This window comes from Anarhichas minor, unplaced genomic scaffold, assembly GCF_050575085.1.
Source record: "Anarhichas minor isolate MPS153535 unplaced genomic scaffold, ASM5057508v1 ptg000018l, whole genome shotgun sequence".
Lineage (NCBI taxonomy): Eukaryota > Metazoa > Chordata > Actinopteri > Perciformes > Anarhichadidae > Anarhichas > Anarhichas minor.
This window is the reverse complement of record NW_027466464.1, coordinates 5421468-5482415: the sequence shown is the minus strand read 5'-3', so window position 1 is coordinate 5482415 and position 60948 is coordinate 5421468. Positions and strand designations below refer to the sequence as shown.

Here is a 60948-nt window from a genome sequence, read left to right as displayed (position 1 = left end):
ATCTGACTGCAAATTATAAATATGACCCAGACAATGTGCAGTCTCCCATCTTAATGAATGCTTAAAATTAATTCATTAAAAATGAACTTCCGCTTTGGTTGTGACCCGCCTGGCTGACAGTGAACACCCTCGTGTCATTAAACAGCAGCAGACCTGTGTGTCTGCTTTAAATTACTCGGCTGATGTCTTTCTATTCTTTATTCATAAGCACCACCCGTCCCGCTGTTTTAATTTGAAGGCCACCTCCCCTTATCTTCCGGTCTTCTCCTCGCTAACTTTGACAGCTGGACCGCAGCTGGACCGCCCGCTGTCCGCGCGCACCTATCCATCCAGCCAGGACGCGCTCACCCGCTCCCCGGTCACAGCCGCTGCCCAAGGGGCTCGAAGCCGCCAATTAGACGAGCCGGGCCGAGGGACGCGCACTTCATCAACTTGGTCTCCATTTGTTTTTCGTCGTCCTAAAAAGCCCCCCCCCGTCCACCGTCACAATTCCCCCCCAGAGACGCTCCGCGGGGTTCCTGTCGTCCCTCCGTCCGCGAACCGCGCGGAGGAAGTGGTTGGTCTTCCTGGTGACCGCCGTCGCGATGGTTCTGCTGGCTCTGGCCGTAGCCGTCCCGCTGCTGCTGCTCCGCGCCCCCGAGACCTCCGCGCACTACTACGAGATGATGGGCACCTGTCGGATGGTCTGCGACCCGTACACCCCGAAACCGGGGGGCGCCACCGCCATGGAGGTGATCCAGAACGTGAACGGCGTCGCTCCGCTGCCACCCATGGCGCAAGGGAGCCGTGGGGAGCCGGGGCGACCGGGCAAACCCGGCTCCAGGGGCCCAACGGGAGAGCCAGGACCCCCGGGTCCGAGGGGACCACCGGGGCAGCGCGGCGGCGGCCGACTCGCCTTCCCCGCAGTGTCCGGACCCGCCGGTCCAGAAAACGGCGAGGCGGACGGTGCGAACTCCTCCGCCAACGGTTTCCGGATCGCGTTCTACGTCGGCCTGAAGAACCCGCACGAGGGATACGAGGTGCTGAAGTTTGACGACGTGATCACAAACTTGGGGAACCACTACGAAGCGAGCACCGGAAAGTTCACCTGCCATGTGTCCGGGATCTATTTCTTCACCTACCATGTGTTGATGCGGGGAGGGGACGGGACCAGCATGTGGGCCGACCTGTGCAAAAACGGACAGGTGAGAGTGTCGATGACCAGGGGGGGGGGGGGGGGGGGGGGGGGGCATGATGACGTATAGAAACCAGCAGAATGTAGTCAATTCATTTTTTAAAATAAAGACAACACAACATTCCAGAGTCATCACAATTTAACGCTCAAAAAGCGCATGGCATCACACCAGGCTTGATCTTTTTATTCCCATTAACACCATTTATATAGCTGCATATTATTACTATTCATGAGTAATGGTTTCAGGGTAACATCCAGTGATATTTCTGGTCATATCCGAGCATGTGTACACGCTCTGTTTGTGTGCGCAAACCCCCCTTTTTGGATGAGGCAGATGTTTACAGCTGCAGCTGGATGAAGGGTCAGATGATCACATCATCACTGGGCATTAAAGATGCTGCAAGGGGGATTAAATGCAAACATGCATAAGCGTCTGAGTCAAATTAGATTTATTTGATGTGTTACTATCCTAGAGTAGCTATAGTGGTTTTAACCTCTAATTTACCCAGCATTCCCTTTGAGTGTCTATTTTTAAAAAGCTGCACCACTGCTGTTTTTCTTTGCCTCTCGGCCATACGTGAACTTTCTATTCTCTCGTCAACTCATGAAGTCTCGTCCCATTTGCCCCCCCCTCCTCTCCCCCAGGTACGGGCCAGCGCCATCGCCCAAGACGCCGACCAGAACTACGACTACGCCAGCAACAGCGCCGTGCTGCACCTGGACTCCGGGGACGAGATCTACGTCAAGCTGGACGGCGGCAAGGCGCACGGCGGGAACAACAACAAGTACAGCACCTTCTCCGGCTTCATCCTGTACCCCGACTAGACGACGACTCCATGCCGGACGGTACACATACAGCACCGAGAACTGTTCCCATCAAAAAGCCCAACATGTTTTGTCCTCGTTTTGAAGACACGTCCCACGACACACAGGCTTGTTATCTGCAACCGTTATGTTCTGTTCATCTAGCGAAAGAGACCTTTTTGTACATGTGTTTGATTTGACTGGAGTTCTCCTGCTCCACTGTCACCAGAGTACGTGTCTCACTACTGCAGACCTACAGTAACACCCCGAGCATGCTCCGAGCTGAGGAGGCATCATTCTTAAGTTCCTTTGACACATTTCCAAAATACTTTAGGGGGTGGGGGGGGAGAGCTCAGCCCCAGAGCGGGCTGCTCACTGAGTGTATTAATGGCACCTAATATTTCAGGCTCGAGTGGCAACAGAAAGAAAGAGGGGGGGAAAAAGAAATCAAGAGATGAAATGAACGTCAGATCAGCGGTTTTGGACTCAAGGCCCGGTCACACCAGTATTTTAACACGAGGACATTTCATGGCGACTTAGTGTATTCTTTTGCGGTAAAATTACATGCTAATTTTTCAACTTTATTGAACTTCACACAGATTTGCACCACAGACCCGACGGTAAACGGAGAGTCGAAGTATCCAAAATGTGGGAAGCTTAGTAGCGTCCACTGTTTCACTAAAGAGACGTGTTTTGCAGTAGTTACGAGACAGGAGTCATTTAAATAAACAGTGAACTTGTCGTCCCGTTAGCGACTTAGCTAACGAGCTTGTAACTGACAGTCGGTAAGCTTGCTAGCTTGTAGCCAAGGCTCTTAAATGAAGGCCGGGACATCGTCTTTGACCCCAGGGGAGCTACAGAGTATGATACAAGCTACTGTGGCTGACTAGCACTAGCATGTTCTCAGCTGGCTAGCATATTAGCCGTTAGCTTGCCAGCTACAGTAGCTCACAACGTCTTCAAGCTTCTACAACCAAATACTTTGCGCAGGTGTGCCTCTTTCTGGTGCGACCAGGCCTTCAAATGGTTACTAAAATACTGACGCACGAATTACCGTCATTCTCCCGTGTTATTTATTTATTTGTTATCTTCCCAAAAATAAGTGCATCATCAGCATACATGGCAAAACGGGGGAGCAACAACTTAGACAGGAACACTGCGCAACTGGATGAGCCGGACCTGTTTTAGGAGATACAATGAGCCGAGATGGTCCGAAGAGGTCAGTGGAACACATTCTAAACGCATTAGACACACCGCGATAAATCTAGGCCTCCTCGATGGCCGCGGCGAGCAGAAATCGTGGCCCTTCGAGCCGTGTTCGGTGTTTCACTAAATAACCCAGTAGCCACAACGTGAAAGATACAAATGGATGTCTTGCATCGATATCGAATCAAATAAATATTGTTTGACAAAAAGTTGGCTTTGTGTGAACATGTATGACCAAAAGAATCCAAGTGTTTCGTGTTTTATTTAATGTCAGAGCCATATATATATATATAATGAATTAATCTGCAACTCTTTTGATAATGAATAATTATGCCACTTCTCTTTGTCATATTACAAAGTAAACAGGATATCTTTGTGTTTTGGGCTGTTGGTCGAACCAAAACCAGAAAATGAAATGTGTCACCTTGGGCTCTGAGATAATGTGAGGGGCATGATTTTGATATTTCTTCTACCAAATATTAAATATATTAATCAAAAAAACAGCCAGCAGACTTATGGATAAGGAAAATAGTTACATGCAACCCTTGTGCTAAATTAGTACGAGGCGAGGAGCTGTGTCAGACTCCTTTATATATTTTTAACATGCATCTCTCAGCTATAACCAGTGCTTCTGGAACTCTAATGCTCTTATTTTGAAGGACAGCTTAGTGGCAACAGAGAGCAGACTTTTAGCAAGAGGCTGTCTGGGTGAGTCCTCAGCAGGAGGAAACATAAATAACATGCGTCTCTTCAGATCGTCTCAGACATGAAAAGCCGGTGGCTGCCGGCTCCTTTGTTTCACTTCTGATTAACTTGTATTAAGATTTGCAAAATGCTTTACCTGACTCAAACATGGCTGTAAGCCTTCATTAAGATGATGGCTGTTTTGTGTGTGTGTTTGATTTTTTTGATTTTTTTATCCCATCCCCCCTCAGGAACACACACACAAAACAGCTGTTTACACACCAGCTCTGTCAATTTAAATGTAAATCATGGAAAACAAATATTAGCATGCCTGGTTAGATAAACCTGTATTAAGGTGTTGGCTTATTTTGCTCTTCAAACTGGCTCCGTCCTCCTCAGAGGGGACTCTGTTCTTCTGGAGCAATCAAAAACAAAAAGAGGTGGATAGACGTCCCCATCGTTTGTTTAGTTTTTTGACAAAAATGGTACAGTTTATGTGCAGATGCGGTTTCTCTAATCTCTACAACGGAGGTGGCGAGTTCAGAGTGAGCATGAGACAAAGAGACGCATTTATGGGGAATACAGCAGCATGAAATATACTGGAATTTTTAGTTAATTTTTAGGTATACTATGCAGGATTTCTTTGACTCAAAAAAACGCAAGTATAGCCGAGGCGAAACACCAGCGGACAAAGCTCGCTCCAAAACCTGACAGAATCTGGGCTGGCTTTCACGTTCGCTGCCTCGTGTGATGCTGCAGGTGACACTGGGCTGTGTTATGTCAGGGGATGTGCTCTTCTGGTGTCATTGAGCCGGGTGGGGGGGGGCATAGACTGTTTTATAAGAACTGGGCAAAGTCAGCGTGACGTTACCCCTTCGGTTTATAGACTGCCATTTGTGAAGCCTCGTCGCCATCTTGGTTTTTGTCCGTCGTCTTCTTGTTGTGCAACCAGAGGTGACACGAGAGGGTGGAGCTAAGTGCAAGCAAACGCTGAATAAGATCATTTTACCAGATATGTTACAATTAACTTTCATTAAGTGAAAATACACTGTGAAAGGGTTAAAGTTGTGACACAAAAACATGTAGAACTCCCAGACCTATCAACGCCGTAGCAGTCATTTTTAGACTTCTATACAATCCTGCATAGTAGTACAGTAGAGACAAACAGAGCTACTTTAGCCGTAACAATGTGTATAACTCGTAGTTTTAGCCTATTAGCATTTGATTGCAACACTTGATAAGATGTCACAGCACGTTTTTTAACCGCAAAAATACAGCTGGCACATGACTTAGTTTTCAATCAAATGTAAGTCACATATGTAAACAAAGAGCAGCGTTTGCAAGAGCAAAAGATGGTCATAGTTCAAAGATGACCAAGACTAGACATTCTTTAAAGATCACTCTTTACACTTTTTTTTGGGGGGGGGGCTGTGGCGATGACGTCACCATGCAGAGGCCTCTCAAAGTGTTTAAAGATCAAAGCATGATGGTCTTGTACAGGCTCTCAGCCTCCACTGCAGACACATTTAAGATGAAAAGTGGAGCTGCTGACACCAACTGAGACATCAACGGCAGTGTGTGTCACCCGGCTGCCAAATGGATGATCACGCACACACACGCACGCACACGCACGCACATGCACACACATATATATATATATAAAACACGATAGATGATCATCCATCCCCCCATGTCTGGGTGACAGTGAGGGATCGCTGACTGACAGACGGAGTAGTGAAATTCTCTGATGGATGAGATAAGTAGGACACACACACACACACACACACACATAAACATTGTGTTCAGGGGAATGCATCTTGACAGGCAGCTGAGCAACAGGCATCACACTGGAGTAATGAAAGCATGTGTCGCCACGGGTTTTGTGTTGTACATGCCCCTTTGGTTAAGTAGACTATGATTCTTTTTAATTGAAACCCTGTGACTAAAGAGTCTGATCTAATGAAGCCAAAACACACCAGCAAGAGAGAGCAGCCGGCCTCCGTTGATTTCAGGGCCTGATTGCCAATCGACGTGAAAAATTGCAGCCGAGGAGCCGCCAATCATCGGGGACATTTTTAAAAAACCTCTCCTCATTCTGTCACCGCGCCGATTTCATCCCTGCCCTGATTGCTCCGCCAGTAACGCTCGTGCCTGAGATGCAAATGCCAAAAGTGTGCATGAGCAAAAAACATGAGAAAAACAAACAAAAAAAGCTATAAAAGAGGGACGTCTGAAGGGACCCGCGGAGAGGGTGAGAGCCGGGATCTGACACCTGAAAACCTCCCGCTTATCTTCCTCTTTTGTTTGTTGTGCGAGTCTTATCCAAGGTGGCGCGCTCGCAAACCACACGGCTGGGATCCCCACCGGAACATAAAAGAAAGGAGGGAAAGCTGGAGAGGCGGTGCATTAAAGATGCAGCCTGCGAGATGAAACTGTATTTGATAAACAATAACGAATACAGGTTTTTAGGGACTGTACGGAAATTAATAGGTATGTCTTTCTTTTTGCTGTAGGCAGAGTTAGTAGATTGTCCATTATGTGCAATTTGGGGCGGATTGGAACACGTCAAGTTACAAAGGGTTAGGGTTAGGGGACGCCGTTCCAAGAAAACCCAAAAGCTTCACTATTTAGCACAGTGAACGTCTTGAGATTCTGCTGACAGAATTTGAGGTGGATCCGTTACATCGTTGGATGTATCGACTATTCCTTCGCAATTTAGCGCCACATTAGCCGAAAGGTCATACCAACCAAATTTCAAAGGGATCCGATAAAGCCTCAAAGAGGAAAAGTTTGGATAAATTACATGAAAAACGCACTAAATTCAAAATGGCCGACGTTGACAGAAGGCCACGATGAATATGTTTTCTTTCAATACTTTAAGTACATTTAGCTTACTAACTAACTTTATGGTATACTAGATGATGACAATATGTTTCGTAATATATTACACCAATATTATTCAATACATTCTAAAATAAATTGCTAAATCATTGCTATGTCAGTATGAGATATCCATACAACATGAGGAATAAAATGAGTTGTCCTGAACATAAACAATACACAGCAAAAACAGAGACACTCATGTATATTTTGCTGCAGTGGAATAAATTCCCAGTATTACCCCGGATTCATGTGTCGGATAATGACTCAGCCAAATGCTGACTCACTTCATCTGTCAGTCTGCACTTCGAAAATTACATCTCTTTTGTGGTTAAATCGGCCAAACAAGGGGGAAGACTTGGGAAACAGAGAGAAGAGAGCGAAAGAGAAGGACCCAGTGAACAGTGAAGGGGATAAAAAAATAAAAAAAGTCCTCTCATAGAAGTAAATAAAATAACAAAAAGAAGACAAATGACTCCTTGAGGGTTTAAACTCGGGGTTCAGCTTATTTGGCAAATCATACAATGTTGTGGGTGCTTTTTCAAAGACGACAAGCTTCCAGGCTCATGAATATACCTTCTGTCAAACGCTGCACACCTCAGAGTCATTATGATGCGCTGAATCGTCATCTATAGTGCCACGGATTATTGTTGCTGCTGAAAGGACATAAACCTTAAAAGGCTGCAGTGGCAGCTAGTAAACGGTGATTTTCATTGATTTAAGGCTGCTCTTTGAGTCACTTTAACAGCGTTGTGAGAGCTATGATGAGACCACAACTGTTATAATCAATCAATCATTTAAGGCAATTTCCATGGAAAAAAAAATCTCTTGTTTTGGCTGCAAATGTGGATTTATGTCTTATTTTTTCCCTCTAATAAACTAAATACATTCAGAGTTTTGACTGTTGGTTGGACGAAACAAGACATTTCAATAAGTCAACTTGGGCTTTGAGACATTTTCATGGCTGTTTTTTGACATTTTCTGATATTTTTTAGAGAGAATAACTAATAAAATAATGAGGAAAATAATAATTTGCTGCAGCCCTAATATGGCTATCGTGGCCAAAATAGGACAGAGGAGCATCCCATAACCACGATGCAAAAATAATTTCATTATGTCATGTTTCATCCTGATGCAAGGCAAAGAATTATATAAGGACCCAAACTTTGCACTCATTATTTGTGATTGTAATTCCAGAAGATAACTCCCCTGTAATGTGATGTCATACTCATGGAGGTGCATGATGTCATATTTCAAACTTATTGTTGTTAAGACTGAAATTTAAACTTGTATTGGTTTCTGTATTACAGCTCTACGAGAACTCAGTGTATACACACCAACTGTTGGAAAACAGCGTTGCACCTATGTTAATGTGCTTATGGAAATAAATTGCTCTCTAATTGTAAAGGAATAGATTAACATATTGGGAAATACTCTTATTTGCACTCTTATATCTGTATCTAAATATGAAGCTAAAGCCAGGAGATGGTTAACTTAGCTTAGCATAAAGCAGAGGGAAACCGTTAGCCTGGCTTTGTCTAAAGTCGAAGTTTTCTTTATTTTTATTTTTACCAAATGAAAGTGTTTTCTCATGAGACGTGCCCCTCTATTATCGATCAGGAAATATTAAGCTAGAGTCAGGAGATGGTTTGGTTAGCTTAGCATTAAGACTGGAAACAGCTAGCCTGCCTCTGTCCAGCTCACTAACTAACATGTGACATCTTGTTTGTTTAATCAGTACACAAACAGAAATGTAAAAACGACAAAAGCCAGGCTAGCTGTCTCTCCCCGCTTCCAGTCCTTATGCTAAGCTAAGCTAATGGTGCTAGCTTCATAACTAGCATAGAGCTATGAGTGTGGTATCAATCTTCACGTCTAACTCTCAACAAACCAATAAGCAAATTTTCGAAAATGTCAAACTTTTCCTTTGCCTTACAACACCTTTAACCTTTAGGCTGCTCTAAACTTTGACTTCAACTATATTTTCTACCTTACGCAAAATGTCATCTTGAATGTTTTTCAACTCAGGCAATTACATTTACGGTATATCTCTCTGAGGACATTTGATCTTATAATAGCCAGAAATACAAGAGCTCGCACACATTCACACAGATGATTTGCAGCCAGGCAGGAAAATGGCATAACTGTCAGAAACACATCCTTGTCTTGTTCTCGGAGCCGGGGCCATAATGAGAGGCTAAAAGAGCCTACGCAGAGATCAATCTCACACACACACACACACACACACACACACACACTCCTCTTATCCCATCAACCATCATCCACCTCTCCCTGCCGGCTGCCGTCTCCTCATCCCCTCTCGCACATTTTTATCGTCATTATTTATGTCCTGCCTCCTCCCTCGGCTTGTCATGAGAGTTTTAGAGCCTTTAAAAAAAGTTCCACCTCATTTTAACTTATTGTTAAAGCTCTTCTTTGGTCGTTCTGTTAGACTATTTTGCTTACTATTAAGAAACAGAATGAAAGCCCAGGGTTTGGGCACTAATTTGAGATTACATATTTCTTTCGTCTTCATTCAGATGGCTTTATTTCCCTCGGATTACTCAAACCGCGCAATGTCTGTCACCTGTCTGCTTTCAAATCTGACAGCGACTTATCCGAGATGTCATTAATTTATCACAGCATCTCTGAGGAGGTTTTTTTTTTTTCTTCCACAATCCCCCGTGTCACGTAATCCGTCATTTGTGAATATAGGGGAGTAAAGGTTAAGGAAATAAGTCATTTGGAGCAGGCGGCTTTTATTGTAACAAAGCCAATGAGGACTATATCTTTCATCTCTCTCTCTCTCTCTCCTCCGGCTGACGGCAGTGACAGGCCGAGGACGCCTGATGAGAGAGACCATCCTCAGAGAGTCGGGCTGAAAGGTTAGAGTGGCCCCGGGCAGCATGGCTGATGAGCGCGCACACACACATGCTGAGACGCCGCTGCACACGCCTTCATGCGTTCCATTAAAATAGGCCATAAAAAGCCCTGTGATGGGTGGGGAAACCAACATAACAATCACATCAGCAGAGATGTGGGCTGTACAATGGCTTTCATGCATGGAAGACGGATAACAAGATGCTTTCACAAGGACTAAGGACCACGTGTAGACCAAAGACGAGGGCTCCGGCGAAAACGCAGGCCCGTCCGGCAACTAGACGCTGCTTTCAACAACCATATATATTCAGGTCCAGATTCCTGATGGATCACTTTGTCACGTCAAGGTTGCGCTTCTACCTTTTAACTCGCAATTGTCACAACAAAAAAATGGCATCTCTTCCTGGATCGTATTTCCTCGTCTCATCAGAACCTCAAACATCGTTGTTGCCATTTTTTAAAATGGCAATCTGTCCTAATTAACATGTTGTATCTTGTTGTTTTCGAGACATTTTATGTCAAGCCAATTTCATTTCTACAGCCCGATATCAGAAATCTGCCTCAAGGGGCTTTGCAAAAACTCCCCAAAGGAATTGTGGGTAAAATAAATGGAAAAAAATCTCAGGAAGAGCAAAAGATTCGGGATCCAAGCAGTAGATGTCGTGCGTCTACAGATTCAACCCTGTCTCCTACAGAATTACCTCCAAAACAACTTAACTTAACTCTCAATCACGTTACGATCGCAGTTTGAAACGGTCGGTTAACGTGATTCACATTGCAGTTTCATCCTCTGGGGACCATGAACGTCTGAACCAAATCGTTTGACAAACAATCCAAAAGTTGCAGGCCTGCATTGGTTTCCCCCCCCCCAGAGCCACGCTACGGCTGAAACACGCCATCTACAGTTCCGCTCTGCCGCAACAGCATAGAGCACGAACGGGCAATCGTGTTAACACAAGCCCGGCAAAGCGTCTGCATCGATTTAATTTGGCAATTACTAAAACGGGCCTCATTTATCATCACCTTAAGCTTTCACAAACTTCTCCACGAGATGTAATAAGACTGAGGAGCAATCTGTCCCCCACTTCTCATTAGGACTCTAAAGAGATCCCCCGAAAGCTTAATTATTTATCTGCATTAATATCCCTTCTATTATTAATGGTAGGTGAGTGTGTGCGTGGGTGTGTGTGCGCGCGCGAGGGCCAAAGATCAGCCCTCCTTTACCTTAGCCTCCCTCCTGATTAATGGATGAGGGAGAGGAGCCCTTCATGTATTATTACTGCAGAGATCCTGGACCTTGGAGGGGGAGAAAGAGGGGGAGACAGACAGAGAGAGAGAGAGAGATAAAGAGAGAGAGACAGGAAGCTAAGTGAATGATAATCACTGTTTAGTATGCAAACGTGTCCCTGTACGTCGCTGGCATTTCAATATTAATGGCAGAGAGTGATGGGGTTGAGAGTCCCACCATTGAAAATCCATCCCTGTTTGCGATACCTCCACTTAAATTTGACACCGGTGGCACAAAGTTGTGAAATGTCAAACAATGAAAAAGTCAACCGGTTCGACGCCGATAGCCCCAAATCATCGGCTGTTTTGTAAGACTGCTTTTACAGCCTCGCTGCTGTGGTACGGAGATGTTTCACATCATAACGCTGACATTTTTAAACCAACATAAGTGGTTTTTCTGCCCGTTTAAATGCTTTCGTTGTTGGTTTTATTGGCTTTTATGGTGGGAGAGAAACATATATAAGTGTTATGCTGTTTGCATCTCCTCTGATTTATGCTTCCGTTGTGCTTCCTAATCTTTGTCTGTGTCTCCTCAGCTAAAGTGAAACGTTAAAACAGTTCGGTGTCCTTTTTTGTCTTCCAGCTGCTTTACTCTGACATCTGGAGGACGAGCACGGTGTTGCGAGGCAGAATGTGTTGTTATAGTTCATGGACAACTTAATCCGTTATTAAAAAGTTTTTATTTTTTTTTTAAAGAAACGAGTGTCATCCTCACAAAATAAATGTGATGTAATGTATTTAGATGTTTGTATGCATGTGTCATGTGTGAGCGTATCTTATCCAACATAGTGTACATTATATCCAAGGATACTTGTGAATATAATTAGGTTTACTGATATTTATAAAATATAGTATTCTTTAATTTTAGTCATGTATTTATTTTATTTTATATATATATTTATTTTTATTATTTTTTTTTTTGTTGTTCTCATGTATTTCTTCAGCTCATGTAAAGCACTTTGAATAGCCTGTATGTTTGAACGGTGCTTTACAAATACACTTATCTAGCCTAAAGGAATATTTAATGTAAGCAAAATGTATTTAACTTTTTGAGAATTTAGTTTTATTTATTTATTTTCTTCCTATTTACTCTCTCCTCTAGCAAAACTGTAAAGGGGAAACAGACCTAATATTAATCTAGAGTGCAGGTTGGTAGGTTTATTCCTCGACAAGGTGTCACATGTCATGTCCAAAGTAAAATACATGAAACAAAAAAACAAAAAAATAAAAAATAAAAAAAGCTCATGCACTTACACATCAAAGTCACTAGATGTCGCCAAAGTTCTACACTTGCTGTTGACTTTCTCTTTCCAGATGTGGATACTTGAGCCCACATTGACCACGCATGCGCAGAACCTTGCTGCCGCCTCGAAAGCGCAGTCCTCTTTCTCTGTCCTGTTACAGACGCCATTTCCCGTCGTCCTCCGCTAGGTGGCAGCACAGTCACGCAGAGAGACAGAATCCAGCCAGAGAGCCACAACGTTCCTCGAACGATCGCACCTCATCTTGTCATCTGAAACATGACGTTTTTTAATCCATATGACAAAGTTTGGTTTTTTTCAGCACAAACAAACCACATTTATCTTATGAAAAAAAGGGGTTTTTGGACACAAAAAACGGTGCAGAGCTTAACTTTCACTGTTCAGTGTGTTTAGTTCAGATGACCATATTGTTGAATATAAATACAGCCTTTTTTATATTCTATCTTCATATTTTTAAAGGTCACAGATTCTATTAAAGTCAAATTGTTCTATTACACTAGGGTGGAGCTGTTGCTTTGGTTTCAATACGTTTGAACAGCGTTTACACTAAAACTATTTTGGGTAACAAAAATAAAGATTTTTCTCCTGTATGTCCCTACATGATTTTTATAAGAAGAATAGTCCTATAATGTGTCCTGTTTATCTTTATGAAAAAAATAAACTTAAAAACAAATGTATTCCCTAGAAATGCCAAAACAGTCTTTGGGTATAGCTCTGGTCAAACAAAGTAGGGCCTACAGAGAGGTAATTATTAAAACAGAGTATTGGCTTTTATTGAACACTTATGTCAGGCTATTATTTATATTAATGCCAGAATGACAAAAAACAAAGATACAGATAACAAATCAAATGTAGTGCAGGTGTTTGTAAAGACTGCTTTCCTTCATTTTCATCCTCCACGCAGGAAGGGAAATAATCACGTGAACCGCCTTAAAAACGTGTTTCTTTTTGCAGAAGAGTGCAGTCTGCCCTCACTGTCACGCCTTTACTCCAGACAGCTTTTTAACAAGAGCCTCATCACACCGCCGCGTGCGTGCGCGCGCGCGCGCGAAAGCGAAGCAGTGGTCTATATGGGCTACTCAATAAAAACCGGGGGCTGCGATCCGTCAGTGCATTTATCATCCTATTACGGCGACAAATCCGGCTCCCCAATACATGAAAGGTAAAATGAATTACCGACGTTAAGCCGTCAATAAAGCCATTCCTGTAAATGGTGTCTCCGAGGGGCCCCCGCTATTATTCAACACGCTTTATCAGCACCTTGGAAATTACGCGGCTTGTAGCGCGGCCCCTGCCTCGCTTTGATTAAGGGCCCTGCCAGGGACCGGTGACAGCGCTTTTGACTCGGGGTTTCTTTTTTTTTATTCAGCCCCCCGCTCCCCGTGATGAACACCGGGCCGATCGGGCGGAATGAAGACTAATTAAAAGCTATAAATTATCTTTTGCAGCCCCTCTCAAGGAGGCCTCTCTTTGCGGGCGCCAGATAAGGGCGCGCGGGGCTGAGTGCTCATTTGCCCACAATGGCGCTGCGGCTAAACAGCACATTGATACTGTCCCTAATTGGAATTTAATTAAGTAGCCACGGCTCTGCGCTCCGGCCTGTGGGATAAAGATTTCACCATCAACACGTCCCCACTTTCATGCTGTTGCTTTTATGATTATTAATATTATTATTTCACATCGCCAATTAGAGCCTGCATGGTGGCGATTTTATTATTCTAGAGATTTCTTTTTTTTTTTTACAAAGCCACTATGGGGACACATTCCTGCGTTATGCGCCTCATTGTGTTTTTAAAACTTCATTTTTTTCACTTTCTACAGAAAAAAAGTGTATGTGTCTGGCATGTTCATAAGCAGGGTGTTTAAATCACAAATAGGACGTAAATGGGTCACGCGTGAGGCAAAAGAAAGACAAGAAAGGGCCAAAAAAAAGAATGTAAAATAAAAAAAAGGAAATACCAGTGACAGTGCAAAAGACCGAATATACCGTTTTAGAGACGTTTAGCTTCAGTAATTACAGATACTTTGTTCTTTGTCTCTAAAATAGCAACGTTTTGTGCAAATATTACCTTCATATTGGGCATATGAGTGTCAACAACACTTAGAGAACCACCTGCCCTAACGAGCCTGCATAGGCGGGAAGTTAGCTTCAACTCAATTTTAAGTCATATTAATAATATAATTTTCTCATAAATACATCTCCATTTAGGATATAAGTAAATTATAGTCTATAAAAATTGAAGAAAACTAGTATTTCAGTGCTTTTCCGTCGCCCTGTGTAACATTTATAATGGTGGCTGTCCCGCTGTTGTTTTTGTTTTGCTGCGTGCGTGTGTGCGCACGTGCGCCTCACAGAAATCGATCGAACTACGCGCGCGCGGGGAGAGGGTAGGGGGGGGACTCTGAGTGTAGCGCGTGCTCGCTCGCAAGCGCCTCCCGAGCCCCTCATTGGACGAAGTCCATTGTGACAGGGACGATCTCCGCGCCCGATTGGTCCGCTGCACGTGTGTACGCGCACACGTGCTTCTGGCTGGGTGTAAGAGAGAGAAAGAAACACACGGTGGGGGTGTGGTATTGGGGGGTGGGGGAATAACGGTTTTAGGGGAGTTTAGGGAGAGCGAATACACAGATATTATGCTGCAGCGGAGAGAGGCAGGGACACTGGTCTTAACGTGGAGCGGTTCGCTATGCCAGGTCTCGGACGGGTTTTAGGAGACGACATGTCACCGCTGTAGGTGATATTTAAAAAAAAAATTAGCGCAGGTATTTGTTCGTTTTATTCCAGCGAAGAGGCTCGTTTTGTACATGCTGTCCGTCTAAATTGGATACCGAACAGGGGGCGGGAGCGCGAGCAACAAGTGGAGTTTGGCGCGGAGAGGCCGAATATTTCTCACCGTCAGCGAGCCATGGAGGAGCGGAAGGAGCCCAACGGCAGCCGGGACTCGATCGAGGAGGAGAGCATGTCCCTGTCGCCGAACCTCCCATCCCCTCCCGTGATTTTACCCCACCAGGCGGCCCAGCAGGCCCACCGAACCACGAACTTTTTTATCGACAACATCCTCCGGCCGGACTTCGGCAGCAGGAAGGAGCCGAGCTACCGCGACCGGAGCCGGGAGACGCCGGGCAGGGAAAACGTCAACCCGCTCGGAGCGAGGCCGCCGCACACCGGCAGCCTCTGCCTGGACTCCAACTGCAGCAGCGACAGCCCTTCTTCGTCGCCCTCCTCCTCCTCCTCGTCCTCCTCGTCGTCGTCGTCCACGTCCTCCTCGCCCTCGTCCAAGCAGAAGTCGTCAAAACAGGGCGAAGCGGCGGGCACCGGGACCGGCAGATACGCGGACAGCCCCTCGTCGATTATGGTCGTGAGCGGCAGCAATGGAGGATCTCCGCCCACGAAAGAAAGCCAGCCGATGTTGTGGCCCGCTTGGGTTTACTGTACGCGGTACTCGGACCGGCCCTCATCTGGTAAGGCGCTAATAGTCCCCGAATCATACCGCCTGGGGTGTTTGAGTGCGGGAACTTTGTTGGGTTGACTGATCGTCTTCCTCCACAGTATTATTAAACTCCTTCAGAGTTATGTGTGTGTGTGTGTATTTTAGTTGTATCTGCAGGCTCGTTCTTCCCACTGTCACTTCAACTCAGCCAATAAAAAAACTATTATTATTATCTTTTTTTTTCATTATGAAATAGAGACAGACATTACCAAAATAAAAAGTAATATAGTGTAAGGTCATGAACCAAACAGGTAATTCATTTCCAATACTCCTCTCTCACACACACACACACACACACACACACACACACACGCACACACACACACACAAATAAATAAAAAGCGCATTATGGGATAAAGTGTCTCATATGTGTTGCAGGATATTCATTAATGTGCAAAAGTCGGAATAATTTCCAGTGCAATTCACTGCGCAATGTCATTCCACTATGCATACAAGTTGTAAGTAACACAATATAAGGCCTCCATGTGGTGCGAATCTGTAAAGATATTATTAATTATGGATTATATCAGAGCTAAAGTAGCAATAGGCTACTCTCCTGTCTGCGCATTTAAATGCGAGTTTGACGAAAAGCATTATGGGTCTAATACCGTAGCTGTGTAATATTGTGGTAGACCTATAAGCCTGAGGTATTGCAGCGTATCACCGTCATTTACGGTAATATTACGCACATATTATATTGATACGACTTTTAAAAAGCCATAAAACAACCTCACCAGTTTATAATACCACATTTTACCCAAATAAATGATCCCATAGACGAGGCTTATTTTAATTTGCAGTGCAAGTTTTATTATATCAAATACATTTGATGCACTGATGCAGAAGGGACAGAATATCTGCAGTCACTGTGCTTTATTTTAGAAAAATGTAATAAGTATTACAAAAAAGTTATTGGCTAATCTAGAAAATAAATTTTAATTCCCTGCAAAGCCTGAATAGGTGTGTGACTGTCAGCTGATGTTGGTCCAGATGATGCATTCAGTGTTTGGAGACATAATTGGAGGATGCATAAAGCATAAGTCATTTACAGCTAAAAGAAGGGTTCTTAAATATTAATTATAATAACAACAAAAAAGTCCGAATTCGCTATAGTTCGACATATTTACTTCGTTGTTTTAACTGAATTATGAAGAATATATACATGCATGTTGTTTACACTTTGTGATGGGCTCGTGCTCGGTGAAGGTCAAAGGACCTCCCGTTACTTTTAATTGTGTTCTATTTACGTTCATCACGTGCTTTTCTTACACTCTTTGAAGTGTGTTGCAGCTATTTCATTAAAGTAACAGTCATCCTGTGAGTCGGCTCTGACTGCACTAACGCATTTAAAATGAACACAAATACAGACGGTTGTAGCTGCAGTTATGACAGTTTGTGGTTGATTTTGGGAGGAAACAGACAAACATAACTCTTAAAATCATAAGGAAATTGCTGACCTAATAATAATTTGCATATGTGCCCATGTGTGGTGGGGACACTGCCTGTATGAAAGCATTGTTTGTGTCTTCTATTAATCACCTTTCCACATTAGAGTGAGTCACGAACACGCACGTGACCCGAGGAGGGCCCACTCAGATTCAATAAGTAAATATTAGTTGAATATGAATTCGTAATCACGCGATGTAAGGCTTCGCGACCTCACCGAGACCTCGACCGCTGTGGGTCTATATTGCGCGGCGGAGGAATTAGTCATACGTTTCAATATATTTCAGTGTAAATGATTAAAAACAAGATAGAAATGACTGGATATTGGTTTTTATTGGTCTGTTATTTAGTTTTTAAATGTTGTGAAATGCTCCACATTGAATAGCTTTATATGTGGTGAATGTGTTGAATGCTGGTTCTGAGTAAATGCTGGTGTTGGGAGGAGGCGGGCCAGTGGATCCAAATTAAATTATTTTTATCGTGAAGAGTCAAGCAGATGACGTTTTGGGGGGGTGACCTACATTTTAAAACACACCGAGCCGATGTTAAGAGGGGGCTCATGGCGCGCCTCGCGTGTGACTTCGCGCTCGCGGTCCAGCAGTAGAATAAATATTTTATTCCCCTTGTTGTTTCCACGCCAGGCCCGAGGACACGCAAACTGAAAAAGAAGAAGAGCAGCCCCAAGGAGGACAAGCGGCCCCGCACGGCCTTCACGGCGGAGCAGCTGCAGAGACTGAAAACCGAGTTCCAGGCCAACCGGTACATAACGGAGCAGCGGCGGCAGTCCCTGGCCCAGGAACTGAACCTGAACGAGTCCCAGATCAAAATCTGGTTCCAGAACAAGCGGGCGAAGATCAAAAAGGCCACGGGCTACAAGAACGGCCTGGCCCTGCAGCTCATGGCCCAGGGACTGTACAACCACTCCACGACCACCGTGCAGGAGGACAAGGAGGATAGTGAATAGAGACGTGTCCCCGCCGAGGGCCGCCGTGCACCTGACTCTTTTGGGCTTTTGGAGATAATGACATAAAAAAAAGAAGAAAAAAATGAACTGGAAGTGGAGGAGACGCTATTTAAAAAAAAAACACAGATTTCTGTTAATGGTGACAGTATATGGACATAATTATATAAATGAACGATCGTTATTAAAGTTTATATAGCCAAAAACAGTTATCATGTTGTATACAGTATATTTAATTTCACCTCTCATCCGGGTCCTTCCTGTCTGTTCTCATTGTTAGGATGTCGAACTGGCTCTGTAGGTTTTTGTTTTGTGGTCCCTCACAGTAGCGCCACGTTTTCCTTCCACACATCAGTCCGCAGACTCAAAACAAGCCAAAGATTTTAATATGTTCACGTGTAGTCTGAAATAAAGAGAGAGAACTAAAACTCTTCCTTCTTTCATTCGTTCACACAGATAAAAGCGTTGAGCAGCGTTTTGGTGATTAAAAAATGTGTTAACCTTTTATTCAGCCTATTATTATGATTATTAATGTAATTATTATGATTATTATTATTGTTCAGGAATTATTTTGTAGTTGGAATTTTAAGTAGAAAATTATGAAGGACTGTTCAGTCTAAATTAGTTATTTTATTATTATTAGTTGTAGTATAGTATTGTTGTTGTTATTATTATTATAATAATAACTTTGTCACTCCAACCTCACAACCAGCACGGCTCTCACTGGACTTCCCAAATTGCGTGTATGAACAATATATCAGGCAGCAAATGTAAAAGAGCAACCCATAATTAATAAGTCTTTTAAATTATTTCTCACTAACATATATGGATGATTTAAACTTTTTATTTAATTTTTATATTTGAGATGATGGGGCAAACACACACACACACACACACACACACACACACACACACGCACACAAGGACTCTGCAGTTCCTGTTTCAATACAACCAGCTGTATCAGCTTGTTTCTCCATGATGGATAACATTTCACCTATCTATTCCGGGTATTCACGAGGTTTAACATCTCTGGTGAAGTTTTACTCTCATGGAGTCTTACCGGAGCTCAAATGGAGTGAATGCATTTACTGAAGAAAGCTGTCAGTGAGCTTCTCTGCTCTGATTTAGGGAGGAACACGGGGTACATGTGGCCTGTTTGACCTCACGTGACCTCAGGCGCAGGTTTGATAGAGCCTGACTGTGAACCCTGTTCACTGTGTGTGTGTGTGTGTGTGTGTGTGTGTGTGTGTGTGTGTGTGTGCTCAAGGTCAGCGAGAGCAGACACAGTTGAGGGTCTCTGCCTATGATTGTATGATGATGGGGAAGTTGTTTCCTCTTGTTGATTATTTTTAAAAATGCAGGGTATTTTTTATTATTATTTAATTTACATTTTAGGGAGCTGTTGAAGGGGAAAGCACATTACAACTAGAAACAAAAACTCACATAATTGTAATTTCACTGGTGTGAAATACTATCCAGCGATGTAAAAGACATATATATATGTATAATATGTAAACCAGTTACTTGGGGCCCATTTATAATTATCATTTGCCCTCACTTACTTCCATCATCCAGTTTACTTACATTGAATTCAATCCTATTGTCTCCAATTGTAAAAAAGAAAAAGAAAAAAGAAGCCCTTCCTTAGAAGACATTTAGCATAACATGAGGCTTAAACTTCAGATGAAAAAGCTTCTAATATGTGCGCCGAGTTATTTGCCGTGACAGTAAAAGCTGATTTGTTTCTAACACATATAAATACGCCAGAGGAGAACTCTCACTATGATTTGATGGTTTATTTGATGACAAAGCGAATGCTTCAATGAGCACGTCTGAAGTGGCATCACGTCGTCTGAACAGTTCTCCTAAAAAAAATAATTTGAAAGCACCACTGTGCCCTAATGCACGCGGGCCTGTTCCGTCGCTCACAAACAACCGATCGCGGGTCGGACTATTTAATTAAGAGCTCTGCAGCGGAGGAGTTCACGGCCTCCGCGTTGCGGGCTTTTTAATTATTTCAAGTGCTGCGTTTTGGTGCTCAGCCTATAGAGCGGGGAATTTAATAAGAAACACAGCAATAGCGTGTTAATAATTGATTTTAATAACGACCAGCAAGGACTCGCTGTTAGTTTAGAGGCTGGTTATTTCACATTTAATTAACACCTCATCTTTTCAAATAAAATAAAAAATACCTTATTTATTTACTTGGACATACTACATCTCAGGGTGCACGTGGACCTTCAACAGACAATACTGCGCCTGTTTGATTGTATTGAACTATAACAAAAATATTTCTAGTTCTGGAACTCCATATTTCAGGGATTCTTGTTTTTCATGTTGATTTCGCAGACAGCTCTGGTGCAGGTGGAGCAGCAGTGGAAAACCTCGAGGGGTCCTGGAGGGGCCAACAGCAATATTGGGAATAATTTAATGTCACTGAAATTTGTGAATGAATATTCATAGGGCTCGATTTCAGCTGCAATGACACAAAAATATAATTTGATCTGCGCGTCGTCATCAAATGGGTCTCTGTGGGTCTAAAGTGCACTTTAAAAAGACACTTTCAAGTGACTGTATCATGCACTGTGTTGTGAACAGGAATTGAATAAGGGCGTTGTTATTATGTTTGGGAAAACTCGCACGCGCATGGCCCGGTGGCCATATGGGCTGCACGTGTGTGAAGAGGTGAAGAGGCTGCCATGATAACCCCGCACAGCTCCTAATATTATCATGACAGTCTCATTCCCCCGCTGCGCACGCGGAAGAGGATCCGCTGACAATGTATTTAAAATTCATACAATTATGAAACAGCGAGAGGATTTCTCTCCCCTCTCTCCTCCCTCTCTCCCACCTTGTCGTTTAGGGAGCGGAGGGTTTATCTGTAAAACAAAGAAAAGCCGGGGATCGTTTGCATAGTTAGCATAGTCTGCCTCGCAGGCACAATATGGATTTAATTTATATGCAAATGAAAGCAATAAAAAGGAGAATACACTCTGGAAATCTCTGGCGCTTTAAAAAAAAAAGAAAAGAGAGGGGGAGGGGGGATTTGGGGCAGGTACACTTAGCCTCAACCCAAGAACAATGTTATATAATAATATCCACACAAACTACAGCAGAGGTTGCATTGGCACGTAATGCATGCACCTGAAGTTAGCTAATTAAAATAGGATTTTTACATCAACGAGGCACCTGATGCAACAAAGACACACATTGCACTGCAATAGGCTAAAGCTTATGAAATATGATGCATTCTAACTCAACGGTATGTGAAGTAGTTATTGGCTCCACCTCGGATAAAATACAATAGAATAATCTACATTTTATAAAGAGTCCTCTGCATAATGACAAACGAAGTTCTTATCTGATAACAATTAAGCGCTTTTACTTTGAAAATTCTGAACGCAGGACTTTGTGTAACTTGTACCTAAATTGCGGTATTTCTACTAAACAAAAAAGTTTAGTAGAAATACTAAATACCCCGCCCCTTTCAGAAGCATGCGGGCCAACCACCTGTCACTCAAACAAAGAGGGGCGGTGACCTCACCAGTCCGCGCGAACTGAGTGTTTGTTTTGCACGCTGCTGCTGCTGGAAAATGCGTGTCAACAAGGAAGTGGAAGAAGGAGACGCATGCACGCGCAATGAAACGGGCCCACGCAGAGACGCACAAGCACGTGCAAAAAAAAAAATGGCAGAAAAAAGAAACCCTGCGCTTACACACACACACACACACACACACACACACACACACACACACACACACACACACATTCCTTCCCAGCTGCTGCCTCCATAAAGGACTAACATGTAGAAAATGAGTGGCACCACATCCAGATGTATGATGGAACACAGCATCTATTGTATTCATTTCTTTTAATGGAGTTTGTCAGTTGGATCAAACTGTTCAGTCAGTCAGAGTTCAGCTTTCATTTCATGCCACTTTTCTTTTTTTCCTTTTTATAATGTCACTTTTCATAATGGCACACTTTGTTTCTTCACGTCCCTTTTATTGGCAGCGCTGTTGCCGCCGCCCCCCTCTCACCTTTCAGCCAATCACGAGCCTCCTGCCGCTCAAATAAGCAACTGCTAGCGAATTCAGCCAGTTAGCTCCTGTTAGCTCGAACAACGCCGTCGCCGCCACCGCCGCCACCGAACTAACTACCTGGCTGAAATATGGAAAGCATTTGACGCAATCTTTTTATTTCCTAATGTCTTTTTTTATATATTAAATACTGAGCATTTTTGGGTTACACATGCTAGCTCACCTCACGCAATGTAGCTGCTCTCTTGCTTTAGCTGGTGATTACTAAACTAGATTTACATGTTTTAGCAGAAATTATAAACATTTGTTTAAGCCACAATAATTTCTTATATGATAAAATAAACGGCAAAAAGTCAGATTCCAGTCTTAATTCAAATGTACCATGTTTTTGACATGACGTCTGTATATATCACCATATATCACCACTCTGTTCTAATGTTATTGGTTTGTCTGTGAACCAATGAGGGGTCAAGTCCTCTTTGCACTTGACTCAGAAGAACATTTGCAGAGTGTGTGTGTGTTGGTGTGTGTGTGAGGACAGCATGCATGTCAGACCAATCAGCAGAATGATTTTCAAACCATTTAACCCAGGGTGTTTTCAAGCGTTCACGTATATCAAGATCGGTTCTCACCACGGGGGAAGTTTACTCATGACTTATCGTGGGCTGTCAACTGGACTATCTCCAACTCTCTCACACACACACACAGAATCGGACAGACAAAGGTGGCATTGAGAGGGAACCTCCCACAATGCAGCTGAGCATCCAGGGGGGGCCCTCTGCTCCAACAGCCGCCATCTCACCGAGCTAAATCCACATTACATGGAGGATATACACAGTGCCACTTGTTTACTCTGCCCGACAGGGGGTGATTTGAGGGAGGGGGGTGGGGGTGGGGGCTGATGTGTGGAGAGAGTGGTAGGGGGGGGGGGGGTCATTGCTAAAATGCTGGATGTAATGCAGACTGGTTCAGGCCTAAAGAGAGTCAAGAGACTTGTAAAAACAGATTTGTTTCCTATGGAGTATTGCATGTTTTTAGCCGGTGTTTTAGGAATAAAGCAGCACCACATGAGTCTAATGTTCACATCTATGTCATATAGGGCCGAAGATGTGACTTTCTTTGGTCCATGTGAACCAAATCTTCCTCAACCAACTCTATGTTTTCTTTTAAAGATGATCCAAAGCGTAAGGATGTAATTTTCCAATATATAGCGTGCTACCGAGGAGGCGGCGCAGTTCTTTAGCCCTAATTAAAAAGCAGGCGTCGAGAAATCCAGCCACAGCTATGCGGCGCGACACTTCGGTTCAAGCGTGCTGGCCAATGCTTAAATTATTATTATTATTTTTTTAAATCTGCTTCATCTACATCAAAAATAAGTCATCACATGCAGCGCATTCATCAGCATGGGAAGTTTGACTGCAAAACAGCGGCGAGGTGCAGAAACACGAGGGAAACATCTGTATTCACTAGAGAAGAGGGGAAAACAAAGAGGCGGGTTAATGACACACACAACGATATCTCACACTCATTCTCACGGTGAGAGTCCGACACACGGCGAGAACAAAAAGGCGAGGACACCTGGGATTCCCCCGTTGTGTGGGTGGTCACACGTACCTCTTCTTCTTCTTCTTCTTCATGCCTCTCACATGTGGAAGCACTTTATCTTCCCACCGCCTCTCTCACTCTGCCTCTCTGTCTCTCTTCTCCTCTGTGTGTGTGTGTGTGTGTGTGCGTGTGTGTGTGATCCACTTCACTCAAGGAAACCAGAGCTGTGAGAAGAAGATGGTCACCGATGACAATCTCCCCATCTGCTGCCCCCTTAAACGCTTAAAGAATGGGATTTGCTGTTAAAGCAGTGCACCACATTGTTTTTTTTGGGGGGGATTGTCATGTTGGTCAACTCAGCCCGTAAAGTGATGAGAACACAGACACCACAACCACCCATGCGTCACCCCCGTCCCCCCCCAGTGTAGATCAGATCAGCACTGTGCTGAGTGACAGCAGGCCCACGAGTATTGACCCATATTTTTTTTATTACTATTATTTGTGGAAAAATCACACCCTCTTAACCTCTTTCTCACACTTCAAACGCGGACGGGCCTGTGGAGATCTCTCCCCTCCGTCTTTCATCGCTGGCCGGCCCTGGAGGTGATGCGGGGAAGCGATTAGTCATATTCAATTTACCTACGGCTGTCACGGCCTCCTTCAGGCCGAGCGCTGATGTCATCCGTGCGTGGGGGCCCCCCTCCGCGGGCCACCCGGCGTATGGGAAGACTTCTCGCTGTCGGGGGGCAAGGTGGGGGTTTCCTCCCCCCCCACCACCCGACCAGAAGGGAGCACCATCACTGCTCAAGTGGCATGATGAATGTGGGGCGGCACTTTCGTGTGCACATGTGCGTTTGTGTAAGCTGTATGAGACAGCAGGCAAGTAGTGTTCTTTAAATGTCAACTTAAATATATGCTTTAAGTAAAACCATTTTTATCATATCAGTATATTGATCAGTGTCAAAATGTTATCAAAAATACATAATGTAAGTAGCAGAGCCCCCTACATTAGTGGTCTCCGTCAGTAGACTTGGGGGCTTAATGCTGCATTCAAGGCAACAAGTTTGTCTCGGTCAGCCATGTTTTTGTTGACGCTTTGGATGTTGGAAATTTGAACTGCCACCCTCCGAGTTGTCTGGAACGCAGCTTCCGTCCCCTCTGTGGTGTTAGCACTCCAGCTCACAGTACTACCTGATGCTGTGAGCGCTGAGAGCCTGGTCTTTTGCTACGTTCGCTAGCTAGGCTAACCACAGTTAGCTTCCACTTTCGGTGCAACTAGCTCCCATTCTCCGCGCGGAAGCTAGTACGTTACGAAGCGGCTCGCAATACGTGCATTCAAACGTAAAAGGAAGGCTACATTCCTGATAAACAGGTAAGAGCGTGTTAGTAAGCTACGTACAAAGTGTTGTTTAGTCTTTTTTTAAAGTTAGATGGGAGGTGCTAGCTTGCCACTTAACCTAGCGTGCTAGCTTCCATATTCAAGTAGAATACAAAGTTAACAGCAAAGTTTGGGTCGTCCCAAAATGTTGGATGCTGTAAAGGGACAGACATCTTAAATAGCTAACTGTACGTTACCAACACTATGTGGGCTTATTAAATAAATGTCTTTAATTTTATACAGCGTTATGACGTGCAGTAATGCACCTTTTTATTTTTCAGAATCGGAAAAAATGCGCACCATAGCTTCCTCACACAAAAAGTAGAAATAGGAATTAATCCTCATCGTCATTAATCAACCACACACACACACACACTTGACACACTCGCGGTGGGAATGCTTCAGCTCAGATGTGGACTCTGAGGTCAGGGGTCAAGAGCCGGCAGTCCATTTTGCAGTCGGCTGCTCGGAGGAAGCCGAGGGGTTTATAGGGAAGAACCACTGGCGGCCATCCAGAGGAGGAAGTCTAAGTTATTTATGAAGCCCAGCTTGACAAAAGACAGTAAAGCTTCCCATATTCAGTGAGTCTGGCTGCTCCAGAGCAATCAATTAAGTGGACAATTGGGTAAGTTCATGTACAGTGAGCACAATATGATTCTAAGTGCAACCGGGGTCGTTTTTCTTCTTTCAAACATGCGCTCTAAAAGACATATTTACATGCACATATGCACACATTATCATACGCACACACACACACACACATGGAGGCCAGAAGTTCAGGTTACCGAGGCAACTCATCTCTGGATCTGGGCAGCAGAATGCGAGACCGTGAATAACTGTTTTAACACACAGCCGGCGCAATGTGTGGTCCGTTACATACCTTCTACCATACCTCTGTGTGTGTGAGTGTGTGTGTGTGACGTCAGTGTCTCAGGGTGCATGTGTTTCATCTTCATCATCCTGTTTTGCCGCCATGTACATGTGTGTGTGTGTGTGTGTGTGTGTGCACAATCTCTGTGCAACGAAGCCCCTTTTTTAGTGTTTTTTCATGGCGACACACTACTATGTGTATCTGTTTATGGACGAAAAAACGAGTTAGATATTGTCATTTTCTGTGTTGAATGACTTTTTACCGCCATTTACACTCCTCATATGTGCATGTGTAAATTAAGCTGCTCACAGGATATGAAAAACAATATTCAAATCACGTTTTATTACTCTAATTCAATAAAAATAGCATAATTTTAATAATAATATGTGGAACAAATAAAGAGAACTGTGGGAATTACAAGTCAGGAGCACATTACATTGATTTACTTTGAAAACGGATAGTCGTGTATCTAATTACGCTGGTGTTTGTGATTTAAAAAAATATGTATAATAAAGGAAAACATTAAGGGGAAATAACTGCAAATAAGAGCACTGCTCATATTGCATAATTTAAAAAAAATGTATGTTTAAAGGAAGGACGTCCAGATGCAAATTTGATGAAAAATATTTTGTTTCAAACTTTTATGCAAAATAAAATAAAAAAATCTGAAAAGCCCTCTCTCTCATTTTGCATCCACTTTTGAAGACGGCCCCTAACTTACAAAATTTCTGATTATCCAACTTAAAAATGATTCAGCAATTAGTTATGTCAGGCATTGCTGACGTTATCGACCAATAAAAGATTATCCCAGATGTATTTTTTCTTCTGTTGAATGACATTTTGATCTTCGTTGTGGCGAAACAAATTTGAAGGAATATCTATCAAAACAGTTTAATATTTATCTGCCTCCTCATTCGTATCTCTTGCGAGTGTTTGGTGTCTTTTCTTTCCCACCTCCTCGCGAACAGGTGTGAGGCTGAACACCTGCGTGTCGACTCTGTGACCAATCAAAGGGGTGAAAGGTCAGACACGGGGAGACGTTTATGTGAAAGATGTCCCTGTGAACGCAATGTCCGAGACACAAAAAAAAATCTCCCAAACATTCACCAGGGAAGTAGAAGAAGGCGATTTTGCATTTGAACGTCAAACAAATTTGTTTTCTTCTCGCCTCCGACTGCTTCTGTGCGCCGAACTTGGGGTTTCCCAGAAACCATCGGGAGCAGATGGCGGCGAGGGCGAGAGAGACCGAGAGAGACCAAGAGAGACGGTGGAAAAGGGAGAAAATAGAGAGGAGCATAAGGGAGCTGAAGTCCTGCGTTTCTTCCCGTCAAACTGCGGAGACCCGACCGCAGATGTTCGTCGACAGAAGAGGAGCCGTCTCCAGCAGCTGGTCGGGGATCAGATCCGTGTCAGTGCGTGGACGACCTCCTGCAGCGCTTCAACATGCTAGAAACCAGACGCGGTGGGGACAAAGCTTACACGGGGGGGAAAAAATACGATTCCACAAAGAGATTTTAAGTCGAAATCGTAACGGAAAACATTCGCTGAAGTGCCCTTAAGCAACACAAACAGATCAATGAAGAATATTTTTATTTCTGTGGTGGCTTCAAGTTCTAAAAATCCCATCGAATGTCACAAGAAAGAGAAGTCTTTGTTATAGTGTATGTTACGAATTGATTGTTGAACTGCTCGTCGCCACCACCCACAAAGTCAGCTCCAAAGTCACCCATCAGCGAGCCGGCCCAGTGAGGAATGACAACAGTCCTTTTTTTAATCGCTAACTGCCGACCCAGCAGAGGAACGTTACTCCGCTGTTATGACAAGTGTGTGGTCAAGACCCATCGAAGACAAATTTATATGTCAGCGTTACAAATAAAGGCCATCTTTGGTCGGTGGATGGGGATTCAGAGGTTGTACACATGTTTTCCACATTTCTCTACAAATACAGACTTCAGAGCTTCATGCCGCGTGCAAGAATAGCATTCTAGCTACGCAAAAACAAAACAGGGAAAAATGAGCAAAGAAGGAGGTATGATGCTGGTACATCATTGCATAAGTAAGGTATTTAAGTCCAGTGTGTACCATCCTTGGGGTCGGGCCCCTCCGAAGGGCCACAAAATAAATCTGAGGGGTCTTAAGAGAAAAACCTTTTTCTGTACTTTTCTCTAATATTTGCTTTGTAAAATTTTATTCTAAAAAGTCAACACAGCTGTTTGATAAATGCAACAGAGCAAAATGTATATAATTTGTCTCTGAAATGTAGTACAGTTGAAGTATAAACTGCCGTTAAACGGATATACTAAAGTAAAGTGCTTGAGAAAACGCATTGGTCAAGTTTAGTAAAGTTGAGCAAAATATTTGTTTTTTATTTGGACTTGTCTACCTTAGCCTCCGAGCAGGAAGATACAGGATGTAGGTTTTTAGATTTCAAAATAAGAGTGTATTCTTTTACCCAAAACTGAGACAACAAAACAAAGCGAGAGCGAAGTTTCAACTAACTTGGGCCTCAACAAAATGCAGCTCACTGAACTGCAACAAAATAAAACACCTGCAATGACTGACAGTGTGCTACCAACTTAAATATGACATAACCGAATGTTTCAGTCAGCTGTTGTGAGCGGTGGAAAATACTTCCCCCGTACAAAATGAGATTCTTTACATCATAATAATAATGTGCATTATGATATCAGTCACATTATTGACTGTTTCTGTGGGTGTTGATGGGCGGATGAGCCGTGATGGATCGCTGACAGGTGAAGAGCAGCACAGTCAGGTCCACAAACGTCTTCATGGTGGAAACCTTTATTCTGATTTCCACCAATGGCAGAAATGAATAACACGCCAGGCTGCTTTTGTTTTCTTTGTTCTGCAGAGCTCTTCTCTTGGTTAGAGCTTTATTTGAAGACAGATGTTTAAAAAATAAAAAAGAAGCCACAGTCTTTTTCATTACAGCGTTAAGTCGGGCCACATTTTCATCTTCTTTGGAGTATCACTGACTTGTGACGAGTCTCAGATATGTGGTTTGTTATCTAAGAAGTGGGTTTAGGAGGCCAGTTTTTATGTGAGTTTTTTTCATTTTTCCCCTCATATTTTATTATATTTTCTCAGCCACACTCGATTGTGATCCGAGTGAAGAATAATAAGTCAGCAGGTTAAAAAAAGAGTTACTTTTTAGTGCTGCCAGCCTTGCAACTCACCGAGCGGTCAGAAGATTATCGCCGTGTATTTATGCTTGCCAGGAAGTAAATGTTTTATTATTATAATTTATTTATAGTATTATTTCTGATAATTTTCTCAGAGTAAAAAAAAAAAAAAAAAAAAGACTAAAGGTCTTATTTACCAATGGGTGAAAACATTTTCCAATTTTTCTCAGAAAAAAAAAATAATACAGAGAAGAAAACCCCACTAATGCCTTTCTACACAAACACCCACACAAACACAATCAATCGACTGTTATCTATGCAAACTCCTTAAGCTGCTCGATGGGCTGATTGTTTTTCCATTAGGTAATGTTACCGCGGCGCGTATAGCCACAGGTCGATGCGGCGCTCATGAAGGCTGCGGGGCTGATAATAATTAACCGCTAATGTGTGTAGAAACAGGCCCCCTGATGGGCTGATGGAGACCGACAACACAACAGCAGCTCGCCTCTCCACTCGCTGCACACAGAAAGAGAAAACGGGCCCCACAGACTGCAGATTAAGTAGATTGATTAAGCTGGGGAGTAATTGTGGGGTGAATTCATAATATTTTTTGGCTTATTAGAAGTGCTGTCTCAACAAAAATCACTGTGTACCGTTATTTTCATAAGGAACCTTTTATAAAGCGTTTCTAAGTTGAAATCAGTGTCTTTGTCAATGGTTAATAGTTACTTTAGCATAGCTTTAATGCTTTAATAAGATCACATTTTGAGCTGTCAGGTTGTAAAAAAAAGCTGTTTAATTATTGACAGTCAAGTCTTCATGAATCAATATCAATATGTCATTAATTAAAGGGCAACAAACATCAAGTCTGCATTTAAAATTAGCTAATAAAGTCACTAATAACAGGGTACGGTTAAGATTTTTCTCCTTTTATAATAACACATCAAGTCTGAAATCATAAATGTTCATATGTTGTTAACCAATATGGGATTTAAAAATACTTTTAAAAGTTTTTCAAAACTTTCTAATAGCTGGAAGCAAAAGTTATGAAGTCATATTAGTAAGTTATCAATAACGTGTCTGGAAAAGAGTATTGTAAATGTTAATAAGTAGCGATATAAGAGGAAAGAGAACGACACATTAGTTAATACATCCACTAATTATCTACTGTACATCCACAGGCCTCTGACATGATGATGTCAAGTCTTGTTTGCAGCGTAGGAGGAAGGAATGCTGAATAAGACAACAGTCAGTTTGTCCATAATTTGTATGGACTCTAAGTGGGGAAGAGCCAGAGACCAGAAATGAGAGGCAGTTGGTCAAAAACACCAAGAAGTTGATTCCCCGTAGGAGAAGTCTGGGAAGCCAGATGTTCACGAGGCTCACGCTCGCTGCAGTGCATGTCTGAGTACCAGTTGCCTCAGTGTGTGTGTGTGTGTGTGTGTGTGTGTGTGTGTGTGTGTGTGTGTGAGAGAGACAGAGAGACGTTTCCTGATGTCCTGGCCAGATGTTGCTGATCCCTGCCACTCCACAGAGGGAAGTTTATACACAGCTTTACAGAATTAGGAGAGACCCCTGGGACGAGAGGCGATCTCATCGGACAAATTTGGTTAGCCGTTAAAAGAGAAAATACGATTTTTTTTTTTTTAAAGGGTGGTTTTTGATTTGACAAAATATAATGTAACTTCTCATCTTTAAAAAACATCACAGAATGCTGAAGGCTAGTCTGTTATTTATAACGATAAATCAAACTCCTATTGTCGGCTTGGGCTCCAGCTGGCCTGCACAATAGCACTGCTTCAGCTTTTTGATCCTTTATTGCAGAAATGTTGATGAAACTGGAAGAGCAATAATAACAAAAGTGATATTGAGATGTGTCGTAGTACGATACATCGCTGTAAATCAAACTGAAGCTCTGGAAATCTGAGTATTGAATAAAAGTTATTTCTAACGTTCATGTTTTAGTCGTTCCATTAAAGGGGAACTCTACCGACTTCACACATAAAGATCCGTTTACTGGTCATTAAAAGGGAAACTTTGCCAATTTTTAACCAGTTAAAATCGGCAAATTCTCCCTTTAAGAGTACTACTCAGCCTTGTAAAACATTATCTATGGCGGTCATTTTCCAAAGTCGGAAAAAAAACAACCCCAGTGGTGATGTCATCAGGGTTATCTCAGACTGGAAACTACAAATTCATTACGGCCAAAGAGGGGACAAAGAAAGTTACGGGCATTTGCGAGGCAGGGAGGGTCGGATGAATGATGCTGCTGAGTTGCATCATGGGAAATGTAGTATCCAGTGTTATTAGAGCTTGGCCCATAAAAGAGAATAAAAGTCAGGATGCATCCGCCTCTGCTTCTTTGATTTTGACCCTTTTTAAATCCGTCACCAACTTGAAAAAAGTGCAATGATAGATTGGAGCTAATTAGTCAGTGGAGCAAAGCAAGGTGTTTGATGAGAAAAAAACACAATCAGTCCTTAAAAAAGTAAAAAGATAGAAAAAGAAAGAAAAACCGACTGCACTGCTTATTATTCCTATTAAGATAAATTAAAAGAAGGGGCTGCCAAAATGTAGCTAATTGGAATTGTATTGAAATTGATTGAAAAGCTGATGGGATATAATCTGCTACTCACGCGTAATCAGTCGATGCTTTAGCTGCAATCGACTATCTGACAAATAAAGCAAATCAGACATTTAAATTGCATTCAGCAGCAATTAAACGACTGTATGCAGGTTCGACCGGTACAGCGTCCAGATCATTATACACTTTTAATCTCCTCTGTGTCCACTTGTGCTTAATGCCTGTGGAAAATGTGTATGTGTTGTCCCTCCGGTCTACAGCGCACGTGTGTGTGTTTCTGCCCCTATGTGTTCACACTTGCGTCTGTCTTTCCCCTCACACACGTGTGTGTGTGTGTGTGTTTCTCCATGTGTGTGTTCAGCGCGGGCGTGGGGATCCATCTGTGTCAGGTTAACCCGCTGGGAGCCTCTCCCAGCAGGTAGTCCAGGAGGGCCTAAATCATCTGGACGGCCAGAAGCGTGAAATCCTTCCAGGCCTGGACAGATGTCTCTCTGTTCAGGCCAACCCGGCCTCCGGCGACCTCGCGGACCCTTTAAAAAGACCCTTTCGGGGAAAAGAGTCCGGGCCGCACAAAACGCAGACCAGACAGCGTTGAAGCACACCCAAAAGAAAGCCGGCGATATGAACTGCCGACATGCCGAGGCCAGGTCAGCCAGAGGCTAAAACCAGCCTGTGACACGTCAGAGAGGCAGTGAGGGAGACACCTGCCCTCTCTGACCCGAGGACCATCTGCACAAAACCTTGATCTTTCACACGTCAGCAGACGAGCAGCCCACAGTGACGGACCTCGACCCGGTGTCACGTGTCACATTCCCGGTCATATTGAACACCTTTTTGACAATAGATACAGAGGGAAAGGACAACAAATTTCCTTATAATTTCATATAAAAATTCTTCCCGTATGACAAAATATGTCTGCCAGTACCGACCAATTTCAACCAATAACATCGCAAACTGCCATCCATCAGTCAATCTGCAACTTTCAGCGACGAGGGAGGTGTGTGTGTGTGTGTGTGTGGAACCACCAGTCCACATTCCAGGCCCGCCCACTTTTTAGCGGTCCAATCAAATGCGAAGGATTTGATTTAAATCCCTTTTGTAACTGCACACCGCTTTTCACTGTGGAATACTTCACAGTACACAAGCTAAAGGCCCCTAACTTCCGTTTCACTGGGTTCCATTGAGGCCCATTGTTGGATGATTAAAACAGTGGACGTCTTTCCAGGAGCAACGTTAAGACGCTCCTGTTAGCTTCCTGTTAGGCCTCCTGCACCAGCTGATTGAGCTGGTGTTGTGTTTTTTTGGCCTAGGTGGCTGAGCCGTGGGCCTAATGGTTTCCAGCTGGGCCCGTGTGTCCGCATTAAGTCCTCGAGTGGAAAAGTGGCTGCAAAGTCAAACCACCTGGCGAGGCCGGAGCTGCCGGGGAGGTGTAAAGGTGGCGGCGGACGGGGGGGGGGGGCAGAGCCCTGGAAAAAACCTTCGCCAAGGATCACGGAGGAGGCAGACACACAACCTTCTTAATCTGCTTTATTTGTCATCCGAATCTGCCACTTTATCGCTTCATGTTTATTTTCCCTCGCAAGGGCAGCCTGAAAAGGAGGCCGTCATCCGTGCAGCTTAGCCGGCCGCAGGTGCTATTTTGGCACAACCTGTCAGCCAGCTCACACGAACAATTTGGGCTTACAAGCTCCGTAATCTGCTACATTGTCACCGCTCTGCCGTTTGACCTTGGCCAACACAAAGCCTGACGGGATTCCTCTCCATCCCCTCATTTAGCGCGCGTGAGCGCCGCGGCCCGAAGACAGCTGTAATGTCGGCGGCCCCCGATGCCGCAGCCTTGTCACAATCCGCAGCTACAAGAGCGAATAATTCTCTTACAAGCGGCGTGACGGGAGGGACGGCGACCAATCTCCGGGATTTCACGTTTGTCCGCGGTGACGCCTCCGCGGCAAACGCATCCTGGCACGAGCATGAAGCGGTTGTCACGTTAACAGTTCTCCGCATTTAAGCCCGGCATTCAAACAGGAACGCGCTGCTCAGAGAGGACATTCATTTCCAGAGACTTGAGGAAATACCTGCATTGCACTCACACTCAGGACTTCTTCTAAGTCTACGTCTTGCTCAAGGGCTTTGTGTCTGTACTTTAATTATTTATTATTTTTGACAGGGAGGGACTAGCAATTCAATACCCCGGTCATGAATTCCCAAGCACAGATTCAAACTGGCAACCCTCCAGTCCATCATGTTACCGCTGCCAAGCAATGATTTGAACATTTGCATGTTTTTCATGAGCTGGGTTCATGGATCTTTTCTTTTTTACCAAATGAGTTCCATATGATTTTATTAAACGCTTGGTAAAGTAAGGTTATTTCTTTATGTGTTTGAAAAAATAGTTACACAAAGCCTTAACGCTGTCTTGTCAAGGGTTGGATGAGAAGACTGATACCATCCTCACCTATGAAGCTAGAGCCAGCAATCTGCTTAGCTTAGCTTGAAGACTGGAAGCAGGGGGAAGCAGCTAGCATGGCTTTGTACAAAAGGTAAAATCACTGTTTCATTGGTACAAAAACTGAAATGTAAAAATAACAAAACACATGTTTTCCCCTTTGGACGGAGCTAGCTAGCTGTTTTCCCTGCAAACAGTCATTATGCTAAGCTAAGCTAATCGCACCCTGGTTCAAGCTTTTATATTTAGCGTACAAACATCAGAGTGGTGTCAATCCTCTCATCTAACTTCGGCTGGGGATGTACTGTAGGTACCGGGGATCAGGACTTGAGAGTAATGGCATTACATTGTTCTGGGGACAATAGGAAATTGCCCTGATAATGATGCATTGTGAACAATTAAACAACAATGAAATAAGCAAAAGGAGAGCTAGTTAACGTTAGCCGTTAGCAGCACAGTCCTGCTTGAATAAATAACAGAGCTAACAGCTAACGTATAGCGGTTGCATTGAGTTACAGTGTCATTAAGTAAATTGCGTGAAGGTATATTATAACGTTATCATATGTTCAAATGTAAGAAACATGAGACGGATCATCAGAGGTTAATAATAAATTCACAAAGACTGTATGCAAACTGTAGCAATGGAGTGTATGTTAAAGTATTGCTTCGTTTTTTTACCGAGATATAAAATTGGGTCTCGAAACTTGTGGAATTTCACTGGTATTGGTATCGGCTACTACATTGTGATGTCAATAGTTTTGCAAAAAAGCGTTTATCCAACAATGTGAAACCTTTCCTTTAAAGATAAAAAAAAAAAAACGACAGTAGAATTGACCTGCACACACTCAGACACACACACACGGCGGTGTTATCAGTGTGGCCCTTGCCGCTGCGAGTGGCCGTGCCACACTGCATCCATCACAGCTCGTCTCCGCCAGCTCGGGGGCCCGGCAGGGGCTGGAAAAAAAATGGTGGCGCGATGCGGCTGATGAGCTGGCGAGAGACATTTATGAGGATTCTCGCGACCAGACGAACAGATCCCAGGGCAGAGACGACTCCCGACCCCGGGGGCCGCTCCACTTTCTTTTTTTCCACGATAGCACTCAACATGTCACCTCCAGCTGTCATTCAGGGGAGGATGTTTCACCGAGTGGAGCAATCTAGAGCACCAAGCAGCTCATCAGTAACGAGGCAGCGTTGTTCCTGAAAGAGGACTTTGAGCTTAAAAACGCTGAAATTAAACACTTTTATTTTGCTTCAGTTCTCTTGTGAGACACAAATGCATTGCATTGGAACGGCTTTTATTCCCTCCATTGCAATGCCTGGCATCCATTGTATGTAATGGAGTTTGTGGGCGAAGAGTGCCCATCAATCTCTGCGGCTGGTAGCATTGTGTGTCATGTCGGAGACGTTAGTGTCGACTCCTGCTGCTGCGTGCACGCCAGTCATGATTCAAAAAGTTAATATTTAGACATGACTCACATTTTAACTGAGCGCTGAAACCACACGAAAGGAGCTCAGCAGAGGAGTTCAACCAGGGAAGTGTCACTTGATTCTACTGTAATAGCACTTTTTTATAGTAGAATCCAGCGACTGCTCAAGCCAGTCATTATGTGGAGGAGGAAATCAGTTCGGCAAGCTCCAGGAGCGAAAAAAAACTAAAAAAACAGAAATCTCAGAGTGAGTTACTTTTGAGGGAGGAACAGAGTGACAGTGAGAGAGAGCCAGTGTGATTTGGTCTACTGTCATCTGCCTGCTGGATCCCTGTACGCAAAACATGTAGCGATAGATAGAAAGAGAGAGAGAGAGAAAGAGAGAGAGAGAGAGAATCTCTCTAATCCATCTGGCATCCTTATGCTGCTGTTTAGGCCCCGTGGTGACTTCAGATATAGAAGATGAGCATGAAAGGGAATTACAACGAGGCCCTTTCACTGATTCCCCCCCCCCCCCCCCCCCCCCCCCCCCCCCCCCCACCCCAAAAAAAATCTGCTCCAAATTACTCCTGAGAGCAAATATCAACTTAAACAGGCTGCCTCTCCCTTTTCTCCCTCTCTCCGAGTTCACGACTTCCTCCGAAGACGGGGGCCAAAAAACAACAAAAGCGGGATAGCATGAGGACCAGCAGCCATTTGTGTCCCCCTCTGATGGATCGAACATGGCACTTATGCTAATTTCGCCTCATATTTTTGGCCGGCACGCGCGTTCTTACCCGGCCGAAGCTACATTTGGAATGTGCAGTTGTGGCAGGAAAAGTGAGTCGCTGCTGCTGCTGCTCAGGGTCGAAACTGTTTCTTCTTGCTGTCTTAGCTGGATGGCAAACAGACTTTGCGGCCACGGTAGAGAGCAGGATATACAGCCATAGACAGGCAGCAGGGCTCAAAGTGTAAGTACTGCGGTTTTAAATGCGTGGTCGCTTGAGGCGGCAACCCGAGAAAAAATGTCACCCGACGCCGCAGGTCTTTTTAGCATCTTTCAGCTCGTTGTTTTGGTTTTATGGACCACGGCTTTACGGTTTTGGTTCAAATCTCAGCAGCTGCTTTCAATAAAAAAATTTTAAAAAAGAGAAGTTCTGATTATCCACTGTGTACGACATGCCAAGCACAAAACAGCAGACAGAGTTAGCGACCAGCTGGTGAACAAAGAGACAGGTATTTCCATCAGGGGTTGGTGGAGACCAAACACAGAGGGAAAAGGAGTGAATATTGGACTGAAATTCATCCGTTTGTCAGAAACATGAACGTCAACAGGATGATAATGTGTCAGTGTGGTGTTTACCATTTGTTGCGTGGCCCACAATTGGCCAAAAGTATCGTAAAATGCTGGTTTAAGTCCTAAGAAGTATTGCTATTAGTCGTAAGAATGGGAAATATGGATAAAACCATATCACAGTAGAGGTATTTTATACCGCAACATCAATATATACTTTGATACAAGAAAAATAGTTTTTTTTAACATAAAGCTAACATAAATTCTGCTTATTGATCAGGTACATTGCCCAGAATGGCCTGAGACAAAACTAGCTAACTCACCATCCAACAGAAAGACCCCGCCCAGTGTTGACATCTCATTTCCAATGAAAGCAGCAAGCAAGACTGGCTCGAAAAAGTTAGCTAAATCTAGCGAGAACACTGGCATCCCGTCTCACATCAGGCCTCCGTCCAAAGCCACTCCCCCCCCCCAAAAAATTATCATTATGAACGTGAACAACAAACTCTCGCTAGCATTTTGTGGAAGATAGTTGGGATTTAATGGGAATTTCAACAAATACGAAGATTACCAACCCTAGCTTTAAAAGGGCTAAATGATCATTTACCCAACCTAACAGTACATTTAATGTTCTCTGAAAACAGCTCAATATTGTACTGGCATTAAGATTGTCTTATAATCAACCTAAAGGCAAGATGGCTTGGCAACATTTGCCATTCAAATGTTTAAAGCCCTCTTTGGTGAACCTGCTTTCTGCCCCTCTGCAGTGAAGCAGCTGTTCTACAAAACACACTCTCGTGGACCCTTGACAGAAACGCGCCCTGCCGTGGTCTTTCTGTTATCTAAACACACATCTGCTCTGATTGATATGCTTGAAGCGGGGCCAATTTCGACCTCCCCCGCGCGACTTGATAGCCATTTATTTGCACAGCTTTAATTGTCGAAGCTCCTGTCAGCGAGGCGAGGGAGCGCAGCTGCAGCGAGGTGACACGCCGGCGAAGGGACCACGACGATTCGACAACGTTCGACGGCCCACTTTTTCGAAATTAGCATGAGCCAAATCAGGGGGGGAAATACAAAATTCCTCCACCGACGCGTGTCGGTGTCAAGATGCTCGCGCGATGAAGACAATCGGCACCTCTCGGTCGAGCGTGATGTGCGTTTCGAAAGGGAACTCTACCTCCAACGTAAAGCTGCAACACTATCTCTCTCGCTCACACACATACTGGATCGCATAGACGGCGAAGGCCTGTCCACATGTCTTATATTCACGCGGAGATTGACAGATACAATTGCATGCACATGCAATCGTGTTCCGCCAGCGTAATTTGGCGGCACCCGTGGGGTCAAGGATTTCCTTCAATCAAAAGCGAGGAGTTCTGACAAGAGGGACGTCTCTATCCCCCCGCCATGAAAACAACCTGCAAATTATTTGAATTAAAAGTGAAGGAGCTGCATGAACATCTGGGAGTTTTTTTCTTTTCTTCTTCTTCGTCTTCTCTCACTTACAGGCATGAGAAAATAATAAGCTGAATTTGTGTCAGCGCGGCTCAGAAAAATAAGATATCACGTCTTTGCTCGTCCCCGTTGAGGCTACGACCAGAGGGAGGAGGGGTTCAGCCAGAGTTCACGGCTACAGCCGCCAACCAGCTCCCATTCCCGCTCCATCTCTCTATTTACCTCTTAATTTTCTCTCTGACTTGAGCGACGTCTCCGTTAGCGAACGCCGCTCAGCAGAGCCTGAGCCGATCCCCGCGGGACGGCCTCACCCCCGGTCCCAACGGAGCTCGCACCTTCGACTGGACACTTTGTTTGCGTCTTCGTCAAATCGCTGTCAATGCACTCTTGATTTGGCGATCAGGAACATGTGTTTGCGGTTCCGCACTCTGCTGGTCAAGAGCAATCAAAAGAGGTGGTGGGATGAACTGTATGGAGGAGTTTGACAAGTCAAGAACAGTTTGTGAGCCATTGGGAGCACGACTAAGAAAGATGCATTGTGGCAAGTGTAGTGTTTTTGAAGCTTGACACAAATGGCCTCTGCTGCGTCGATTGGTGGACCTTTCTCTTAAACGTCTAAAGTGTGTAACCCACACCGAGCTCACCAACTTCCCGCTCACATTGCGTGGGCTGCTTGCATTCCGCAAAGCATTTTGGGAAGTGCAGTTCCAAAACTTGACGTCATGCCAAATAGAAGAAGGACAAAGACAAACAATAGGCGAGACATTTTTTGACATTATTAGCGCTCATTATATACCTGGAACTCTGACATGCTTCATCCTCCATCTCTGACATGCTCTGACATGCTTCATCTCTGACATGCTTCATCCTTCATCCATCCATCCATCCATTCATTCATATATATATATATATATATATACATATACATATATATATATATATATATATATATACATATATATATATATATATATATATATATATATATATATATATATATATATATAGTTGTTCTGATAGCTCTGGTGGCCCATATCGATCCTGACCTTTTGCATGTCGTCTGTATCTCAAACTAGATTTATCACGTCTCAAAACACTGCCGCTGCTCTTCATTTACAGGAAATAAACCCATGCTTTTTTTTCTCCCCCCACAAAACATGCATTATCGACACTAACCAATATGATTTAAAGGGGGGAAAAAAGTCATTTTCAATTCCCACGTCTGGTGCCATTCACCGCTCAGATACATCTGCCATGTTACGCGTCAGATCAGATGAGCAGGAAGCCTGCTCTGACATCTGCATTTGGGATAAGTCGACGCGCTGCTTCTCGTGCAAAAACTAGCGTGGGTGCATTGCTCAGATGCATGCATTGATGAAGGCAATTTTTGGTACTTGGGAAAATGATTTAAGGTCATTTTTTTTATCCATTTAAAGATAGATATGACAGTTCATGAGAAGACAAGCACAATTCAATCCAGGTTTCCTTAATTGAAACTCCATCCCCCAGCTCCCCGATTAATTTATACTCTGAACGTGATCTAAATTGACCCATCCAGCCGCAAGGTATACAAGTGGCCCCGCTACAGACTGGTATGCCATTAGAGTCCCGATGTGATCGCGGTGGCCCCAATAATTCATATTTCACACTCCGGCTACGGAGAATATGGAATTACCTCTCATTGGCGGTAAACAAGCATGCTAAAACTCAACAATAATAGCAAAGGAATAATAGCGTATCATCTGCAAAGTACGGCCTTTTTTTTAGTTTTGTGCTGTAAAGCAATTCGGCAGGTTTTCCTGCCAAAACCCAGACGTAATGATGTGCAACACAATTTGTATGGTGCATTTTCTCATCGGTTCCAGTATTTATTTGAGAAAGAATTGTGCTCAACTTCATAAAATAACATAACTGGGTATAGTCAAATAAGCATACGATTAATAAACATAAACTTTGTAACATTTAGTATTTAAACATAATCAGCTCTTTGTCGGCCCCGTGACTGCCCCCCCCCACCGCCACACAGAGCCTACAATAGCTCATCTCTGTAGTTGGTACCCCTGTAACTTAGGAGGCGACTCTGTCATTTCCACAGCTCATATTATACGTCTCCGAGCCCGACTGCGCAGCTCGCGTCGCACGGATAAGATTACAGCTGAATCAGTCTCGTGGCTTTGCTCTGGGTAAAACTTATGAAGTCTTAAAAACTCCCCCCACGGTTATGAGCGGGCTCAGCAGGGCTGCAGTGGAAGGTTTTACCCCCGAAAGGAGCGAGGAGTGAAATAGAATACGAGTGTCGCTGATCCCCCAAATAATAAAGGCACTGACAGCGTGGAATGATGGCATGATAACTCATACAAGCTTCTTAAATCCAGCACAGGTACATGACCCCCGCTTTGTAAAGAAGTCATTTTCCATGATATATACTTCACTAATTCATCTGGTACATGCTTCGTTTTTTGGGCTCCCTCCCTCCCGTCTATTCTCCGCCGTCTTGATGAAAAGTGGAATTATTTGCACTGTTGCACACATGGTTTTGGATCTATAACCATCCCGTCTGGCTCTCTTTCATTCAATACGAGTCACGGATAAAAAGGATTGAAGCCCCGGTACATTTAATGAAATGACGGAGCAGCCGTGCCACTGTTGGTTCACATGAAACCGACTCTGTGTGTTGCAGGGTTCCAATTGGCTGTCCGGGCAATCAATCATGGAGCGGCAGCCGATTTTCATTAGCCTACCACGGCTCTCTCCACAGTTGCGGGTAAAAGGGAAAAAAAAGAAAAAAGAAATAACATGTTTGCAAAGAACATAAAAACACGAATGAAGTGAGGTGCAGATGTCTGTATATATTGAGTATATCAGCCAAAGGTCCTCTAGCGATTTCACATCAAAGCAGCCAACAGGGAGCCAAAAGTAACAGTTTCACTTCTCCTTCATCAGCATGTGCTTGCTGTTTATTGACTTTGGAAGTCAGCCGAGGGTCAAAATCAATCCACTGTGAGAGAGCGGGAGTCCCACTGAGGACTGAGGTGTGATTTTATTAAATCAACATGGAACCGAGTTCTGCAGCGCGCCAGTCGACGCTGATCAAATCATCCACCGACACCGTTTGATTTCAAAAACATTTCGCAAAAAGGATTGCACAGACTCGGCGGCTCCTAAACCCACTCAAATAAGACAAAGACAAACCGAGTAACTCTCAATTAACAATGTTAATTGTGGATGTAAACACACTCGCTGTTGCTCCCTCCCTAAATTCTGGAGCGCCCCAGGGATCCATTCTGGGACCACATTTGTTCTCAGTCAGGACTCCCCAACTGTGACTTGCAAAACCAATATCTTCTTTCTAAGTACTTTCATTTTAACATACCAAAAAATGTGCATGTGTGCATTTTATCCAAACTGCCAACAAAGAGTTGTATGTCAGAGTGCATCATGGGAGAGAGGCTGCCGATGGGTTGAACCTGTGGGCTGATGGTCACGCCACTTAACCACTCTCCCGCTCCAAGTTCCCAGACCACAAACTACATGCCTTTTTCAGCATGTCAGCGGGAACAGCGTGCTTCTGAATGTATGTTGCACTCATGCAAATGACAGATACAACAGTTGTGGCTGAAGGTATCTTCAATTATAAAGTCAAATGTCATATTCTAATCATTTTTAATGAATCTTAATGAAGATAATATATATTGTGGAGGATTTTAGAAGATAGATTTCCATTAATTAAATAAATAACATGAGTTTAATCTTTTTTTAGATTTTGAGTTCTTCCCCCAACTATTCCTTTACACGACTTTTAGTAGTAGCCCCACGGTGACCTGAGGGTTAGCAGATCGAATCCGTAAACTGCTCTGGGAAAGTCTGGGTTCCTACTGTTCTGCCGCTCCCACACTAACATTACTCTCTATATCATGACATTCTACTCTGAAGCAAAGGATAAAAACATCAGGGATGCTTATTTGACGTTCCCATGGTATGTAGGACATATCAAGTGTACCTTGTCCTCCTCTTCACAGGACCTTCATTAGATCAGTGCAGGTTATAACTCACTCACCAGCCAAGACTCTACAAACCGATGAACACTCATACACACACGCAGAGATATGTTGGAGTGCAGCTGGTAACAATCAGCATGGACCGGGACTTAATGAAGCTTTGACATAAGAGCTCATACCCGCAGACAGATCCTACCTGGCCCAGACGGAGAAGCAACATTATCTCTTCTGGATTTATGACGAACAAGACGTAATTTGTTACTGTCTGCGTGTTCAAAAGGTCAGATTTTAAAGCTCGTAATTACTAACGTCAATATATCATTGTCAAATTACCTGAAACATCTGGATATGGTGACAAACAAATGAGATCATGCTTGAGTTGATCTGTGAGGGATTTCTTTTCATGGTGTTCGAGATTTGTTTGCATTTAGATGGCATTTCCCATGAATCCCTTTCTTTTTTGTGGGATGGGATGTCGCAGCTGGTCCGTAGTGTTTTCTTCTGCCATAGGCACTAACAGCAGCCTTCTCTAAATCGATCCAGCAGATTTCTTAACTGTTTTTTTATTAACTCTGAAGAATATTTACAACAGGGAACCTGTCCAAGTCAGATTAATGGCTGGTTAAGTACATTGGCTTCAGTAATGCGGGCCGTTGTATCAGACTATGGGGATGACGAAAGAGCTGAGGTAGACGGTAAAGCTCTGTCTTTATTACAACCCTCACATGTGGTCCAAACCTATCGCCAAACAAAAATGCTTATATTGGACGAATCTGCAAGATCCTGTTTTCCATTACAAAAGTTGTGGTTACCTTTTTTGGCACCTCCTCGGTCGAGATGAGCCAATACTAAAAAGTGGAGGTAAAACACTGCAAAATTGGTCAGAGGGAAACATCACTAGCACGACACGGGACATCCTGCTCGAAGATGGCGCTTTTAAATAGCTGCTGTCAAAAGCGACCGCAAACTACGCCGTGCACAACCCCGTGCACAACCCCGTACAATTGACGAAGTGCAGACGCCCCTCTGATTGGTTGCAGAAGGAAGGATCCAGCGAGTGCGGTGTTGAAGATGATGTCACGGCAGTTTTACTTGGCATTGCTTCGGCGAACAGCTAAGAATCCCGCCTTACCTGAGTGGGTACTATCGTACCAAAAAGTGAGTTGAGTGGAATTGAGCAAACCCATACCAAGCAGTAGAAATTAGGCATACGGTATGGTTACGGTTGGGGACAGATGGTTAAAGGTCTATGGGACACAAACTCCAGTCTCACGCATGAAAGTCAGACGTGCTACAGTTCCATCCACCACCCTGACCTCCACGCCCTTACTACCCGCACATATAGGGCACTACTTCCTGCCTTTTTACAATGAGCTTGCAGATACAAGCCGCCAGGATGAGTTTTATGCTGCGGTGTGACTTGGGTCACTGGCCTCACATGAGGACTACAGTGATTAAAGCCACCTAATTGGGACGCCTCCTGGTTGTGGCCACAACCGAACAGGAGGGAACCCAGGGGGCCGATCCAGAACTCACTGGAGGTATTATTTCTGTAAGCTGATCCGGGTGCGGTTGAAGGATGTCTTGTTAGTGGTCAAAGTTTCTGTTGCAACAATAGAACGTATATAAGAAGTGGACATAGTCACCGTGACGTCACCCGTTGGTTTGTGGACTATGGTTTTGAAGCCTTGACTCTGGCATTTTGGCTGTCACAGTCTTGGTTCTGGGCCGTCGCCATCTTGGCCTTTTGCAACCAGAAGTGACACGAAAGAGTGGGACCAAGTAAAACCGAAAGCTGAATAAGATCAGTTTAAGCAACCAAAAAGGTTACAAATAACAGCATGCCCTGCTTTATGGTCTATTTTATTTAAGAAGACTTGAAACTAGAGATTGAGACCATAAACTCATGTTTACAATGTTTACTGAGGTAGTAAATCAAGAGAGAAGTAGAGTCATTTTCTCATAGACTTCTATACAACCAGAGGAGTCGCCCCCTGATGGACACTAGAGAGAATGCAATTTTAAGGCACATCCTGATTGGCTTCACTTTCCAAACCCGGAGGTTGTCGCCCGGTTACAGCTTAAAATGCGACTTGATGGAGAAATATTATACCAGTTTGTAAAAACTGGCTAACGTCCACGTACATTTCTTCAACAGACAATAGAGAAGTGTCAGAAAACAACTGGTGAGACTGAGGGAGAACGACATGCAACAAAGGTCCCCATATGGTACGCATGTTCACCACAAGGCCACCAGATGCTCCAAAAGAATTTTGTTTCACAACATCACTTAAGCATAGCCATCACAGACGATGAAAATTTGTAATTCGTCATGTAAATTATTGTACTAACACGTCTTGTGAAGAGAAAAGCAATACAACAACAATCTCTAGCAAAGTGTAGCCCTGTAGAACGTCAGAGGCAAAAAGAAAAGATAAAAATCCAACACAGGCATTTCTCCATGCGCTCTCCTCTTGTCACCTGACGCAAAGCTGTGCGCCTCCGCCAAAAAGAACCCAGGTGTGATCACTCACAGTGGTCTGATGGGCCGGGCTTCAGGAAAAGCTCTCGAGTTGATAAAGATTAATTAGTGAAACTGGGGCAGACATCCGTCTTCTAACAAGTCTCTGTGCTGTCGCCGGGGATGTGGAGGGAGGTAGAAAAAAAAGGGAAGGAGGAGGAGGATGGAGAAGTGTTGCAGAGCCAGTGATACATTGCAGTATTTTCTTATTTTCCTTCTTTTTGTCTCTCTTTACGCCTGGTGGCAAAGTTCTTCACATTTTTTAGAATGGACACTGTCAAAAATATTTGGAGGAGGAGGAAAGGAAGGAGGATCTGAAGCTCATCCCTCACTCTTATCTGGACACCGAGGGCTGTTCGGGTCACAACCTTCCTGGTGCCACACTAATGATGGTCCCCCCTCCCCTCTTCCTCACGTCCGCAAGGTCAAGTCCCCCCCCCCCCCTCCGGCACGCTTTATCATCCCACCGCAGAACCTTGCAGCTCTGACAGTCCACATTACGGGTTTTTAAAAACCATTTCATTGCACTGGCGATAGTCCAATTTGCATTCTTCAGCTATCTCACTACCCTGAGAAAACACCTTTAGCTCAGACTCTGCTGAATCGGCATGTTCTCCAAGTTTTTCCTTTTGTTCTCCACTAAGGAGCTCTCCACTGAGGTAATTAGAGGTTGCTTAAGGGCACCTCAGAAAATAATTGCGAAGAAAAAAAGTAAAACCGCACTTTTAGCCGAGGACGCCAGCGTCGAAGAGACATGTTTACCGCGGCGAGCGCTGTTATTGGCCCGGGCTGCCGGAGAGACTGTGAAAAAGAGGCTGCAGATGTTTCACTTTGATCTCCTGCAGACGGTGATGGTGCAGTTTCTCCGTCTGTCAGTGTCTCTCTGCATCAGAGCACGCTGGAGTCGCTTTCTTCCAGCTGTTTAAAAAGAGAGACTGTGGGGGGGGGGGGGGGGGGGTTAAGCTTGCTGAAGTAGTTGGAGGAGTAAACATTATGCATGTGTCTCGAGAAGCAGATGCATTTGAAAACTTTCCCGACATCTGGTTGAAATGCATCTCAAAGCAACTTTCGAGATGGCTTCGGACAATCGGATTTTCCGATTTGGCCTTTTTGAAGTGGCTCGGTATGAGCAGACGCAGGTGCCCCTGTGTGTCTTGTTCTTGGCGGCTGATCGGGGTTTGAACTTACCCTCATGCCTGTAATTACCGAAATCAATTTCGACCGAGATTTTCTGTGCTGTATGCTCCTCCGCTGGCGCAAAAGGGCGGCGGAGTCGAGAGTGACATCTGTTAAGCCTTAGAGCTGGAAGGGCCAGAAATAAAGTTGCTGGGTTGGGCTGCCTTTGTTGCATTTGCAGAGATCAGCTGGAGGACAAATGGTGAGATTCCTACTCGGTGGGACGCCATGAGAGAGAGAGAGAGAGAGAAAAAGCATGCGTGCATTCACATACACACACCTCTACTGTATGTGCAACACAACCGCACACAGATGCATGAACACAATGGAGGCTGAGAGCCTCATTACATGGTTGGATTAAACAGAAACATTTCTTTTTTTTGTGCCGGGGCGAACATCAAGGCGCCGATTTCTATCTTGAGCTGACACAACCTCAGGGGAAGAAAAGCTGATCCTCAATCAGCTCTTGAGTCTCTTTGCCCTTAATGGCCGACCTTATCTTCAACTGTGGATGACATTGTTTTCAGTCTCTTTGCATCTCCTCTGATTTGCATCTTCCCGAATTGTCAGCGCGGGAGCCGCTAAGTCCGTAGCGAGCGGAGCGTCTCTGTGCTCTGACAAAGATGGATTCGCTCTATTCTCCCTCCCCTGTCGCGCTCCGCACAAAGCCCGGGCGTCGTGACTAATCGGCTGCTAAATCACCCGAAATTTTCGTGACATCTGATGCGCCGCCTGCTCATCAGGAGGAGCCCCGTACCTGAACAGCAGCAGAATAACAAAGCGGTTAGTTAAGTCGCAAAACGATGCTGGAGCTCTGGATGAGAGCATCAGATAAATCCCACATCCCTTAAAACTACAGTCAGAGCTCAAAACGTGACTCTGATATGGAAACAAAGTCTGAGTTCAATGTGCAACGCGATTCAGCTGTCCAGGTCAGGGGAGTTCAAGCAGTCACAGATGAATCTGAGGAGGGATCGGGAGGCTCTGCTTTTAGAGAACAAAGAGCATCCTACCTTGCACGCTAACCGCTGACAGCTAACAGGATTCTTTCATTACCAACGACTGTCTCCCCTCTTCTGGATCTTACATTTCCCAAAAACACGACATTACAAGGGATGCAGGAAACTCTCTCTGTACGGTGAGGCTGCCACAAAATCTGAGTCTGAACTTTCTTGCCATCAAAAAAACAAATCGATTTACCGTTTTTACGAGGTACATCACGATACCAGGAATTTAGTAGTTGATACCAATATCAGTCCACGAGTCCCGATTCGATACCAAGGCAAAAAGTAAAACTATAAATCCCATGTACTTCAACATTCCTTCACACTCCTATATTAGTTTGCGCCAAAAACTACATTTTACATTTGAACACATCGCGATAACGTTATAATTGACCTTTGCCCAACACTCATTTTTACTGTATAGTAGCTTAAACGCATCACACCGTAACTCAATGCAACCTCCGGATGTTAGCTGATGGCTAACGTTAACAAACTGTCCTCCTGCTGTTCATCACAGATTGCTACGAGAAACAAATATTTCGCAAAGATACGCCGATGAATTTGGTTGTGCCAAATTCTGAAAAGTTTTACTTAGGTATCACCAGTGGTTCATTGAGGTACATTTTGACATTTAAAGGCATTTTATAATATCACAGACATGGTAATTCAATTACTTTTTGGTGGCCAAAACGTGAAAGATATCAATGAAAATCTGTTGCGATTATAAGGCCCAGAATTATTCAGCAAGTGCATCAATTTATTGACATTTCTGTGAGATTGTCAGGACTTCCTAGCAGCATATCACAATATTTCCTAATAAAATCATTAATTAATCATTTAACGCAATGTGGACCTGGATAAGCAGCAGATAATGGATGGCTGAATGCATGGAGGGACTAACCAATTAAAATATAACAAATCAATTTATATGAATTTTACATAATGTCAAAGGTGTGGAACAAGAGCACTGGAGGGTTTACCTGACAGTATTTGCTGGAAATCACATACAAAAACATTTAGTACCTGACGTACTATAAAAAACTCTTTGTCATTTAAAATGTATTTGGCAATAATATTTTATTATTATTATCATTACTGTACATTCCCCCCGATCAAAATAAAAATAAATAATAATAATAATAAATAAGAGATTGAATTAAATTAAAGATTTTTTAAAACCTTTGTGGTGCCAAAAATACTTATTTTTTTAAACAAGCGTCTCCGTTTCAAAGTGGGGTTGTGGTTGTTTAGGTCAGGGGAGTCTTTAATATAAGACACAATCAGGTTGCATTATGGGACGTGAATGCAGTGGGGTTTTAGTGAGTCTTTATATTGTGGTTTTAGGTGTATATGTGCGTGCACATCCAGGAAGAGCTGTGTGAGCTGAGTGGGTTTGATTACTGTGTCACTGACGTGGTTGACCTGGGAGGGGATTGGTCACCATTGAGGCCTAGAGGCAGTTTTTATCTGCTAGTTATGAAATCAATAACACAAAAACCCTTTACTGGGATCTGATGGGAAGTTACCTGAGACGGCAAATAAAAAAAAATAAAAAAGAAGTAACAAAATAAATCCCTTCAAATGCCAATCCCTATTATACATGTTTAAATAATGTGTAAATGTGATGCATGTACACCTCCATATCACAGGCAGAAATCCCCTGTAGTCTTGCATTAGGTTGAGTTGCCACGTTTGCAAAAAAAAGAAAAAAAATCTGAATTATAAATAAAAGGTAATGACGCTATTATCATGCTCTCTTACTATCCCGAGCGCCGCGCCTCACCTTTCTATTTGAATAATGATTTATAATCATATTAGTTCTCTCCGGAGCCCTGCTCTGGAAAAGTAAAAAGCTATTATCCAGTTGTCAGCTTCCAGGAGACGCCGTGGGAGATGGAGCGATGATGCTGACACACGCACATACTGTAGCTGCACGCCACCTACACACACTCTACACACACTCGAGGAAGCGTGCATATATATGCGCGTGCAGAGCCATTCTGCTGCACACACAATCAATAGTGCACATACATATTAGCTTGCACACACACACGTTTTTTCAGCCTCAGTAGAAAGAAATTCAAGCACAAATGCTGTTTGCAAATTGTTGTGTTTGTTTAACCCAGCTTGGAGCGCCAGGTGGGTGGAGTTTAACAGCCGGAGAATCACGTGTCAGTCACACAATATTGACTTCAAAACATGCTCCCGGATCTGAGCTCAAATTTAGATATCAATGTGGGCTGAAAAACAAACAAAAAATAGATATATTTTGAATAAATTGTACATATCTTTTATATATATATATATATATATCATATGTTTCCTGGAGAAAAGATGCCTAAAAATAGACCAATTCAACTAAATTATTATCATCATTATGACAGTATAATTAAACTAATATTTCCAGCCGCACACACTTGGGCGCAACATGTTTATGATAAAAAATGAGACACGAGCCGCACTTTTTACCAAAGTCTAGTCGGTGTATAGGACAGTAAAACATCTCTCAACCACAGCGGTGATGGATCCTGAGACACGTATGGATAGATAGCGAGCAGCAGAGAAAATAAGATATCATGCATCGCTGATCAATACTGTCACCTGCTCGGCCTAATCCTCTAAAACACATTTAGGCAGAACGCGGTGGCTGTTTTTTTAGGGGGGGGTGGGGGGGGGGGGGGGGAATCTGTGTTCGCACTGAGCATTAAAAACTACATTCGGTTTGCAATTTGTCATTAAGTCATTTTTACTCGACAGGTTTGAGATTGACACGTCAGATTGTTGCTGTGGAATAAAGAAGAAGAGAGAAATACAGTAGAGCTGTCTTTTTACAGTCGTTTTAGTTTCTTTTAGTTTGACGTTCTTCTTTGTAGATCAAAGCAGTTAACTGGCCAGATGCAGCCGGATGCAGTAGGACATCCTGGTACTTTTTTTAGTAAACTCACATTGACAATAAATAACCATTACATTTTTTTCCCCATTACAACCCAAGACACTGGGACTGACTTTACCCAAATTACACAGCACCACGATCTTTTCCACAAAAAGGCAATACAAGTCTTCTTCAGTGGAGTTTGCATTCGCAACATAAAATAGTCTATTTCAGGGGACACACACATTTAAACACCGTCTCCCCCTCCATCTACCGACCTCCACCACCCACACAAGCTGCTTACACACATCTAATCTGGTGAGATTTACATTCGCAGGCCTCGGTAGGCGGGCGTCACGTCTGCTGGATGTGATCTTCCATGTCGAGAACATTATCAACCCCCCCCCCCCCCACACACACACACACACACAAACACACACACACACACACACACACACAAACACCACCGAGAGGGATTTAAAACAGGTGCCATCCTTTCAGATCAAAATGGTCAGAAACCACCTCGAAGAAAAAACACGCACACAAACACATTCGGCGCTGGCTTTTGGTTGTGGACATGCAGCCGCTCTGACCCCCGCCTCGTTTCCTCAGCACCCATTCAGGGGGGGGGGGGGGGGGTTCTCAACAGGACCCCGGTGGCCGCTGACACAAAGAGCAGGCCGGCCCGGCGGTAATTACACCATGCAAATGCCATTCACGCCACTGCACCGCTTCAATTGGCTTGGTGTTTATCACCAGTAGCACACACACACACACACACACACACACACATCTGTGGCGCCTATAGGAGGGGGGGGGGGGGGGGGTGGTTTTTTTTTTTTCTTTTACAGATTTTTCCCTCATTCTTTTTGTACACCCAGGTTAGGGGAACGTTGTTAAGACCCCCCCCTCCTCGCCAAGTGAGTGTCTGAGGGTGAGACAGGTAGCTAACCGGGCCAGCTGGTTGGAACAGGTGCGCAGACTGAGCGCTCCCATCGGACATTGGCTGCAGACCAGGGACTGACGGGTAAAGCCTCGTCTCCTCCTTGTCTCCTCGCTTTTTCCGTGTTTTGGCCCCACCCATGCGGCGCGCACACAAACACGCACGTGCACGCGGCCGTGCGTGACCAGGCGAAACAGTGTTGAAGTGCAGGAGGCTGATGGGAGAGTAACTACGCATGAAGGAAAGCTCGCGACAAACAGACGGGTGGGGGGGGGTTTGAGGGGAATCTTGATATTTATCCGCGTAACCGAGAAAATGATTTTCAAATCCCACAAATAAAAATGTGATTCTATCGTATGAAATCGCTGCGCGGAATAAACGCAGACGGCATTTACGTGACGCGCGTCCGTCGCGAAACAGGAATCCGTTCCAGTGACCTCATCTCTCGTGCAAGTCTTCACCGAGATGAACTCTCGTTTTTCTTTTGAAGCACTTCTGCGTGGTCACAGATGAGGTCGCGGGGTCACGGATGAGGTCATATCCTGTCTTCTCTGATCAGGCCTGAGGGACTGGCTGCAGATGTGTGTGTGTGTGTGTGTGGGAGGGCTGAGAGGTGGAGTTTCTTATGAAAAGAGAAAGCAAAGGCGTCTCCCTTTGCTTTCCTTCGACTTGCTGAAGCTTCTCAGGGTTTTTGGAGGAGGTTAAGTTCTTCTTTCTGGTTGTTCTCTCTCACGGGACGCCATCGGCGGAGTGACCAAAACACACCGAGAAGCTTTTTATATCTGAACCATGGAATAAACCCGCCAGGTGCTTCATTTTTTAACACTATTTGTTCTGCTTTCTACTCTCAGTTGAGTTCTTAAATCACGGTGCAACTCGTTTTCATGAGTGAACCGTTGGTTAGGTTGACTCGAGCCGATCTTAAGGATGAATACCAAACCCCAAAAATCTGTTTATTATGATAAACAGAAAAAAAAGTAGGAAATCTCCTTATTTGAGAGGCTGAAAACAGCCTTTTCTGACATTTTTGCATGTATTATTTTTCTGTTGATCAACTTATCAATTAGCCACTCATCATTGCAGCTCTAATATAATGCATATAAGCATAGAATTGAATAGATCAGCACCATTATCACTGATGTCCGACCCAGCTATCTGAGGCAGTATCGGCCTGATATCGGTATCAAAAACAGACACATGAAGTCTTTTGCCACAGCGGCCTGAATGAAACAGCAGCAACGCTGAAGTACTCCAACAAAACAACCACGCTCAGACGAACGGGCCGTAATACCCGGCCACTGCTTTCGTCAATAATGGCGGGTGGAAGCGCTAATAGAGCATTATGGGAGCCCGGGGACCAATGCTGACAGGTGATTTATGTCGCCGCTGACGACTCCGGCCCTCGAACGGAGCCCTGATAAAAGAAGAGCCAGATTGGAACAAGCAGAATGATGAATAGGCTACATGATCCAGAGACCCGTCTCATTAGAGAGAGGAAAAGAGAGAGACGGTGCTCCGGCCATTTAGCTAATGTAGCGAGTCATTGTGCGTGTGTGTGTGTGTGCATCCATCTGCATACACGCTTTCATGTGTGCGTGTGTGTGTGTGTGTGTGTGCACCGAGGGACCTGAGCAGCGGCAGCTTGCTCTTGCCGCGGCAGTAGCAGGTTGGAAATTAATGACACACTAAATATATGGCGAGGAAGCTTGACCCCGGATAATGGCGACATATAGGATTAACCTTGGTTGTCACTTGGGGCCATTATTAGTCTGCATGCTGCTACAAGTAAACACGGGGGGGGGGGGGGGGGGGGGTGTATTTGTGAGCCCCCGTGCTGGTGGAAGAAAAGAAGGAGGAAAAAAATAAGAAAACATGGTGATTTATTCCCTCACTGCTTCAGGGGATAACGCGCTGCATTTAGGATTAAAGGATTCAAAGTTTGCGTTTCATAAATAGTCAAAGCTTGAATAGACGCAGGGAGGAGAAAAGCAAAGCACGGTGGATTATGAGCGATGAATTTCAAAGAGGAGGTGTCCTGGATGCTCCAGGACATTAGATGAGGAGAGGAGATATGTTTGGCTTTTCGACTTTTGGTCTGACGAAACGTTTGAGGACATCGACTTGGATTCAGGGAAACCATTTCCTGACGTTTAATAGAAATACATATTAGTGAATATAATTGTTACATACCCGATACAACACTGTATGCAGAGATTTCAAGGTGTTTCAAATGATGAAAGTGGTAAAAACTTTAGCTTGCTGGTGGCGCTAGAGGAACATAAGGGGCTCATTAAAGTCAGTATGATTCATCTTCTGAGGACCATGATTGTCTGTACGACAGTCTATGCAGATATTTTGAGATATTTCAAATGATAAGTAAAAACTCTGGCCTGCTGTTGGTGCTAGAAAAAAGTGAAAGGATCTTTTAAGTCAGTAAGATTAATCCTCTGGGGACCAGGAAAGTACGTACAAAAATTCACGACAACCCATCCAATATCTGATGAGATATTTCCATATGGACTGAGCCACACCGACATTCCCAGTCCACACCGCTAGCATGGCGGAAAACAAAAAAAAGTCCGATCCACACGATTCATTGTCCCACATCGTCACAAGTCAGCATATTCACATTTCAAAAGCTCCCCGGCTGAAGCCTCCTGCTTTTATTGCCATGATGGATTTCCCATTTAGCTTGACCCTATATTCATTAAAAGAGGATTTAAGCCCGTTAGAAAGGGAGAGGAGAGAGGCCCCTTGGGGAGTGTGTTTGCTCTACTGGTCCCCCCCCCCCCCCCACACACACACACACTTTCTCTCTCACGCACACACACACTGGCTGCTTCCCTCTGCCTATAACTCTCTCTCAGACAGGGCTTGTTAGGTGCTGAGGGCCGGGGAGGAGGGTCCAGGTTTTATTAGTGGCAGCAGCTGCACTCCTCTCTGGCTCTATAAAAGGTAATTACTGCTGGTGGTAACAAGCTAATTGATTGCTAATTAGGTGAATCAGTTCTCTAAGTGCTGCCCCGTTTATTGACAGATGGGGACGGTGTGTGTGTGTGTGTGTGTGTGTGTGTGTGTGTGTGTGTGTGTGTGTTTGGAGAATGTGGGCAAATAGATGCTCGTAGGTGAGTTTAGGTGTGCATTATTACACACACAGATAAAGGCGGGTCCCCGGGTGTCGCGGAAGGCCAACGCCATTGGACGGCGGCAAAGCCAAAAAAAAATGTGATTGATTCGGCGAGGGCTCGCTGTCGGAGAGGAAATGAGAGCTGAATGGGGGGCGGCGCACGGTCTGCCGGCGCACTCTGGAGACCACCGGGGCCCCCGCATGCACTTTCATATGGAAATGAGGGGCCGAGCTGACACAGAAGGGGAAGAGAGAGAGAGAGAGAGAGAGAGTCGGCTCATCAGTAGGCATGACAGCAGGAAAGAGAAAGGAGGAGAGAGACATGTGGTGGGAAATTTAAAACACCTGAAGTGAGAACGCTGAAATCTTAAATATGTTTAACATCCTCTTATAAACCCTCTAGACCCTCTTCTAAATGAATGAATTAATTTAGCTTATCATATCTTATTTGACTCTTTTCAATCATATTTATATGCGTCTTGTTTATTGTCTTAATGCCTTCAATGTCGAATGTAAAGCACTTTCAATTGCCTTGTTGTTGACTTGACTTCTTTCTTCATTCTTTTATGTATCTGATCTTTTTCAATTTAAATTTTAGTGTTTTATTAAAGCCCTTTGTGGAATTAGTTTTTACACATGAAGATAAATATCATTATTGAGCAAGATTGTGAATTTTGACCTCTGACCTTCCTGAGACTGAAGAAACAACAACACATTGATGGATCCTAAAATTGCATTGAAAAATACGTTTTCTTCTACAAGTGTGGAAAATAAATTACAGGCAACACTGTGACTGTAAATAAATATGTTTGTTGACAAAATGATCTTAACTCAAAGGCCTCTTACTGGTGATCTTACCAGCTTTCTTTGTAGCTTTCAACCAGAGTTAAGATCATTTCACACTTTAATGCTTGAATAAAAAATAACCATATTTATTTGTCATCAGTTCGCAGCAAATTCATTCAAATTAGGACTCATTTTAAAATTGCTAAACGATAAGTTCCAGTTTTCCAATGACATTGTAGGATTTCTATGAATTTTTTTAGTATCTAAAAAGCTTTTATATTTAGATCTAAACTTCATTTTTTTTCCCTCCCTGATGGCATTTGACGTGCCCGTTTTACGCCCGCCGCTGCCGCGTCACAGTGGGTGGCAGGGCCCAACCACACCAGTTGTTTGGGGCGATTTACTGCCCTCGGGGTGAGAGGTGGACCAGGACTAGTTGGTGCGGGGCTAAAATAAGGATTTGGTGAAGGCTGGGGGGTCCGAACAACCCCCGTGGAACTACTGCTGCCACCTGCCTCGAGGTCCCGCCAAAACACACACTCTACGTGTACACACCCTCATCTACACTGGTATGTACGTTCACGCCTATCTGTTGGTGTCTGTCCGCAGATTGTTCTCTCCGTCTCTTTCTCTTCCTCCCTCTGTTTTAGCTCGAGTGCAGACTTTCACGATGTCAGGTTTGCGGTGGAACGCGGCGTCATTGAACGCATCGGAACGTTGGAATTAAAAAAAACTACAATTGCAGGGCACCGTAGACGGGAGGGGGCGTGTGGGACAAATGTGCCACAATAATACCAAATTTACTGTGCGGCCTTTATGTAAATGATGTTGAGGATTGTGCCGTAAATAACGATGATGTCGGTGCTTGTGTTGCCTTCAAACGCTCCTTGTAATTTTCATTCAGTGGTTGTAAATAGATCTCGGTTTTTACTTAGAGGTTCTGCTTGGGAACTGAATAGAAGGCATTTATATGTATTTTTTGGGTTAGGCTTTGTCCCTTTATTCTTATATAATTCAGCAACCCCCTCCCGAAAAAAAGATGTGACCCTAATGTCGGTTTTTCTATTGTGCTTTCTGTGATCTTCAGACAGCGAACCCGTACCCATCACACGATATTATTAACTCTACATCAACATTTAGAAATCACTGATTTAAAGGAACACAGACTGATCAGACTAAATACGACGCTCCAGGCCAGTAGGAGGTTAGCTTAGCTTAGCACAGAGACTGGAAGCAGAGGGAAACAGCTAGCCTAACTCTGTCCTAATGTAAAGACTTACAGCACCTCTAAAGCTCATTAGTTAGACATATTTATCCATAAATACGACTCCACTGCTCCTTCTATAGATCACAGAAACAAACACACTAGTCGTATCATCTTTTCCCTTCAGTTGTCGGGTCCTTGAAGGCAGCGTTAGCATAGTTCTTAGTATTAGCCCTTAATCATCCTCTTACCTTCGCATCACAGATAAAACAGGTTGTGACCTTTCTGACCTCACAGCTCTGTCAAGACCATCTTCAGACCACCAGACGACACCGAGACACCTCCCCCCCACAACCCCTCCACCAACATCCTGCCTGTCTTCCTCTCCCCTCTCTTTTCCGTCTTTCTCCATTTTCTTGCGAGACCCGGCGTGGAACATCGCCGTCTAGACGCGGCGGGGTTTAAAGGAGACGAGCCGCTAGCGCTCGCTCTTCCTTTTGTCCGCCCGCCTCCCCCCCCCCTCACACCCTCCTCGACCTCCAGCTCCCTCCGTCTGCCCTCCATTGTGGGGGGAACAATACGGTGTCAGTGCCTCTTCCTAAACATGTTGGGGTATTAAAACCACCCTCAATGTGAGCCGGAGGGGGCAGAGCGAGAGCTGTCATGCCAACACACACACACACACACACACACATAAATACACATACTTTGACCTATAGGGGAGGGGAGGGGGAGGGCAGGAGGGCATCCCGGACCCATTTGTGTCAATCAAGAGGAGTTCAAAAGCCAGGAAATATTCTGTCACACACGCACACACACACACATGCACACACAGAGGCCTAAACTTGGCTGCACACACAGAGAAGATGTGTCAGTCAAAACACATGGCAACCAGGGGCCTTTCAGGGTGTGTGTGTGTGTGTGTGTGTGTGTGTGTGTGTGTGTGTGTGTGTGTGTGTGTGTCTGGGGGTCAAGTTCCTGTGAAAACACCAATCCCACCCAGAGATCCACCCAACATGCCCGCCCACCCCAGCTCATCCACCTCTCTCTCTCTCTCTCTCTCTCTCGGGGTTCATTGTCAAACTCGTCCGCCCTCCTTGACTGTTCGAGGGGCGTTTCCCGTCCACATCTTTGGAGCCAGAGCGTTTTTTTATTGTTTTATTTAGTTTGTTCTGTTTTTTTTAAAGTTTTATTTGATTGGGCGGGTGGAGACGATTTTCGGGGCTACGTTTTAGATATGACGGAGACTGACAACGAGTTTGATTGGCTCGATATGCAATGACTCATTTTAGTTCACTACAACCAGCGTGGGCGGAATTTTATTATCCAGTCGTGTTGTATTGTGGTTCTGGATTAACCCTAAACTTGCCTTAATAAATACTCTGTTGGACATTTTGGTGCTTTTGCAGTGGGAATTGCCAACTCAGCAATTTTTGCTATGTGTTCAATATATCAACATTATTTTAATATATTTCATATATATGGCCTTGTGTGGGTAGGGGGCATTAGGATTTTTGTATTATTTTTGTCTCGAAAAAAATCCAAATTAAATATTTCTAAACTTAAACTAAACTCTAAAAGTGAATGCCGGGTACACGTCTTAGTACATTTTTTGGCCATTATTTATTATATATATATATATATATATATATATATATATATATATATATATATATATATATATATAGTATTGGGGCTGCCAACTAAAGAGTATTGTCACTAGCAATTAAACCATCAACTATTTTCCCTATTAAAAGAGAACTTAAAGGGGATTTTAATCATCAGGTATGTTTAGTATTACTTCAAAGTATATGCTAAAGTCTAATAAATTGCCTCACATGATGTCACTTAAGTCAGTGTTAGTTAGGGCTGAAAGACTGCGAGTTTTAAGTTATTTCGCCAAAATGTGCCAGTTAAGACTAAACTAAATTTAAAAAAATTGTGGTTTGACACACACACACGCACACAAAAACGGGCGGGTTCAAGGCTCTGATTGGCCTATTTTTGGTGTCACTCAAACCTGGCAACACCGACTCCTTCCCTCGAACCCAGAGGTCTCCGAGCTGCACTAAAATGCCTGCACACAAAGACACACACTCTCTTATCATTCTCCTAAAACACACACCCTCTCTCACACACACACACACACACACACACACACACTCAGATAATTCATTCAGTCGCTCTCGGAGCCTCCTCTACAGTGACCCAAGCAGACAATAAAGCCTCTCCACAATGGAAATGTTAATTTCCTCATTATCGGCCCTCTTAATTATTTGTTGTGACGGATAATTGCGTGCGGGGCGTTTGATATCAGCAATAACCTTCTGCCTGCGTTGTCAAGGGGGCCTTGTCGCCTCTCCGACCCCCCCCGAGCGTCGCTTTTCACCGCAGACAAAGAGCGAGGAGCGTGCGCACATAACCTTTTCTAAAGCACCGCGCCGCCTCTCCCCTCGCCATAATAGGAATAAATATTATAGATTAATTAATCCGCTCTGATTATAATTTAATCACTTTGCCTCCCGGGGTCACTGTATTATTATCCCACTTAGTGCGTACACACACACACACACACACACACACACACACACATATACAGAACAGAATGGCATTATTCCAAGCCCTGAGTGATGTTTTCTGCCAGTTTACTGACTTATTAATTACCAGTAACATTGTATTACAAGGCTTTGGGCGGTTTTAGTGAATATACACTCAACAGCACACATGCACTGGTTTGACAATGGGGAAGGGAAAAGATTGTGAATATGTCCAGGTAGGCTTCCAATATATGAAGCCATAAATGGGAGTTTTGAAGAAGCCTGATTTAAAAAAAAAAAAGTTCATTTTGTGACTTATTTTCCTGATATGCTTTGGCAACACGAATTACATGTCATGCCAATAAAGCAAATTTAAATTAAATTTTTCCAATCATGGAATAAAAACAAGATCTTTGTGCAAGTATACTGTGATACATTCAGCATAATAAAATGCTGGGGGTGATCTAAGCATGTACAAAAAAAAGTATTTTATTTATTACGTTATCAACACAAAAGTTGAGGGAATTAAAAAAAAGGAAATGGTGACAATTGGTAAAGTAGAAAGCAAGATACTCTGATATTTAGTCCAGGTTCAGCTTCAAAAACCCTGGATCCTACATTTCCCATGATGCAACTAAATAGCATCTTCTGTTTGACCCTCTTCGCCTGTATTTTCTCAGCTTCTGCAGCGCCACAGAGCACATTACACAACTGTTTTTACTTTGTGACTTTGGGTGTGAAATCGGCGGCGTGACACTTGGCACAGATACAAAGGTCATCATGATCATTATCATTCTTCCTGTTGAAAACACAGATGGGCCAAAGCCCTCTCTGCTACACCAAGTCTGGCTCTCCCTCTATGAGCACATCTACACGTAATGTGCAGTGGACTTGGCAAAGCCGGGCGGTGCTCAGTCCAAGACGTTTTGGAAGTCGGGTGGTGGACGAAAAGCAGCCAAAACAAACCTCCCTCAGTAAACAAATCTACAAAGCAGAAGCTGACTGAAGGGTGGCTCGCGGCTTTACTGTCATAGAAACGAGTGGCGGGACAAACACGTGGAACTCCCCAGTAAGAAAGAAAGACTTTCATGTCTTGTCGAGTCCAATTTGCTGCGTTACAAAGTGGTGGAAGAGAAGCTAGGGACAAAAGGAAGCTATTTTTACATTAAACACAGCACTACTGTTTGTCTGCGTTCTTTTGATTGTTCTTATATCTACCAACCGCCATGTTCTCATATATGAGCCAAAAATACTGTAGGCATAGTCCAGCTTTCAAAATATTATTTTAGTAGAAGTATAGCGGGAGTATCAGCTAAATGTACTCGAGGTACTGAAAGTAAAAGTATTCATTTTGCAGGAAGATGTCCCCTCTGACTGATACAAAGTATTATTATACTATAAAATGATCTATCTTAATTATTTTTTGTTAAATAATATTGTTATTAATTTACGATAATAATATATTTTAAATAATATTATATAATAATAATGAATATTATATTATATTTAAACATTATATTTATTAATCATAATATTTAAAATATATTATTACCTTGTGTTGGGATATATGTGCTATAGGATGCAATACAGGAATCAAGGCCTTGAGCATCACTGCTGTTGTAATTATATCAATTAGTGGCCTAATTAGGAAACAATGAACTAGAGGGACACACTGAAGCTCTGCATACAGGTGCAACGTGCAAGGTGTTTAGCCTCTCACACACACACACACACACACACACACACACACACACACACACACACACACACACACTGGACACGGTATAAGGTGATTTTAAACCCCTTACATTCTACACATGGCTTCCTTCATTTCGTCATTCTTCCCCCCACTGAAGTGCTGCTGGTGTCCATCTTCACGCACACATGCGGGCTGACAGCTTATCCTACCTCCCACATGTGTGACAGGTGTCAGGCCCAGTGGGAGCATTTACAGCCCTTAAACCCTTGACATTTGACCCTTGACCTTCTCTACTCTGCCGGCCCCCCCGCCCCGAGGCACCTGCAGTGGCCCAGAGAGAAACTCGTCTTGCGAGGTTGAACCTGTCGTGTTGATATGTAACTGTGAGGAATACTCGCGGTAAGGAACTATGTTTATGTGGCGCAGACGTTCCCGAGGGAAAGATCCACTTTAAGAAACAAGCTTTTATGGAAAAGGCACACGCGATCAGCAAATAACATTATTTAAAAATATATATATAAGTACAGTTAAATGAATAAAATAAAAAGGGCTAAATGTTTGTGAAATACAAACTCTTAAAAATTTAATACAGACACTGAAAAGTACTGTAATAATCCCACAAACAGGGCAGTGCCAGCTATGGCTGCTGCTTTGTTCGGAATGAGTGAACAGCCAATCACGTAGCTGTATCCGCCCCCTTTTGCCTTGAGTGACAGAAACATTTTGCACATATTTTGACATAAAGAAACCTGCTGGAATTAAATAAATAATGACATGAAATATTATTGTGAGACAAAGCAGTTTCATGTCTAGTAACACATGTTGAATATTCGTA

General features: G+C 43.8%; 2 protein-coding genes across 2 annotated transcripts; both read left to right on the top strand.

The window, feature by feature from the left end:
- Positions 1-584: 584 nt before the first annotated feature.
- Positions 585-1999, top strand: c1ql2 (complement component 1, q subcomponent-like 2). Its single transcript, XM_076095013.1, has 2 exons — positions 585-1184; positions 1820-1999. Exons 1-2 carry the CDS (start codon positions 585-587, stop codon positions 1997-1999), a joined length of 780 nt encoding a protein of 259 aa, XP_075951128.1.
- A 13084-nt stretch (positions 2000-15083) lies between these two features.
- LOC142953003 (homeobox protein engrailed-1a-like) lies at positions 15084-18478 on the top strand. Its single transcript, XM_076095063.1, has 2 exons — positions 15084-15639; positions 17756-18478. The coding sequence occupies exons 1-2, from the start codon at positions 15084-15086 to the stop codon at positions 18076-18078; spliced, it is 879 nt and encodes a 292-aa protein (XP_075951178.1). The 3' UTR covers positions 18079-18478.
- Positions 18479-60948: the final 42470 nt, after the last annotated feature.

Coding starts and splice junctions, on each gene's coding strand:
- c1ql2 (XM_076095013.1), top strand. CDS start 585: ATGGTTCTGCTGGCTCTGGCCGTAGCCGTCCCGCTGCTGCTGCTCCGC. Junction 1,185..1,819: donor ACCTGTGCAAAAACGGACAG/GTGAGAGTGTCG, acceptor CCTCTCCCCCAG/GTACGGGCCAGCGCCATCGC.
- LOC142953003 (XM_076095063.1), top strand. CDS start 15,084: ATGGAGGAGCGGAAGGAGCCCAACGGCAGCCGGGACTCGATCGAGGAG. Junction 15,640..17,755: donor CTCGGACCGGCCCTCATCTG/GTAAGGCGCTAA, acceptor TTTCCACGCCAG/GCCCGAGGACACGCAAACTG.